The 64,349-nt window shown below is 36.3% G+C and overlaps 7 protein-coding genes across 17 annotated transcripts in view; 3 read left to right on the top strand and 4 right to left on the bottom strand.

Moving 5' to 3' along the window:
* Nucleotides 1–11,410: 11,410 nt before the first annotated feature.
* LOC130988900 (bZIP transcription factor TGA10-like) lies at nucleotides 11,411–19,288 on the bottom strand. 3 transcript variants are annotated; one of them, XM_057912876.1, is made up of 11 exons: nucleotides 18,684–19,285; nucleotides 18,510–18,607; nucleotides 18,012–18,085; nucleotides 17,801–17,878; nucleotides 17,597–17,665; nucleotides 17,396–17,455; nucleotides 17,256–17,333; nucleotides 17,090–17,159; nucleotides 16,618–16,889; nucleotides 16,048–16,287; nucleotides 11,411–11,813 (listed from the first exon to the last, which is right to left on the bottom strand). In XM_057912876.1, the coding sequence occupies exons 1-11, from the start codon at nucleotides 18,860–18,862 to the stop codon at nucleotides 11,664–11,666; spliced, it is 1,368 nt and encodes a 455-aa protein (XP_057768859.1). In that variant the 5' UTR covers nucleotides 18,863–19,285; the 3' UTR covers nucleotides 11,411–11,663. The 3 variants fall into 3 exon arrangements, with proteins under 3 accessions (XP_057768859.1, XP_057768861.1, XP_057768860.1); XM_057912878.1 differs by having other exon boundaries at nucleotides 19,065–19,285; XM_057912877.1 differs by lacking the exon at nucleotides 11,411–11,813 and adding an exon at nucleotides 14,927–15,829 and having other exon boundaries at nucleotides 18,684–19,288.
* Nucleotides 19,289–22,381: 3,093 nt separating this feature from the next.
* On the top strand, nucleotides 22,382–23,119 carry LOC130988903 (uncharacterized). Its single transcript, XM_057912883.1, has 2 exons — nucleotides 22,382–22,510; nucleotides 22,620–23,119. Exons 1-2 carry the CDS (start codon nucleotides 22,391–22,393, stop codon nucleotides 22,980–22,982), a joined length of 483 nt encoding a protein of 160 aa, XP_057768866.1. The 5' UTR covers nucleotides 22,382–22,390; the 3' UTR covers nucleotides 22,983–23,119.
* Nucleotides 23,120–24,386: 1,267 nt separating this feature from the next.
* LOC130990541 (protein FAR1-RELATED SEQUENCE 5-like) lies at nucleotides 24,387–25,619 on the bottom strand. Its single transcript, XM_057914768.1, has one exon. The coding sequence runs from the start codon at nucleotides 25,617–25,619 to the stop codon at nucleotides 24,387–24,389; it is 1,233 nt and encodes a 410-aa protein (XP_057770751.1).
* A 35-nt stretch (nucleotides 25,620–25,654) lies between these two features.
* On the bottom strand, nucleotides 25,655–26,579 carry LOC130990540 (protein FAR1-RELATED SEQUENCE 5-like). Its single transcript, XM_057914766.1, has 2 exons — nucleotides 25,852–26,579; nucleotides 25,655–25,769 (listed from the first exon to the last, which is right to left on the bottom strand). Exons 1-2 carry the CDS (start codon nucleotides 26,577–26,579, stop codon nucleotides 25,655–25,657), a joined length of 843 nt encoding a protein of 280 aa, XP_057770749.1.
* A 4,468-nt stretch (nucleotides 26,580–31,047) lies between these two features.
* Nucleotides 31,048–34,008, top strand: LOC130988898 (FT-interacting protein 1-like). Of its 2 annotated transcripts, none has more exons than XM_057912866.1 (2): nucleotides 31,048–31,091; nucleotides 31,573–34,008. In XM_057912866.1, exons 1-2 carry the CDS (start codon nucleotides 31,063–31,065, stop codon nucleotides 33,920–33,922), a joined length of 2,379 nt encoding a protein of 792 aa, XP_057768849.1. In that variant the 5' UTR covers nucleotides 31,048–31,062; the 3' UTR covers nucleotides 33,923–34,008. The 2 variants fall into 2 exon arrangements, with proteins under 2 accessions (XP_057768849.1, XP_057768850.1); XM_057912867.1 differs by lacking the exon at nucleotides 31,048–31,091 and adding an exon at nucleotides 31,193–31,329.
* A 4,818-nt stretch (nucleotides 34,009–38,826) lies between these two features.
* Nucleotides 38,827–43,114, bottom strand: LOC130988899 (FT-interacting protein 3). Of its 8 annotated transcripts, none has more exons than XM_057912872.1 (4): nucleotides 42,720–42,986; nucleotides 42,122–42,187; nucleotides 41,696–41,761; nucleotides 38,827–41,510 (listed from the first exon to the last, which is right to left on the bottom strand). In XM_057912872.1, the coding sequence occupies exon 4, from the start codon at nucleotides 41,487–41,489 to the stop codon at nucleotides 39,171–39,173; it is 2,319 nt and encodes a 772-aa protein (XP_057768855.1). In that variant the 5' UTR covers nucleotides 41,490–41,510; nucleotides 41,696–41,761; nucleotides 42,122–42,187; nucleotides 42,720–42,986; the 3' UTR covers nucleotides 38,827–39,170. The 8 variants fall into 8 exon arrangements, 7 of the variants coding, with proteins under 7 accessions (XP_057768855.1, XP_057768858.1, XP_057768851.1 ...); XM_057912875.1 differs by lacking the exon at nucleotides 42,720–42,986 and adding an exon at nucleotides 42,580–42,633; XM_057912868.1 differs by lacking the exon at nucleotides 41,696–41,761 and having other exon boundaries at nucleotides 42,720–43,114.
* Nucleotides 43,115–62,610: 19,496 nt separating this feature from the next.
* Nucleotides 62,611–64,349, top strand: part of LOC130988896 (uncharacterized) — a 4,623-nt gene continuing 2,884 nt past the window's right edge. The window contains exons 1-3 of the mRNA XM_057912865.1: nucleotides 62,611–63,270; nucleotides 63,779–63,919; nucleotides 64,133–64,349. The exon at nucleotides 64,133–64,349 is cut by the window's right edge and continues 161 nt beyond it. Of these exons, the coding sequence (XP_057768848.1) occupies nucleotides 62,671–63,270; nucleotides 63,779–63,919; nucleotides 64,133–64,349 (958 nt within the window). The 5' untranslated portion in view covers nucleotides 62,611–62,670. The remainder of the gene's footprint in view (nucleotides 63,271–63,778; nucleotides 63,920–64,132) is intronic.

The raw sequence follows: 64,349 nt of genomic DNA, 5'->3' as shown, positions 1-64,349 counted from the left end.
TCAAGTAGAGGAATGAAATCAAATAAAAAAGTGGAATGATAATAATAAACTATTATTTTTATTGAGTGTTTGGTTTAACAATGAAAACAAATCACTAGTAAGAAATTACATTTCTTTTGTTTCCTTTCTATTTTGAGGGGTAATATATTGAGTGATTGAATTACCCTCAAATAAGGGTAATGGTCAACTCATTGCCCAAACGAAACAACAAGTAATAAATTCAACCTTTTAAAACACTCAATCAAACATGGGCTTAGTATCACTTAAATATGAAGAACATAGTCCTCACACTTTATTATTCAATAAACTCAGTTGAGCTTGTTTTTCAACGCCTATGTATTGTATGATTGGTAAATAAACTCAAGATCAAAAGGTCTAAAAATTTAAAAAGTCCAATTAATTATGAGTCCAATAAATTTTGTTACATAAATGAGATAATCCCATGGGCCCTAATTAATTGGTTAAAGAAAAGTAGGCCGCTGACCAGTCTTACTAGATGCTCATTCAAAATCCACATTGTCTAGCCTACTACATATCTAGTGCCAATTTCACGTAACTAGTACGCATTCTCGTACGATGCACGAACCATAATATATTAAAAATTATAATATTATATATAAATATTTAGGATTGTGTTATACTAAGAATGTTATTTTCATAAAAAATAAGAATACTAAATCAATACAATCTTCTTTTTCTTAACTGCATTAAAAACTACTCAATCCGTTCACGATAAGTGTAGTCTTTTTGTCATTTTCGTCCGTCCATAATAAGTGCCGTTGATGTGTGTATTTTAATTGTTCACATTCTTGAATTATTTTATGCTTTAATGAAATTTAATATACATGATTTTTGGTGCAGGAATTAAAGAGAAGAAAGCCTAAAAGAAGCAATTTGATGGAATTTTATGAAAGATTTCGAGAGATACAAGATCAAGAGCCGTCAGAGACCGATGCTTATGCATTTCTATAATTCTTAGCCGATAGTCTTTTGATTTAATTGTTTAAAGCTTGTTTTAGTATTAGTAAACATTAGTTGGGCTTTATATTTAAACTAATCATTTATTTGGCCCATAGAATTAGGGACGTGAGGTATTAGATGGAAAAGAATTTAATTGGAAGACATTATCTTGACATTGGAGAAAAAACTTGACGGCTGGACTCGAAGACTCTTGGCTAGGGATGGCAACGGGCCGGATCTGGATCGGGTCTGGCCAATACCAGATCCAGATCCGTTTTCATATACCAGATCCAGATCCAGATCCGTGGATCTAAAAATTTTGGATCCAGATCCAGATTCGTCAGATCCGCGGGTCCACGGGTCCAGATCCATGGATCTACTATTTTTAAATTAAATTAAAAAAAATTCACAAAATCAACAATATCTAATTTCCATCATGAAAAATATAACACAAAATACTTTTATCTAATTACTTTTAGTTTTTATTCTTTTGAATATAATTTATTTATTATTTTTAATTTAATTAATATTATTAGTAAACTAAATATAAAATATAAAAAATATATATATAAAATAAAACGGATCCACGGGATCGGATCTGGACCGGATCCGGATCTAAAATTTCAAGATCCAGATCCAGATCCGTTTTTAAAATTGAGATCCAGATCCGTCGGGTCCAAAAATTTGAAATCCAGATCCATAAAAACGGATCTGGATCCACGGATCTGGACCGGGTCCAAGATCCACTGCCATCCCTACTCTTGGCGGCGACAATAGGAGAGATTGAGGGCTGGACGAGCATCAACACATCGGTGGGCAGTACAAGTTTTCTTGCTTTTCTTTATTTTCTTTTCCTAGTTTAGATTTATTTTGAGTTTTCAAGATTTGTTTTCACGCATCTGGTAATATTATATATTTCAATTTATTAGACTAGTTTTTCCCTTAGCTATTGCAGGAATTATTTGGTGGTAGATGACGATCACCAGCCGTGTTTTCATTTTATGATATATACACCCTTATATTTTATTCACTCACAATATTTACAAAAAACTCATCTCACAAACCATTTATTTATTACTTAACAAATAAACTCGATCAAACCTTTACTCACTTTATACGCATCTCTTAATATTTTCTTAAAACGTGTGTTTTGTCATCCACACCACACTTATCGTCCACGGAGGGAGTATTATAATTAAAAAGTGTGCAAAAAAAAAAATACAAAGATTGACATCTAACAAAAAATTAGAAAAGTAAATTAATTTAATATAAAAACAGAAAGCAAAGAGAGGTAAAAAAAAATGTATGTTAAATTTTGGAGGGAGGAGAGAGGAAAACAAAATTACTTATAATTTTTATGAGGAAAGAGGAAAAAATCATTAAAATTTTAATTTTATCATAATTTATTTGTTGGATAATCTTTATACCAAAGTAATACTATCATCTTTGAAAATTTTTAGAAAAAAATCAAAACACAAGAAATATAAGATAATGGAGAGAAAAAATGGTGAAAAGATATCACATTAAAATTATGAATTTATATATTATATAAATATAGATAATTGTTGTCATATTTTTTCTATAAAGAAAAGAAAACAAAATAAAGAAAATAAATGAAAATAAAGCAAATTAAGTAAACAAAATGTGAAAAAGAAATATAAAAATAAAATAAAATAAAACCAAAAGATAAAACATAAAAGATACTAATATAGAGAGAGGTTCTAATAAAACCTCTATTAAAATGAGAACTTGGAACTAATCTTGGTCTTTTATTTTACATATATAGCGATTAGTATCTTTCCTCAAAATCAGCCGTTTATTTTTTTGTAAGTTAATGAAACCTTTTTTTTCTCTTATTTTTATACTTTAAAGGCTAGTAATGTAATTTCGGTTATTTTTAATTATGGTAGTGAGAGATTTTTAAGGAATCTCTTATATCATTCACTTTAACCTTAACAGTTAACAGGTATATGTGCAACAATAAAAAAGATTATTTGTGTTACTAGTAACCTTAACAAATGGGTTAAGGTTACTAGTTGGAATGAGCTCAATGTATTCTAATATTCGAATGGATCCAAGAAGCTCGAATGAGTCGATGTATGTCAAAACCTGAATGGGTCCAACAAGTTCGAATGAGTTCTCGAATGAGCTCAATGTATTCTAAAATCCGAATGGGTCCAACAGGCTCGAATGAGCTCAAAGTATTCTAAGAACCCGAATCGGTCCAACTAGTTCGAATGAACTCAAAGTATTCAAAAACTCGAATAGGTTCAAGTAGCTCGAATGAGCTCAAAGTATTCTAAGAACCCGAATCGGTCCAACTAGTTCGAATGAACTCAAAGTATTCAAAAACTCGAATAGGTTCAAGTAGCTCGAATGAGCTCAAGGTATTCTAAAATCCGAATGGATTCAACTAGCCCGACTGAGCTTAAAGTATTCTAAAACCAGAATGAGTTCAACTAGCTCGAATGAGCTCAAAGTATTTAACAACCCGAATGGGTTCAAGTAGCTCGAATGAGCTCAAAGTATTCAAAAATTCGAATGGGTCCAAGAAGCTCGAATGAGCTCCATGTATGTTAAAGCTGGAATAGGTCCAACAAACTCGAATGAGCTCAAAGAATTCTAAAACCCGAATGGGTTCAACTAGCTCGAATAAGCTCAAAGTATTCAAAAACCCGAATGGATCCAATCAGCTCGAATGAGCTCCATTTATGTCAAAACCCTAATGGGTCCAAAAAGCTCGAATGAGTTAAAAGCATTATAAAACTCGAATGGGTTCAACTAGCTCGAATGAGCTCAAAGTATTTAAAAATCCGAATGGGTTCAACTAGTTCGAATGAGCTCAATGTATTCTACAACCCCAATGGGTCCAAGGAGCTCGAATGAGCTCCATATATGTCAATACCCGAATGGGTGCAACAAGCTCGAATAAGCTCTACATATTCTAAAATCCGAATGGGTCCAAGAAGCTCGAATGAGCTTGATGTATGTTAAAACCCAAATGGTTCCAACAAGCTTGAATGAGCTCAAAGTATTCAAAAATTCGAATGAGTTCAACTAGCTCAAATGAGCTCAAAGTATTCTAAAACCCAAATGGGTCCAAGAAGCTCGAATGAGCTCGATGTATGTCAAAACCCGAATGGGTCCAACAAGCTCGAATGAGCTCAAAGTATTCTAAGAACCCGAATGGGTTCAAGTAGCTCGTATGAGCTCAAAGTATTCAAAAACCCAAATGGGTTCAACTAGCTCGAATGAGCTCAAAGTATTCTAAAATCCGAATGGATTCAACTAGGTCGAATAAGCTTAAAGTATTCTAAAACCAGAATGGGTTCAACTAGCTCGAATGAGCTCAAAGTATTTAAAAACCCGAATGGGTTCAACTAGCTCGAATGAGCTCAAAGTATTCTAAAATCTGAATGGGTCCAAGAAGCACGAATGAGCTCCATGCATGTCAAAGCCGGAATAGGTCCAACAAACTCGAATGAGCTCAAAGCATTCTAAAACCCGAATGGGTTCAACTAGCTCGAATAAGCTTAAAGTATCGGAAAACTCGAATGGGTCCAACAAGCTCAAATGAGCTCCATGTATGTCAAAACCCTAATGGGTCTAAAAAGATCGAATGAGCTAAAAGCATTCTAAAACTCGAATGGGTTCAACTAGCTTGAATGAGCTCAAAGTATTCAGAAACCCGAATGGGTTCAACTAGTTCAAATAAGCTCAAAGTATTCTACAACTCCAATGGGTCTAAGGAGCTCGAATGAGCTCCGTGGATGTCAAAACCAGAATGGGTCCATCAAGTTCGAATGAGCTCTCGAATGAGTTCAATGTATTCTAAAATCCGAATGGGTCCAACAAGCTCGAATGAGCTCAAAGTATTCTTAGAACCTGAATCGGTCCAACTAGTTCGAATGAGCTCAAAGTATTCAAAAACTCGAATGGGTTCAACTAGCTCGAATGAGCTCAAAGTATTCTAATACCCGAATGGATTCAACAAGCTCGGATGAGCTTACAGTATTATAAAACTAGAATGGGTTCAACTAGCTCGAATGAGCTCAAAGCATTCTGAAACCTGAATGGGTTTAACTAGCTCGAATGAGCTCAAAGTATTCTAAAACTCGAATGGGTCCAACAAGCTCGAATTAGCTCTATGTATATCAAAACCCGAATGGGTCCAACAAACTTGAATGAGCTCAAAGCATTCTGAAACCCAAATAAGTTCAACTAGAAATATTTTAAAACTTGAATGGGTTCAACTAGCTCGAATAAACTCAAAGTATTCTAAAATCCGAATGAGTCCAAGAAGCTCGAATGAGCTCGATGTATGTCAAAACCCGAATGGGTTCAACTAGCTCGAATGAGCTCAAAGTATTTAACAACCCGAATGGGTTCAACTAGTTCGAATGAGCTCAAAGTATTCAAAAATCTGAATGGGTCCAAGAAGCTCGAATGAGCTCCATGTATGTCTATTGGTGTATCTTCCACGTCAGCAGTGACTGAGCAACATCACAGCAATATTGTTGCAACAGATAGGCGATTGAATAGTTAGTTAGAGAATTGGGAAATCAATAGTGCAGTTGAGCTACTTTATATGTATTCTGTATCTATAGGATAACGTAGAAATAGAGTGTATATATAAGCGTTGTACTCTTGTAATCTCTCAGTTGTTAGTTTCATAATGAAAAATACAAAATTCTCCTCATTTCAGTTTCTCTAATATGGTATCAGAGCATTTTTTTTGGAGAAGCATCACTACCAGATCTTGAGTTTCTATCTCAATCTGTAGATTAGTTGATTGCTCTCCCTTGTTGATTCCAAAAGTTTTTTTTTCCGATCCAGCTTTCTTCCATGGCTTCTGCTCCATCTCTTCTTCCCAACCTTCATCCTATGCTACTGCGATTAGATAGCACGAATTATGCGTTCTGGCGCGTTCAAGTTCTCACCACAATCCGCACTCACAGCTTTGATGATCTCATATCATCAACAGTCACACCGCTATCTCCATATCTTCCTTCTACATCTGATGATCGTCCTATTCTGAATCCTGCATTCAATCAGTGGATGCGCAAAGATCAGTTCTTAATGAGTTGGTTATTAGCTTCTATCAGTGAGTTAATGCTTGGCTATGTGGTTAGGTGTACTACGACATGTGAAATCTGGAATGTTCTTGAACAGCTTTTTCATTCTCAGTCGCGCGCTCGAGTTCTTCAGTTGAAAGCACAACTACATTCACAGAAAAAAGGTTCTCTATCGGTGGATGATTTTTTCCTAAAAATATGAAGTCTGGCTGATCAGTTGAGTGCAGTTGGTCACACAATATCTGATGCTGAGCTTGGTGATTATATCTTAAGTGGTTCTGGTGTTGAGTATGAAGCTGTGGTGGTGAATCTTCTTCACCGAAATGATCCTCCAAATCTTCAGGAATTGCAGTATGCGCTGCAATCACATGAAATTCGCCTGACGCAGCAAAAATCTTTCTCTATTACTGATCCAATGGCACACTATGTTCAACGCGGTTGAGGCAGCTCTCGTGGTCGTGGTATGATTGGCAGAGGCTCTCAGTTTAAATCTGGTAGATCTTCGGTGGTCTGTCAACTATGCTCTCGCACAGGGCATGTAGCACTCAAGTGCTACAAACGGTTTGATGTTCACTTTACAGGACCAGAAACCTCTACTATTCCTACTAATCCTCAAGCTTATGTTACAGATTTGCAATAGTCTTCTGAATATGAATATGAGGATGGTGAAAGTATGTGGTATGTTGACAGTGGACCTACCAACCACATGACCAACTCTATGCAAAACTTGCAAGTAGCTGCTCCCTACTCTGGAAATGAAGCTTTGATAGTTGGTAATGGTAAGTCTGTCCCTATAACCTCTGTTGGCCACAATACTATCTCTACACCTTCCTCTTCCTCTCATTCTTTACTTCTCAATCATATACTGTTTGTGCCTCAAATTACAAAAAAATTGATCAGTATATCACAGTTCACCAAAGATAATGATGTTATCTTTGAATTTCACCATAATTGTTGCCTTGTGAAGGACAAGAAAACATTGCAAATCCTCCTCAAAGGCACTCTCCACAAGGGACTGTACCAGATGGATCTCTCCAAACTCTGCATCAACCCTAGACTTCCTTCATCAACATCTAGTACTGTTTCTTCTACTGATGTTACTGCTTTCACTTGTACTGCAACTTTACCATGTACTACTTCTGCTGCTAGTTTACCATGTGCAACTTCAACTCCACTCTGTAATAATACTAGCATGACTTTCAATAAAATTGATATTTGGCACAAAAAATTGGGTCGCCCTCACCTTTCTGTCTTAACTCATGTTCTCAAATTAATGAATGTATCTGCTAATACATCTATACTTAAGTTATGTGATGCTTGTAGCATAGGCAAAATCCATCAGAAGCCCCATCTCTCTCAACCTCTCAAATCTACCAAACCTTTTAATCTTATTCATTCTGACCTCTGGGGACCAGCATATACACCTTCATCACAAGGATATAGATATTATATACATTTCATTGATGACTTTAGTCGATTTACGTGGATTTATCCTCTCACTTTAAAGTCTGAAGCATTTAATGTTGTTACTCAATTTTTTCAAATGGTTAAGTGTCAATTCAATACTACCATTAAGGTCTTCAAGTCAGATTGGGGTGGGGAGTATAGGAAGTTAGAACCACTTCTCAAAACTCTAGGAGTTCTATTCCAACATCCCTGCCCTCATATACATACACAAAATGGTAGAGCTGAACGTAAACATCAACATATAGTTGACATAGGTCTTACTCTACTGTCTCAAGCTTCACTTCATCTTCAATTTTGATGGTCTACTTTTGAGTCTGCAGTTTATCTTATTAATAGGCTCCTTACTGCAACATTGCACATGAACTCTCCCTATTATGTCTTGTATAAATAACTCCTGACTATGCGTACCTTAAAGTGTTTGATTGCTCCTGCTTTCCCTACCTAAAGCCATACAACACACATAAACTACAATTTAGGTCAACCAAATGTGTTTTCCTAGGCTATAGCACCAACCATAAGGGCTACAAGTGTCTCAGTACAGATGGTAGGCTCTATGGGTAGCTATGAGTAAAGAATTTGATGCCATTCTTCAATTTGATGCCATTCTTGGCAAAGGTACTTGGGAGCTGGTACCTCCAGATTTCTCTCAGAAAGTCATAAGCAATAAATGGGTTTTTCGAGTCAAACTCAATCCAGACTATACTCTTGACAAGTTGAAAGCACGCTTAGTAGCAAGGGGATTTGAGAAATTGGCAGGGGTGGATTTCTTAGAGACGTTTAGTCCGGTAGTAAAGCCAGCTACTATTCGTCTAATCTTCTCCTTGGCAGCAACTAAAGGGTGGCAAATTCAGCAGATTGATGTTAATAACGCATTTTTAAATGGTGAACTCACAGATGCTATATATGTGGCTAAACCTGTAGGTTTTGAGGATTCAGTGCATCCTGACTACGTGTGTAAGCTTAACAAAGCCATATATGGGCTAAAGCAAGCCCCTCGCGCTTGGTATGACACTTTGCGTTCTGAAATTTGCTCTCTTGGGTTCTCTGGGTCTGCCTCTGATTTCTTCATGTTTTTCCAGTCTAAAGGTACTTCCCTTATTATCATATTGGTGTATGTTGATGGTATCCTCATCACTGGGGATGATTCTATATTGGTAAAGCCTATAATTGATCATTTGCATCAAAAGTTCTCTGTAAAACACATGGGTACTGTCAACTATTTCTTGGGTGTTGAGGTGCAACATTCTGTAGGAAGCTTTAGTCTTTGTTAGCAAAAATACATCCATGAACTTCTTACAGACAAAGATGATAGACTTCAATCCATGTCCTACTCCTATATCTCCTGCCTCAAAGCTTTCTAGAGCAATTGGTACTTCATTTGCTGATCCTACGCTTTATAGAAGCACTGTTGGGGCGTTGCAATATTTGACACTTACTCGGCCCGATATTGCTTATTCTGTCAATAAGCTAAGTCAGTTCTTGCAATCCCCTACTGATCATCATTGGAGTGCTTGTAAGCGCCTCCTCTGTTATCTAAAATGCACCACTGATTTGAAGCTCTATTTCCACTCAGCATCGTCGTTTCAACTGACTAGCTACTCCGATGCCGATTGGGCCAGTTGCCTGGATGATCGACGTTCTACAGGAGGTAATTCTATCTTTCTTGGACCGAATCTTCTTACCTGGTCGGCCAAGACACAAGATGTCGTTTCACGTAGTAGCGCGGAATCAGAATATAGAAGTTTGGCTTCCGCTACCACTGATGTTCTCTAGGTTCGAGCGTTGTGTTTGGAGCCTGGCATTCATGTTTCTGGTCCTTCAAAGATTTGGTGTGATAATAACAGTGCAATTGCTCTAGCCAACAACCCTATTTTTCATGCACGTACTAAGCATGTGGAGGTGGATATTTACTTTATACGTGAAAAAAATAGCTGATGGCTCTATTGATGCAGGGCATGTGCCTTCACTTGAACAATTGGCAGATATTTTTACAAAGCCTTTAGCTGACTCGTGTTTTCGGTTGCTTCGCGACCGTCTCAATCTACATGCTTTTTCCCCTGGTTGGGATTCACGGGGGTGTATTGGTGTATCTTCCACGTCAGCAGTGGCTCAACAATAGCACAACAATATTGTTGCAACAGATATGCGGTTGAATAGTTAGTTAGAGAATTGGGAAATCAGTAGTGCAGTTGAGCTACTTTGTATGTAGGGGTGTCGAACGGTTCGGTTTCGGTTACCCGTACCGAAAATTTCGGTTACCCGAACCGAAATTTCCCCAAAATTAATAACCAAACCCGAACCGTTTTGAATGTTCGGTTAATCCAAAATAACCGAAAAAGAAAAAAAATATGCATATTTTCAATTTAAATCCTAAAAAATAATATATTCAATTTCAGAAATTAAAAAACTCACAGATCTAATAATGCATATGCTCGTTCCAGCTGCAATTACAAACATCAAATTCAAATCTCAATCACAAATTCAACATTTCAAAGCTAGAAATTCAATTACAAACAACAATTAATTACGCAAATATTAGATCTGTGAGTAAACTTTGAATTTGTATACAGACTGCTCGTTCGGGCTGGAGGTAGCTACTGGAGGCGGAGTGGTGTGGCGAACGGGCGGAGACGGTTGGAGATACCGGTGGTGAGGCGGACGGGTGGAGACGGCTGGACTGTTGAAGCTGCTGTGTTGTTTGTTGGTGGCGTGCGACGACGAGCATCAAGCAGCAGCGCGGTCGACGGCGACCGACATCTAAGGGCGGCGGTGGCTTGAATGGTTGTTGTGTGAGTGTGCGTGAGTGGGTGATATTGTGTGTTGTGTGCGTAAGTGGTGGCTGATAGTGTGTTGTGTGCGTAAGTTAGGTTTAGGAAATATGTTAGAATTAGGAATTAAAAATAGAAATTATAATTAAAATAATTATATATTAAATATATTTTATTTAAATTCGGTTATTCGGTTAACCCGATTCGGTTATCGGGTTAACCGATAACCGAAATTTTTATGAATCCAGTAACCGAAATCGGTTATCGGATAACTGAACCCGCTTCGGTTCGGTTTGGATATCGGGTTAACCAATACCCGATATCCATTTAGACAGCCCTATTTGTATGTATTCTGTATCTATAGGATAACGTACAAATAGAGTGTATATATAAGTGTTGTACTCTTGTAATCTCTCAATTGTAAGTTTCATAATGAAAAATACAAAATTCTCCTCATTTCAGTTTCTCTAATAATGTCAAAGCTGGAATAGGTCCAACAAACTCGAATAAGCTCAAAGCATTCTAAAATCCGAATGGGTTCAATTAGCTCGAATGAGTTTAAAGTATTCAAAAACCCGAATGAGCTTAGAATATGCTAATTTTTTAACTTAATATTTTTTGATAAATTAACAGTATTAAATAAAAAAATTAAAAACCGCGTCATAGGAGACTCGAATCCAAGACCTTTGGCCTTAAATATTAACCCCTTTACCGCTTGACCGACTCACACACAATCTAAAACTCATTTGATAACAAAAAATGTGTGTGTTTGAGAGAGAGAGAAAGTGGTTGTAAAAGAAGAAAGAAACAAATAAAATAAAACAAAATATCAGTTGAATTGTCTATCTACTACCAAGTACCAACTACACTTCCGAGAATTTTACACATCAAATTTTCCTATTATATATATATATATATATATATATATATATATATATATATATATTGTGTCTGTGTGTGTCAATAAACTCAAATTATTTAAATATATGGTCTCTTTTGACTATTTGAGTTCTTTCCCCCATATCGCGCCCATTGAAGCACCCCTGCACCTACTGATGTTTAATTTAATTTCTATCTCACAAAAATAACAATTTTGGTCTAATAATTATATTTCAGTTCTATTCCTTAATTTGTATATGCTTTCTTTCTGCATGTAATTAATAATTATTATTTCAACCACATCTTTGTAAAATTTCCAACAAAATTGTCGAGCAGGATAAGTGAAGAGAGAGAGAGAGAGAGAGAGAGTTTGAGCTACTTCTACTCTTAGAATCTGCTATACATACCTAGGATAAAAAGAAATTAAAAAGCGAACTACCTAGAAAATTAAAGTATATATATTACTATGTTTTAAACTAAACTAGCTAGGTAGGGTTTTCCTGCAGCGGCGCCATTAGTCCTGGCGGGGCCGGCTCAGCCAGAGGGAGCTGAGGGCGCGGAGCCGGTGGAAGTACTCGCCGATCGCTAGAAAACACCGCGCCGCTTGCCGGGTCGTCAGAACTTGCTGAAGCCGGTGAAGGGTTTGTTGCCTCAGGTTATCAGCCTGCACCAACTCAACCATTTATTTTTTATAACTAATTATATATATATATAAAAGTAACAACAACAACAACAATAATAATAATAATAATAATAATAATAATAATTATTATTATTATTATTGATGACGAGAGTTTATTACATGTACAACTAATCATGCATGAATGTTGACTTTTAATGCGTCTTTAATTAGATCCATTGCTATGTGGAAGTTTAGGTGATATATATATATATATATATGGGAAGGCTAAAATAAGAACGCTTCTTAAAATATAAATTAGGAACCATTTTCAGCCCTTAGATCATCAAGATCTACGGTTGATTCATCACCTTGTTGGATAAATTCATGGTCCTGAGTTCGAATCCCAAAGGTAGCAAAAAATTATTTTTCGCAATTCATGCCTTTATACAGTTTATTCATGCGTGTTATACATAAAATTCATGCATTTTTGTTGGTTCGTAATTCTTAAAATAAGGGTGGTTTATTGAATAACCGCCCCCTATATATATATATATAGGGAATGGATCAATAAAGAATGCTAAATGTAGAAGGAAACAACGAAGGTTGAATAACTCAATACATTTACTGAATAAATCACGCGAGCGTATGAACGAAAAATGTACGTGTTTATTCAGTAAAATAACTATTCGTGCCACGCGTGATTTATTCGGTAAATTTATTGACTTATTCAGAACGAAATATAATTACTTCTTCATAGATCCCAACCCTATATATATATATATATATATATATAGGGGAGGGCTACGGTAAAAACACTTCTTAAAATATATATATAAATGTTTTTTAATGTACGAATTTTATCCAACAGGATTACGAATTCATCCAACATGGTTACGAATTGTGAAAAATAATTTTTTGCTACCTTTGGGATTTGAACCCTGGACCACGAATTCATCCAAAAGGGTTACGAATCAACCGTTGATGATGATGATCTAAGGGCTGAAAATCATTTATATTTTATACACTTAAGAGTGTTTTTATTCTAGCCCTCCCCTATATATATATATATATATATATATATATATATATATATATATATATATATACCAATTAAAATATAGAAAAATATTAAAATACATTTTTATAAATGCAGAAGTATTTTAGATATTTACATGTAGTGTCATCCCTTGAATTATATGTGAAAGGTCATTCTTGATTGATTAGAATATCTAGAGACAAGGAATTGTAATGTGTTTGGTGTATGACCGTTTTGGCTTTTAGATAATAATAATAATAATAATATTTTGAATGGGGGATGGTGGATTTATTTTAATTTTATTTGTTGGCATGCCTCTAGTAAGATTCTTGACTAAGGAGAAAATGAGTGTTATCCGACTCAACTAACTTATACCATACAACTTTATTACCCGCCAACACGTGTATAAAATGCACAGACGCAATCTATATTAATTAATTTAATCTATATTAACTTAAAAGTAAACAAATTCACTCGTTTAAAAAAAAAAAAAGAACAAATTCACTATTAACTATATAACGAGCTAAGGTGCGATTATAATACGAACCATTCTTAACTTCTAAATTACGAATTAATCAATTCTTGTAAAAAATAATAAATTCGTATTTTTTTATCCTTTGTAGGGTTGCAAATTCAAGAACACAAACTCATTTTGAAAATTGAAGCATTCAGTCTAAATATTCATAATCTAAAAAGATAAAGATAATTTTTTACTTTATAGATTAAGATTAATTTTTATTTTAACAATGGCCTATTAAACTGTATATATATAACATAAATCAACGAGTGAAGGAAGATCACAAGTAATGAATCAAACAAAAACTATAACATTAAAAAAGTAGGTCAATCCCTATAACAAGTAATGAATCAAACAAAAACTATAACATATACTCCCACTTGAATCAAAATTAAATAGAACTCTTTGGTGTGAGTTTCATAATTATAAGTTTAGATAAATAATCAAGATGTGGTGGAAATATATCTTTATTTATTTTTCTTTTTTTTTTCCTGTGAGTTTTTAATTTTCATATTATGAAGGGGGTGGCAAATGACTTTCTAATTAGCTTTTGCATGTTTCTAGCAAGATTTATGACTAGAAGACAAATTAATATAGAAAAACAAAATTATGACTCGACTCGAAACACTGTACGTTACATTAATATTATATTGACATCTGTCGAATATGCATGCAGTATAATCTGTATCAGTCAAAAGAAAATTTTAATTCAATTAGTCGCCCACCAAATATCTGTCAAGTTATATATAAAAAACGTCAAATTTTCATACTCTAGCTTGACATTAATATGGAATTGAAGAGATCTTATATGCAGTAAAAAAAAGAATATATGATCTCAAATAATGCTCAAACATAAATATAACATATTAACATTTCAAGATAAAGCTAGGTTAGTGCCTACGAAATATCAAGAAATAAATGCATGATGTACAAGAATTTGATGTGTATTATATGTACATATATCCATTTTATTTGAAATCAAAACTCAAAGTAGTGTATTAGTAGTATTTTATTTTGTAGTTTGGTGTAAGATCACTTTAGGTTTAAGCAATTTGCATGCTTCTAGCTAGTAATTAATTAAGATTCTTGACTAGCTAGAAGACATGCGGTAAAAAAAAAAACCGGTTATTAACTCGGTTTACTATATGTTACTACTAATTTAGAACATATTGACATGTTATTACACGTGTTGAACACACATACGTTTGGATCGAGAGAGAGAGAGATTTAATTCATCCACACACCAAATTAAATAGGCAACTTTTCGTACTCATGGAAAACTTATGGATGTTGGTTGTGCTTCACAAAAATATACTTATTTAAAGGAAAAGTAGGCTAATTACTAGAAAATCATTATACGTGTGCGCGTGCTAATTCATAGATATATCCAGCAAGAAAAACTAAGAAAACTAATTCCATAAAAAGAAATCAGTTTCTTTCTTCAAAAATTACGGTGGGTAGTTTCTTTCATGGTATTTTCAAGTCAAAGAGTTGTGACAGTGACACCAAGCAAATATGTCCTTAATTATATATATATATATATATATATATATATATATATATATATATTTCATATAGATATAATTTTAGTCCATCCTTATTAATTCTAGAGCTTCGCTGAATTTCGTTTTCGGAGGATCCTGTGTTAGAATATATGAACATAAATACACGCACATACACATTGAAACAAAGCAACATTAATTTTTATATGCATGCATGCAACGATATGATGCATACATCATTAATTCATTATGATGCCCTAGTTTAGCCACACCTTTTTTTTTTAATGCTAATTAAGCCACATTTACATCAACAACATTTCAAGAGACATGAAAAAAAAAAAAGAGACATGCATATTACGTCGTATCTACATACATATATAGAGAGAATTAGAATAAAATAAAAATCTTATACTCCCTCTGTCCCACGAATTTTGACACGTATTTTTTTTTTGGGCCGTCTCACGAATCTTGACATATTTCCAAATAAGGTAATAATTAATCCTTTTTCTTAATTACATTCTCTCTCCTACTTTATCACTTTATTACATTCTCTTTCCTACTTTATCACTTTTATACTTTATTACCTACACACTTAAAACACTAATCTACAATTCCTTAATTCCCGTGCCGAACCCAAATGTGTCAAGATTCGTGAGATGGAAGGAGTAGTATAATGTAAAAACTAAGAAACGGTTGCATTTAACCTACAAATTTATTATAGTGACCTATAAAGCAACTGCCGTGGCTCGTGGTCTTGGGTTCAAATCTCATAAGGGGCGCAAATTACTTTATATATTAAGAGTGTCTTTGCTTTTTATCCATCTAAATAGAAGAATAATATCATAAGGTATGAACCATATTTTTTATATTTTGTTTGTTTTAAATGTTAATATATTTATCACTCTTTATATAAGGTGGTATAAATTTATATCACCCTCTTTTTAAGTACAAAATTATACCTTGTTCAAAGGAAAATGTGTTGCCCGAATTTTATACGGCTTACCTGAAATTTAATTACGTCAAAACAAACTAGGAATAAAGTGGTAATTAAATGAAGCTTATACTCTTCCTTATACCTCAAAACAAACTCACCTAAGTGTAAGAGATTCGTAATTTTTACAAAAAAAGTAAGTTTTTACGATAATCCAATATATATAAGTATGTATAAATGACTAGATTAAAATAAAATAAAAAAGGTAAAAATTGAGTTGAATTAATTACCTGTGTAACAAAACCCTCGAGAGTTGTGAGTTTGTTAATGGCGACAGCCATCTGCGCCATGTATGTGTTCATGTTTGGTGGAAGAGTGAGAGTGTCGCAAACTATGGTTTCAGTGAGAGATTGATTCAATGCGTCCAGCCCATGAGTGAGAGCCTCTTCTGCTTCCTGTGTTGATTGCTGCAGTCCATATATCCCCACCATTTGCTGCTCCGTCAATGGCTCCACCTGGTTCAAGATTATCTACACACACACCCACACATAATTAATTTTCATCAAAAATTTGTTTCCACCTTTTAATTTTGGGTAATTATCTAATTAAATATTAAATTTTTTGCTTAGTCTAAAAAACATTCTAATTAAGCTCTCAATAAATCAACAAAAAATCCTTTAAAATATTTTAATTATTGTGATCATTGAAAGTTTAAAATATTTTTGGAACTAAGCAAATAGTGTATATATATATATAGGAGTTAATATGATAATTGCCCTTTAATTTAGGTTTTGTTATTTTTGGATATATAGACATATTAATTGAACTAGCTAGGGTTTTACTTACGTAAGCAAACGAACCTTAATGAGCTCCGACGGCCGGAAACCGCCAATCCACAAGAAGCAGCGCTCCGCTGGGGTCCGCCACATGCCGGAGACGATGTGGAAGACGTCCGACTTGACGATCACGTTCTTGAGGCTGATGATCTGATCGTAGTGTGCTAGGCAGTTGTCTATCAGAATGCCGAGCTCGTCTTCCGGCCGGTGCTCGTGGACGGCACTCCTCAGTTCCACCGTCAGGCGGTGGTGCTCCTCCAGCCACCGTGCATACTCCATGTCGAACCACGCGGCATCTTGGACCACGTGAAATCGATTATTTAATTTATTAACTTCGAGATTCACGCCCCACGACTTTTTTAAGTCGTGGAATCGTCACTCCACCAACCAGACCACGTGGGCGGGATAAGTTTCTCGTATTTTTTTAGTTTTTTTTTTTTTTTTTTTGAGTTGAGATAGAAATTAAAACAAAAACAAAAAGTGAGTTTATTTATACCTGAAGTTATGTTGGTACAAGGAAGGCCTTGCTCTCCTGCTGCATTAGCATTTCCACCTAAGAAAAATCCCTAAAGGAAGAAATAAATTTAAAATTTTGAGAAACTTTTTAATTAGGGCATCCGCAATTAATTGAAATAATTAAATTAATGGAGATTAATTAATACCTGTGCTCTAGCTCTTTGGATTTCATGTTCTAATTGAGTAAGCTTCATTCTACTTGTCTCCAGCTGCTGAACATAAGCCTGCATCAATTAACAAAGATTAAAGAAATTATTGATTTTTTTTAATCTAAATTAAAACTTGCCTTTTTCCTAAGCCTGCTTTTCCTAGCTGCTTCTCTATTCTGAGCAAGCCTCCTTAAAGTCTGCATGCATTTTTTAGTATAAGGAAATGTTTCCAAAAACATAGAATTTCAAGAAAAAATACACACACCCCCACGTATGTGTGTTGTGTGTGAGTATTTTGTTTATTTAATTAGTGAAAAAGATAAAATAAAATTAAAAACCTTTGGATCAGGTGTTTTTGGACCATCTTGCTCTGAACTTGAGGTAGGCCCTTTACGGTTTCCCTCACGCTGCAATTAAGTAATTTAAAAAGAAAAAAAAATCCCAGTTACATGAATCTCATCATTTAGTTAATGGGACATGATTAGATTTATTACAAATGGGCATTTGTTTAGTATTTAATTGCAATAATTTAATGTCCTAACCTTAACTACTTTGGCCGGTTCTTGAACATCATTTCTAGGGTTAGATGGCTCAGATAATTTCTTCGAACCACTGCCTCCCTACCAAAAGACAAGAATATCCAACAAACCCATTATCATTTAAACAAGAAAAAATATCATAGAAACTTAATTATTCAAGATGATGAAATCAAGAAAATGTTTTTTCGTTTTTCCTTTTTAAAATTATAATTACCTTTGGTGATGGCTCTACATGCATGGGCTCAGAGGGGAAAATGTTTAGAGTGTGTGGCCTCATCCCAGAATTCTCTGCAGAAATTCAGACACACAAATATATTTGAATGTAAATTTGCTCGAGTAAATTAAAATCGGACAATAACTTTTATAAGAAAAAGGAAATTAAAACCAAATAGTGGTTCGTACATGAAAAAGTTAGCAGCAAATTCATATTTCAGGAGTTTGTTACATGTCTGTCCAAATTTTGAGAAAACAAGGATCCTTAAAAAAAACATATATTCTTTTTTTTTTCCGCTAGTAAAAATGAAAATCTTTTTGAGGATCTGGTCAAAGACAGTACAAATCCCACCACTGGTTTCAATCTGCCAAATTATAACATACTTCTCTCATGACTGACCGAGAAAAGAATCAGAATCAAGAGAAAGCTGAAGAAAAAAATTACTGTTTTTCTAAAATTCCGATGGAAAATTAATTTATAAGTAATATAGAAATATACGTCGTTGGTCTTGAGCTGCAGAGTGATCTTGGCCGTCGAGGTATAGAAAGAGAGCTTGATCCAAGTCGCCTAAGTCGTAAGCGCCAGATTCTTTGCTTCTGCGAAATTCAATTCCCAATCAGATTTAATTAGGAGAAAAATAAATAATTTAAAAAAGGTGAAAATTGTTACTACATATTGAAGGGTACGGGTATGGATGATGAGGATGATTGCATCATCCCAAACGAAAACATCATGTGATTATTATTTTGATGATGATTGATTTGATCATTGTGCTGCATCTCATGATGTTGAACTAATTGTGTAGAGTGATGATGGTCGCTGCTGCTGCTGCTGACTTTGTTAGAAGCCATGAGAGAGAGAGAGAGAGAAATGAGATTAAGGTTTGAAGCTAGAATGGTGATCTCATTTTATAGAGAAATTGGAGATGAGCATAGTGTAGATACAGACAAAGAGAGAGGCGGTTATGGAGTAATTGAAAGAGAGCGGATATGATGGGGGAGGATACAAAACATGGGGAGAAGGAATTGAATGCAAAAGAGGCAAAAGACAAACCCTATTTTAAGCCTTCCCATCTTTCTCTGCAAACCCAAGACGACTTTCACTACCAAAATCAACTATCATACAACTCTATTAATTTCTCTCTCTCTAAAAAGAATTTGGTTTTAAGTTTATTTATTTGGTGAGTTTGCAGATAAAGCAGTCCCAGAAGTAGAAGCCACATTTCTCTTGTTTCTCTCACTAGAAACGTGTGTGTTTTTGGCTTCTCTCTCTAGAACGTTTCTAAGTAAATGAAATGAAACCAATGACTTGAATAGACTAAGTCATAATATATGTTGCTAACTAAACACAGGGGGTCTCTTACTAATCGTGTTTAAATTTCATATTTTTCTATTATATATATATATATATATATATAGGGTGCGGTTATAGTGAGAACCACAATTATCGTGAGAACATAAGAACCAATAAAATTACTGCATCTGCTATACAAATTAATGCATCCGCTATTAAATTTAATGCATTCGAAAAAAATAATTTTTTTGCTCCCTTCAGGATTCGAACCCAGCACCTGCATCCATCCACCAAGATGATGCATCCACCGTAGATCTTGATGATCGAATGGCTTAAAATGGTTCTCCGTTCTTATTTTATTAATGGTTCTTATTTGAACCTCTCCCTATATATATATATATATATATATATATATATATATATATAACATGAATGATTATTATGATTAATAATATTATGATGTTCGTTCCAAAAAATTAGTTAATTTTTGTCATTTAAAATGTCCCAAAAAATTAGTCTATTTTCAGTTTAAGAAACTTTTTATAACATGGGTGGACCATTTTCTCCACGAGCTAATTGTTAAAACATGACTGTAACTTTCAATGTTTTCAAAAATAGGACTATATATACAAAATTTGAAAATAAGGACTATATTTTTCAAAATTTCAAAATGAGGACTATAACTTTCATTTTTTACATTTACACACCTATAAATGAGGATATATATAGTAGTGTAAATGTAAAAATTGGAAGTTATAGTCTCCATTTTCAAATTCTGTAACATATAGTCCTCATATTTAAATTCCATAACATATAGTCGTCCTATTTTTGTGAAACACTGAAAATTACGATCCTATTTTAACAATTAGCTCTTTTCTCCACCTACAATACAATTAATTATTAATATTATTAATACTATCACTCATAATATACTCAATCATTTTTATTAAAACCTGTATTGTTCTTTTCTAAGATTATGTTTTATAGACTAAGGAAAATAGTAATTGTTAACAAAATTAGTGATACAACAAGATTGGTAGAAAAGCCAAATGGAGGAACACATAATTGCTTAATGTTTCAAATTTAATATTTAGTGTAGATTACATCTAATAATATGAAATTTAAATAAGTGGGAATTATCACATATAGCCATTTTTGTTAAAAACATAAGTTTTATAGCCCTAATTTATAATAGATAAGTTATATAGCTATTTTAGGCTTAAAAGACTATAACACCCTTTGACTTTTTTGAAACTTCGAGTACTCGATGGTGTACTCGATGGCACCATCGTGTACACCATCGAGTAATGAAAAAAATGAAGATTTTCTACAAAATTATCGAGTAATCGAAGTACTCGATGGTATACACGATGGCACCACGAGTACTCGATGGTGTACACGATGGCGCCATCGAGTACACCATCGAGTACAAAAAAGTCAAAGGGTGTTATAGTCTTTTAAACTTAAAATGACTATATAACTTATCTATTATAAACTACGGCTATAAAACTTATGTTTTTATGAAAGAGGGCTATAATAATATTTCCCTCTTTAAATAATGTGGCTGCTCTTTTTTTTTTTTTTTTTGCACTTATGACAAACGGTGAAATTTGAATTCTAAATTTCACTATTAACACAGAAGGTTATTATCGCTTAAATGTGTCCAATGGGACATGAAATCGTGTCGGTTACTACATTTATTTTTTAGCAGCTACAAAAGAAAAATAAAAAATAAAAAAACAGTACTACCATATATTCGAAATGAAAATAGAAGTACAAAATCTATATCTATATAATATATAATAACGAAATCGGATTGCCGTAAATAATAACCTCAATTTTTTGTTCTTTTAATTATTCATTGTTTCTAACCATTTTTTTATTATATACAGAGTCAATTATTTTCCTTATATATTTAACCGTTACAAAAATCAATCAATGTGAATTTATATGAGATACATGAAAGTTTTAAAAGTCTATATCAATTATAGATATATAAGTTAGTTTCAAATTATAAATTAATTCTAAAAGAATATTTTTATGGTCACATAACTATGACTTTTTTTACAAATATGCTATTTCCGTCAATACTTCAATTTTCTTTTGTCAATTCTTCCTGCCATGAATCGCCTATATCGGATGTTTTGTTCTTTATTTTCATTCACCCGAAATCTTTATCTCCATCTACCCGTCTCATCTATTCTCAATTCAACTAATTAATTCATTTTTTCACAAAAAAAAAATATACATAATTACTTATCCACGCGAACGAGTGAGTAAACTTATTGTAATATTTATCTTATTAGACTTGGGGGTATATTATGGTATAATCATGTATTGCTTATCAAGATTTCTCAGAGTAATAGTATAATATCATATGATGTTCGTAAAAAAATAGACATATTACATATTTCAATGTAGATTGAAGAGAACCCACAATAATTGTAGCAATCTAAAATAAAGGTTGCAATTATCAAGTTCGAGGGTAAATGATATGTAGCTTATAAATATCTTGAAAGTCATTGTCCTTCCACATTCAATAAAATATGTAATGTTCGATGAGCCATGCACGTATTATTATTATTATTAATACTATCACTCATAATATACTCAATCATTTTTATTAAAACCTGTATTGTTCTTTTCTAAGATTATGTTTTATAGACTAAGGAAAATAGTAATTGTTAACAAAATTAGTGATACAACAAGATTGGTAGAAAAGCCAAATGGAGGAACACATAATTGCTTAATGTTTCAAATTTAATATTTAGTGTAGATTACATCTAATAATATGAAATTTAAATAAGTGGGAATTATCACATATAGCCATTTTTGTTAAAAACATAAGTTTTATAGCCCTAATTTATAATAGAGCCACCATGTTCTTGGGCATACGCCAAGAGGCGTGATATATTTTTCAGGCTGTTTGAAGCTGATATAGCATGCTTAAAGGATGTTTCTCTCTCGATTATAGATCTGGTATTATTTTAATAAATATATATATATATATATATATATGCATATTCAGCGTATGATTAATTTTACGTTATATATGTCTGCAGTTTTTCTTTCCCATATGTCGAGCGATGAAATATTATGTTATTTGCGTGGACGTGAGAAGGGAGAAAGTATATGTTTTGGATAGTCAGAACGAGTCAATGGAACACTGTCGGGATGAAAAATACCAAACTACAATTGGACTACTGGTAATAGTTTAATTTACTGTTAAGTTAAAATGCTTTGTTGTTTAAGCACAATTAATAATTAATAATTTAGGTGAAACTTATTATCTTATTTTTGGTCATATATGTACAGAAAAGTATGCTTGCGGACTATATGGCCTATGCAGGGCATGTGCATAGGAGCAATATAGTGAGGCGCAGTAAGATGACGGTGGTCCAAATAAAGTGGGGGGATTTCAAAAATATAAATGACACCGGTGTTTACATGATGCGGCACATGGAGATGTTTATGGGTGATTTGTCGTCGTCGTGGACATGTGGTCTAGCTCCAAAACTGAAGAAGCAATTAAATCTTTTGAGGGTGAGGTACTGTGCATCCCTCATTGGATGGGAGAAGAACCAAGTTAAAGATGCAATCGTGACAAGCGCCAACGATGCTTATGACTTAAAGGCTGTGAATCCAAGTCTCAACATCGACGCGAAATTGCTTGGATGAGTATAAAATCTGCTTGCTTTATGCTTTATGGAATGGTATAAGACATATTTGGTGTTTAGTTCATACGTTATTTTATCTATTGACGATCAAATACATGGTTAATTGTGCGGCATTATGATATTTAGACTATTTCAGTTTATCGAATCTTTAAAACAATATTATTTCATGGATATTTTTTGGGGCATTTTGCCAATGTGTTTATTTATATATATACTGCCTGGTTGTGGGATATATAAAAATCATTATTGTTGTTTGTGAGTAATTCATGTCTGCTTAATAATTCAAAGACATGGTACAATAGAATTTCATTGGTCGTATGAACGTTATTCCATAACATTATTAATTTAATAACATTTTCTTAACTACTCATCTTCTAATTTCATCTTTTAATCACCGTATCCCAATTTCCCCCAAACTCACATAAATTAATTAAATATGAGCTTAAGATAGGGGTGTAAACGAACTAAGCCGTTGGCGAACTATTCGGGGCTCAGCTTGGAAAAAGCTCGTTCGAAATTCATTTTATTTTCTAAACGAGCCGAACTCGAGTTCGAAATTCGTTTTGTTTTCGATATATGATATTAGCTACTCATTGTAAAGGTTTTTTCATTCCCTTTTAAGTGCCATATTATGATATTTTAGAATAAATTTAAGCTAAACATTTTGTGCATCTTTAATATTAGAATTAAATGCATGCATGATTTTCATTTCTTCTCCAGTACTTCATATTAAAGTTAGAAAATATAATTAAAGGTATACATATAAAATTAATTATACTCTTTTTTGGTAAGTGTAATATTGTGTTATATGATACTTATTTGAATATGGAGGGAGTATAACTTATGAATCATGTGTCATTATCTCTATGCAATCACCATATTAATAACTTATTTTTTGGTTTCATTTATTTGTAAAATTGTAAGCATGAAAATAGTGAATGGTATTTATTTACTGTATTCAATTAGTTCATAAGGTAATAATTATAAGATCAACTTCTTAGGTGATTCATGAATTAATCAACGTCTATAAGTGTACGCATGCAAATAGTGCATGGGATATACTGACTAATTGCAAACGTGCATAGATTCATAACCAAAAAACATATAGTGGTGGGATTTAATGAAATCGACTTCTCATTTGATTGATGCATTAATCTGTATCCAGAATTATAAGCGTCAAACAAGTGCATGGTATTAACTGACTTCATTCATAAGTACATAGGTTCATAACGGAAAAATTATATTATAAATGAAATCAACTTGTCAGCTGATGAAATTAAATCCAGATTTAAAAAAAAAACATATCCAAGTACTACTGCAGTTCTCAGTCCAGGGCTAAAATATCCAAAACGTAATAAGTTAAATGAATAAAAAAAAGTGTAGAATGTGAATGATAATATTCTAATTAATCGTCATCGCTCTCCTCCTCAACAACCTTTCCACAATTGCGTGAATCATGACGGACCAGACGTCTACATTTTTTGCACCTTCTCTTTGGTTTCTTGGCCTTCTGGAGCTCTTTCTCATAAGTAGACTTCAAACGCTTTCCACTGCCTTTAGTTTTTACCGGGTCTGGCGGATGTATGGTTATTTCAGAGGGTAGTTTGGATCCATAGAACATCTGGAACATTTTTTCCTTAGTAGTTGCAGAGGTTGTGGACTGAGTCTCATTGGTATCTGCCCACTTTTTAAGTTCAACCATGAGTGACTCAGTTAATGCCTCATTCCCTTCAGCAATTCCGATGCATCTAAACGCCTCTGAAAATAATGGTCGGTTGTGTGTTTTTACGCCGTCAATCGATAACACACTTTTCCCAGCATCCTTCAGCCATCTACCTATAACATACTTCTGTGGAATAGCTTTGAGACCAATGTTCTGCATAACAACAAACATGTGCCTGCATGACAACCCATCCTTCACGAATTTTTTACATGAGCAGATTATGGTGTCCTCCAACATGTTGTGAGCCACAAAGAAGGTACCATTGGAACGATCATCTATGACATACTTGTGCTCTTCAGCTCCTGTATCCATTGATTTTATGCAGCAGCGGTTAAGTGCCTCAAATATCTCAACCTGCACTTCCAAGAAAATCTTCCTGGTGTATATATCAGACGCGTGCTGCTCTATGGATGAGTGTGTCTTCAATTTGGGTGTCGTAGTCTGGTCGGTCATGCAAAGCTGTTTGTATGAGTGTCTCTGGGCCTGCATTGCGCTTTCATAATGAATATAGAAAGAAGCGAGATTAGAATTGCGATTCAAGTACTTACGGAAGAAGCTATTCTCGCTTTCCGACATTGATGTGGTTCTAAACAAACCACTCATACTTAAATCACGAAAATATGCAGGGATCCAATATGTCCGCTTGGAGAACATATCTGAGAACCACGAATGTTCAGCAAGCCCATATTCATTTATAACCTCGAACCACTTCTCCTCAAAATCAGAAGGCTCGTCGAACTCAGACCATGCAACTTCGTATAACCTGCTTGTCAGTTCAGCGTTTTCTCTCAACGAAATTGGAAGTTTCTGGGCCACTTTCATCATTATGTGCCACATGCAAAATCTGTGTCTTGTATTCGGCATCACATTTTCAACGGCGATTTTCAGTGCGGGATCTTGGTCAGTTATAAGCATAGTAGGTGTGTGTCCCATACAGTCCACAAACTGCTTTAGTATGGCCAAGAGTATGAGCTGACATCCTCTCTGCTTAGTAAGCCAGCTGCAAATGTAACGCATCCACCATGGTTGTCCTTCCCAGTAAAAGGTGCAAAAATCATGTTGTACCTATCAATTGAGTTTGAATAGTGCTTATTATAAGATAGGATATTAATGTTACAGTTTATTATTCTGTATATTGAACACAAACCTGTTGGTTGAGTAGGTCGCATCAAACGAAACTGCGTCACCAAAGGTTCTGAAGTTTTCAACCCCCGTTGCATCACTCCAGAATATGCTCTTCACTTTTTGACACTCATCGAGCAAATATTCACACTTAAACCGATCATCCAGATCGCGTTTGGTGATAAATCTGTCCAACAGCAACTGTGCGTCTGAACCATCAGGATAACAATTCATCTCATAGGATAAGTTTCTAAAGTCATCGCTCGTACATCCAACGTCTTCATAGCTACAAACCAGCTCTTTAAAAATTCTGAATGCTCTCATTGGTCCAATATTAGCTTTAGCACATTTTAACATGATCATGTGATGTGACGGATCTAAGTTCCGATTGCATTTCATCAGGTGGCGGCACTCTGGCGTTACTAATTCGTGGTTATGAGCTTCAGCGATATTGCTAACAATGTACTCACCCTCATTTGTAATTCTCACAGTAACACGTGCTTTGCAGCCGTTCCTAGTGGATGGCTTTCGGCGTCTCTTTTTTTTCTTCGGCTGTGTTTCGGATGACTGATCATGCTTAGCAGGATTAATGCCTTCTCTGATGCAGAAAAAATATTGATATAGAATCTGCCCATATTTCCCTCTCTTAAGAGCGCCTTTACGAACATCGAATCCAGACGAGCTTCCGTAATTTTTATAAAACTCAAATGCATCTTTAAGAGACTTGAACACTTGACCTACGTAGGGCTTCATAGACTCGTCACAAATTGGTTTGTATAATTGGTCTCCATTGTGCTGCCCTTCAGTATTTTCACAACCTGAAATTATCATAAAATACAATGAAAGACTTAACTGATGAATCACAAAATACAATTTAATTAATTGTTTCAATGATTGTCAGAATTTTTGGGACACTAAAGTAGAAAATAATCTGTACGAACCATAAACCTATAAATCTTGGTATGAAGTTTTTGAAACTTGAAAATTGATGCGTAATGCATAATGAATAACTAAATAACTCACTCAATGAATCTCAGAACTTATGAACTTATTCATGATAAACTACGAACCTATGAACATCTGTTTCATAAGTACGAACCAATGAACATCTATTTCATAACCTATGAACATCTGAACAAATAATTGTCTCTACGTATGAATCTGATGAACTTTTATTCCTTAACCTACGAATCTATGAAATATGGACAAATAATTTCATTCGAATGAACATAAGAACATATGAACAAATTAGTATGTAATATCATGAAGGAATGAAACCAAGAAGCCATGAACGAATGAATTTAAATTACACTCCAATTAGTTCAACGAGCAACAGATAAAAAAATGAAAACATATTCTTCAACATAATTCGAGAAAGGGCGTTCCTACTAAACTCATTGGATCGAACAAATAACCATGATATTATGAACAGTGAATTCGCATACCTGGATTCTCCATAAAAATTGATAGTGTCTACTTCAACTTCAAGCGATTTTTTATTTTTTTTTTAATCTGATAGTTAACGTAAAGAACCTAAAGAATTGTAGTTAAAGAATGATAAAGAGGCATAAACGTGATCCCGTTATTTAGGGAAAAGGATATTTATTGAAATGTTGTAATTACTTTTGTATCCCCATTAAATATTAAGCGTTAATTATCTCAGCCAAATCTCCTCCAAATCTGGCCGTCCAAATATAAAGAATCAAAGGTCTAAAATTGTTTTTATTTTATAGGATAAGAATGGTTTTTATTTTAGCGCACCTCTATATATATATATATATATATATATATATATAGGGGCACGCTCCAGTGAGACCCCCTATTTTTCGTGTAGCATGAGGACAATGAATAAGATATATAATACTAATGAAAAAGACGTCTATCTAACGAACAAAATGTATATACTGATGAAAAATAAAATTTAAAAAATTGGTAATGAATAAGACATATATACTGATGAACAAGGCTGGCGAAGAGGGCATGAGGAGGAGGAGGATTACGAGGATGAGGTTACGTCTCAATCTCTTGGGACGAACCTCAAGGAAGAAGAGATCATCAATGGCGATGAAGAAGCCGAGGCAGCATTATCCAGTTAGTTTCACCATTCCTGCAGGAGTGTAGGGAGGAAGATTTTGTCGACATGAATTGCAAAGTTTTGTTGGTTAGATATATAACACTACTATATATATAGGCTTTGTTCAGTCGATTCATTAGTTATAGCCAGAGATAGAGTTTGTATTTTAGTTATTCATCTATGTAATAGTTATAGATTGATTGATGTGACATCGACTATGGTCTTGCATTATTCAGTTTTGACTTGATTCTAGATATATGGCTACACATGATGGATTATGGATTCTCTCAAAATACAAGGAAAAATACACATGATGTATTACTGAGTCTCGCGAGTGGAAAGTGTTTCATTCTGCCAGTTTGTCGTCATTGTGAATTCATATGTTATTTCTCATGTTAACGTTCTTCTTCTTTTTTCTGTTTTCTGTTCTCTGCGTTTATTATATGTCAAAATCACGTATTTAAGTAAAATTTAAATTGGGGGCTATATGATTTATCTGTATTAGATAAGGATGGGGTTATATGATTTCTGTGAAAAAATTATACATACTTTCAAATTAATTTTTATAACTTATAATTTATTATATATTTAAAATAGTATAAGGGCGTAATAGTACAATCATAATTAATTTAATTATTTTTTTAAATAAGTGGCTATAGTGAGAAAATTGGGGGCAGTGTTTAAAATTACCCTTAAAAAAATGTGAAGAAATTCGTTAAATACTAAGCCATTTAATTGGGCCCTATTAACACAACTTTGGGCCATTATTCCGTAATACTCTACTAACTTTGGCCCATTTATATATATTTGGTTCATTTTTAAGACCCACAATAAAATAGAATCATAATGTACAACCTAATTGTTACCCAGAGTTGGTATGTGTGATTGGAGTTTAATTTCTTTGGTTTTTTTTTTTTTTTTTCCTAAGGAAAATCTTGCTCGACAAAGCCAAACTAGCAATATTAGTGAAATTCGAACTCTTATTTTATTTCAATACGTTGATCAAGATGAGTTCATTCCCCAAACAATAAAAATTAATTATTATGAGAGTTGTAAGGTATATAATTAAATAGCACTAAAATGGACAAACGCTCTACGCATAATTGATTTTGTTCAAGTAAATTTCAGAAACAAACTACCACGTAACTAATTTCTAAAGATGAAACAAAAGGAACCACTTATAGACCGGGATGTCAATCGGGCAAGCCCACCAGATTTTGGGCCAGCTTTATCGGGTTTCAGGTTAATCGGGTGCGGGCTAATCGAGCTGGAGATTTTGTCGGGTTATAAATTTTCAACCTTAACCCTAAACGTTCGGATTTCGGGCTAGCCCATCGGGCTAGTCGGCTTAAATGCGTAAAAATAAAATAATCATTTGTATTTTATTATTTTCAATGATCTAATGTATAATCTACAAAATATACATAGAAATCAAAGATATAAATTATAAGTTATTGTATTTTGTATTTTGTATATAGCAAGCATGAAATGCAAAAATATAAGTTATTGAAAAAAACATCAAGATTACATAACATATAAAATAAGTTGGTAGCAATAAAATGTTCAACTTTGTTAACCAAAAAATAATAAAATATCCAACAATAGTTTCAATTCATAGAATCAAAGCATCTCAAAAATACATAAAAGTGAAATAATGAGACTTTATAATATTTTGTCATTTTTTTATTTTTTTTATCTAAATATTTAATATTAAGTATTTGGGTTTCGGACTAGCCCATCGGGTTAGTCGGGCCGACTCTATGTGTCGGGCTATTCAGTTACGGGCTAATCGAATTGTAATTTTTATCGGGTTGAAAATATTCAAATCTAACCCTCTCGGATGGTGGGTTAATCGGATCAGCTCACGGATTTCGGATTAGATTGACATCCCTACTTATAGATTTTGATGAAGAAAAGTTTTTTTTTTTTTTTCTTTTTCTATTCCTTATTACGTGGCTTGTGAAGAAACATATTAATGGCAGGTTAAAGATAGCAAAAAGAATTGTTCAAAAAAAAATGATAGCAAAAAGAACAAAGGTGCAGAAAAAAAGTTCAAAAGGCGTTTCTGCGAACGTGGTCATGGTATGAAGCATGAACCTTATTCTTTACTACTTCTGCACTTTTCTAAATGATCCACTGTTTTATTTCTACAATAATATAATCTAAAATAGTGGCAACACCTTATTCTAGCCAAAAGCATGTAACAATAAATATAAAAAGTACTCTCTCCGTCCCAGGTTAATAGGCTCATTTCTTTTTGACACGGAGATTAAGAAACTCACTTTTTGTTAGTTAAATGGTGTGTGGTTCGCCAACAATTCACCTTTTAAGAGTACTCTCTTATGAAAAGACTAAATAGTACTCCTTATTATTATTTAATAAAGCCATAAATATTTTCATATTAAGACTGGGCCTATTGGAGTTGGACAACCTAAAATAGAAAACGAGCATATTAGAGTGGGACGGAGGGAGTATTATATTTTGCCTCTTATACACTTACACGATTTTCACAAATTAAAATGACTATTATTTTCATATTTTTGTGTACATGACTATAATTTCCTTTTGTTATATGAGAAAGGTTAAGAGGGGATATTATCTCATCTAAAATATGTATATATTATTCGATCTTATAAGGAAAACGTTCAAACGAAACCCTTAATTGTTGTGAAAACATAGAATCATTCTCATCAACCATGAAAATCTATGTTGAATAAATCATATTGTTGGATGAATGCATCACCCGTATTTGGATTCCACATGCAAGGGGCGAAAATTTCAATTTTTTCTAAAGCAGTAACTACGAATACAATAACTTTGTACGTTCAATGCATTGTTCTCACGTTCGCACAAAAAATGTAGTTCTCATAATAAGTGACCATTAATTTCTTTTTTTCGAACTGAATTCAAGTTTTGAAACGATAAACCAATTTGATTTTGGCCTACATATATATGCATGAGCATCGTGCGTGCATATGTCAAAATCTTTGATTATATATTCGTCCACGTAAATTGCGGGAGTAAGTTACTTTATAAAATTGGGAAAGAAGGGCATCTAAATTTGTTGCATTATATTACTCCACTAAGCTAGACTAATGTAAGAATCTCAGGAAAAAGCAAAACCTGCAACAGATTTTTAAGTGTAAAGCAACCTTTGTCATCATGGATTGTGCCATTGCAACACTTTTTTGGTAAATATTTCTCAGTTACCCTCCGATATAACATCTCCATATTTCGTTCAACTAATTCTGATTAATTCATCCAACTTCCTCAAAACAAATTCTCAATAGTCTCATTCAAATTTCCCTCCCTTAATTTCCTCCTCTTTTTCTCCTTCTCGACATATATATCGCCTTCATATCTCATTCAACTAATCAAACTTGATTCATCGATGACCATTATCGTATAATCTCATGCTAAAAGGCATTGGTAGGACCTTTTTTTATATATAAAAGAAATAATTATTTTGAAAAATCGGAACTTGAACTCAGGCATTAACGGTTGCACCACACACACCCTTTGCTTCCTTTTATGTTTATATTGATTATATTTGCATTATGCATATGCTGGCCAGCTTTAAATCATGCTTTTACACAAAGCGAAATGCTTTACACATAACCAGCTTGATCCAAACCTCAAATGAATAATTAAACTACTTCACAATTTGGCCAGGCATAGAAAAAAGCAGCTGATCAAGATCATTTCAAACCTCAAATATTTTCCAAAGAAAATGAATCCCCTGGATGAGTACAGAATCAAGGACACGAAGCCGCGGCTGGGCGAGCGGTGGCCGCACGGCGGCGGGCGCAGCTGGATCGGGGGCGACAAGATCACGACCACCTACGACCTAGTGGAACAGATGTTCTACCTCTACGTCCGCGTGGTCAAGGCTCGCGATCTCCCCACCAACGCAGTCACCGGCGGCTGCGACCCCTACGTCGAGGTCAAGCTCGGCAACTACAAGGGCAAAACGCAGCGTTTCGAGAAGAAAACCAGCCCCGAGTGGAACCAGGTCTTCGCCTTCTCCAAGGACAAGATTCAGTCTTCCATCGTCGAGATTTTCGTGCGAGAGAAGGAGATGGTCGGGAGAGACGACTACCTCGGGAGGGTCGACTTCGACCTCAACGAGGTTCCCACGAGGCTCCCGCCGGATAGCCCCCTCGCCCCGCAGTGGTACCGCCTCGAGGAGCGCCGCCGCGCCCCCGAGAGCAGGCTGAGAGGCGAAGTCATGCTCGCCGTGTGGATCGGATCGCAGGCGGATGAGGCGTTTCCCGAGGCATGGCACTCGGACGCCGCCGCCGTGCATGGCGACGGTGTGTTTAGCGTGCGGTCCAAGGTGTACGTCTCGCCCAAGCTGTGGTACCTTCGGGTCAACGTGATCGAGGCGCAGGACGTGGAGGCGGCAGAGGCAGCGCCGGTGTTCGTGAAGGGGCAGGTCGGGAACCAGGTTTGTAAAACCAAGCTGTTCCCGAACCGGACCGCGAACCCGGTGTGGAACGAGGATCTGTTGTTCGTGATCGCGGAGCCTTTCGAGGAGGCGTTGGTGTTGACGGTGGAGAGCAAGGTGGGTCCGACGAGGGACGAGGTGGTCGGGAGGATGAGCATCCCGATGCACGTGCTGGAGAGGCGGATGGACCACCGGCCGGTCCACTCGCGGTGGTTCAATCTGGACCGGTTGGGCACGGAGCGGAAGTTCTCGACGAGGGTCCATCTGAGGGCGTGTCTGGAAGGCGGGTACCACGTGTTGGATGAGTCCACACTGTACATCAGCGATCAGAGGCCCACCGCCCGCCAGCTATGGAAGCAGCCCATCGGGATTGTGGAGGTCGGGATACTCAGCGCCAACGCCCTCCTCCCTATGAAAGCGCGGGGCACCACCGACGCCTACTGCGTGGCCAAGTACGGCCACAAGTGGGTCCGGACGAGGACCATAGTCGAGAGCTTCAGTCCCACGTGGAACGAGCAGTACACGTGGGAGGTGTACGACCCCTGCACGCTCCTCACGCTTGCTGTCTTCGATAACTGCCATCTCTCTGGAAGGGATTCCAGAATTGGCAAGGTTCGAATCCGGCTATCCACGCTGGAGACTGATAAAATCTACACACATTCGTATCCACTACTAGTGTTGCACCCCTCGGGATTGAAGAAAATGGGAGAGCTGCAGCTGGCATTTCGATTTACCTGCATTTCCTTAACACAGATGATATACTTATACAGTAGGCCATTGCTGCCTAAAACGCACTACATTCAAGCATTCACAATAAGTCAGTTAGATAAACTGAGGTACGAGGCAATGAACATTGTGGCATCGAGATTGGGGAGAGCAGAGCCTCCTCTGAGAAAGGAAGTGGTAGAGTACATGCTAGATGTGGAGTCGCACATGTGGAGCATGCGGCGGAGCAAGGCGAATTTCTTCCGAATAGCCTCCTTCTTCTCGGGCCTAGTGGGCACGGGCAGATGGGTGCGGCAAGTGTGCGAGTGGAAGAACCCGATCACCACGGTGCTCGTCCACGTCCTGTTGTGCATCCTCGTGTGCTACCCGGAGCTCGTCCTCCCCACGGGCTTCCTCTACATGTTTTTCATGGCGGTGTGGAACTTGAGGCTCCGGGACAGCCAGCCTCCGCACGTGGACACCAAGATGTCGTGGGCGGAGGGGGTGCACCCGGACGAGCTTGATGAGGAGTTCGACACGTTCCCGACGTCGAGGCCTCAGGACGTGGTGCGTATGAGGTATGATCGGCTTAGGAGTGTTGCCGGGAGGATACAGAGCGTGGTCGGGGATATGGCGACGCAGGGAGAGAGGTTTCTTGCGTTGCTAAGCTGGAGGGATCCAAGAGCAACCACCATTTTCCTACTGTTTTGCCTCTGTGCAGCTGTTGTTCTCTTTGTTACTCCTTTCAAGATTGTGACTCTTTTGTTGGGCTTGTTTTTGCTTAGGCATCCAAGATTTAGGAGCAAGATGCCTTGTGCTCCAAGCAGCTTCTTCCGCCGATTGCCCGCTCGAGCAGATACCATGCTCTAGTTCCTTTCTTTCTAAGTTTATCATCATCTATGTTTACTTCTTGCGTCAAATCGCATTTTAAAGAAATTCAAACTTAAATTCACTTTTGACTGTCATTAATACTCTTACTTATAGAAATACTTCATGGTCTCATGTTAATGCTAGCGATCCATGATTGAACCGATGATGATACATATTTTACTTTTTTTTTTCAAGACTTGCACTATTAAAACCACGTACATTAGTATACGTCTTGTTTGACTGCTTCTTGACAGTACAAGTAGATAATTGTAGTTCCCAATGGGACACCAAGTGGTGCAACTTCCTTTCTTTCAACAGTGAGGTCTCGGGTTTAAATCTCACTGCTCCCCTTCCCCAGCTTCTCCAACTAAAAAAAAAAGTAGATAATTGTATTTAGAGTTTGTATATCAAAAAAATAGTCATTTATTTGGTTTAAAGTAATGTGAATTAAATTCACAATTGAGAAAGTTCGTATGTGAATTATATAGTCAATTCACTGCTAAATCAAAGTCTTCGTGACTAGGAAGCATCTCGATTCTAAATTATAGATATAATGAAGCCAATTTACAACCAAGAAGTATTGTGATTGTAAATTATAGGTAAAATAAAGTCAATTCAGAATTATAAATTATTATATTGACAAGAGTTACTATATTCTCAAGAGTTATTTTTATCATTAGAACTATGATAAAAAAATACATTAACTTTGAAAAAGTTGTAATTTTCACCTGAACTTTCAATTAAGCCAAAAAATACATAAATTTATATTTTTGTTGTAATTTTCACTTAAGTTTGACTTTAATGTAAACTAGTACGTTCATTTGTGCAATGCAAGACGAACATCGAAATTAAACGACATACTTAAATAAATAAATATAAATATTAAATAAAATTAAAATATAAATAGATACAAAAGATATTTTCAAAATAAAATAAAATAATTCACATCAACTACTCAATAAAATCTCGAATTTAAAAACATAAATTTTTAACTTTGTATAAAGTGTAATTGTAATTATAGCAATTAAATAGTTTTAAATCATTTGATAATGACATTACACATTATTAAGAGTATAACACGTCATAATAAATAAATAAATATCTTAACACACAAACATAAATAAAAAGTTGTAAAATTTTAACGAAAAGAGAGAAAATTAAGTATTTTGATTTTTCTCATAATTTATTCGTTTTAAATTTATTTTTGAAGATTTTATAGTATTATATTACAAATCTTGTCACGAACTTAAATTTAAGATGTATGTTGAATATTTCTTCATAAATGAAATTTGACGATATTTGCAAAAGAGTTAAAATTATAAAAGAATGAAGAGAAAATGGTGAAAAAGATGAATGAGAGAAGACTGAGAAAAAAAAGGGGGCAAATTGGAGGGAAGAAACTTACTCCATCCGTCGCACTAAAAGTAGCACGTATATACTATTTTGGGCTATTAATTCCACTCAAAGTGACATGTTTCTATGAACGGAAAAATTTTAATCCTTAAAAAAGAATTGATTCTATCACTTTTAATAAATTTACATCTTTTTTTTAATTTTTATATCGAAAAGTTTTGAACCACTTATAATAGGACGAGAGTAGTACTATTATACAGATGAAACGAAATGAGTATGAGATATCTAACGTGAATAAGAGGGTGTTTGGTTGAGCTTATTAGCTCCTCAAAACAGCTTATAAGCTCCTTCAAAGTGTTTGGCAAAATAAGTTCCTAAACAACTTATAAGCTCCAAAAATAAGGTCCAATCGCTTATAAGCTCCCCAAAAAATAAGTTCCACTATTCCAACTTATTTTTTATAATCGCATATGCAACAATCTTTTTACAAATATTTTTCAATTATAATTTATTATTTTCATCATATATCATTCAAGTTCATTTTTCTTCGATTTTCTCTTTAGCAAAAAAATTATCTCTCCCTAGCAAAAAAATTTTCTCTCTAGCTTACAAGCTCAATTATCCAAACACTTTGACATCTTATAAACTTTTAAAAATTACATCTTATAAGCTCTTGAAACATTTTATAAGCTCTAAGAACTTATAGGCTCTTTAAAATAAGCTTAGCCAAACACTCTTAGTCCTTTAGAAGAGTTGGTACATGAATTTCTCTGATATCAAGAAAGAAATTGTGAAGGTTTGGTTCACAGCTGTTGAGCAAGAATATTTACCCTTCTCTACTAATGTAAAACTTTATTACATCTTTGACCTATTTATTCACAGTCAAAAAAGTAATAATAACATCGAAACTATAGAAATTTGTCAGAGTGTAGCACATGATTTGGACCAACTTCTCTGACGCTTGGGCTGATTCGATGCCCACTAAGTTATGAGGGGTAATATTTTTTTTTATTTTTTTAAGGGTATTTAAATATGAATTTTCATATTATCTCCACTTATTCCACATGGCTACTATATTTACAGTTATTTCATCAATATTGTTCGGTGGTTGAAATATGAGGACATCTGAATTACACTAGTATTTTATAAGAAGTGGTCTTGATCACGATTGATTGTACCGTATACTTGCATTGTACATTAATCTGTATCTTGATTTATATTTTAATTTAAATCGTGTAAATGATATTATTTGATTATATAATTAATATTATCTAATTTATTTGTAATTGACACTATTCTATTATACAAATTATACCATAACATTGTAAATAAAACTGTGTATAAATGACACTATTCGGTTATACAAATGACACTAACCCTGTAAATGATACTATTTGGTTATACAAATGACGCTACCTATAATTGACACTATTCAGTTATGCAATTGACACTATATCATTTTAAAATATCATAGTGTCATTTGTATAATCAAATAGTGTCATTTACAATGTTATAGTGTCATTTATATGCAGTGTCATTTGTATAACCGAATAGTATCAATTATAGACAGTGTAATTTGTATAACTGAATAATGTCAATTATATGCAGTGTTATTTGTATCTGTATTTACACAGTTAGATCAAGATGCAAGCTTGGGTCAGGTTAGGGTGCAACCCGCTTGTACGATACAATCAATTGTATCCAAGTTTTTGTGATTTTATAATAACAATAGATAAATTCATACTGGATACTTTTATAATAAGGTTAATTAGCTATAAGTTTATAAATTATTAATATATTTTAATTTTCTTCTCATATTTTATAAAATTAATGAATAAATATATAAATTTTTTATTAATTTTCAAATTTTCTCGAAATTAAAATTCCAACCAAATCAAAATTAATATAGCATTGAAATTTTTAAAAACCCTAGTCCCAATTTCTTAAAAATTTAAAAATCATCAAAATTCGTGTATTTATTCATTAATTTTGTAAAGTACAACAAAATAAAATTCACTGGTAATATATGAATGTATAGTCAATTGGTTCATTACAATATTAGTAGATTAATGCAACACCTAGTCCTCCATCATACAGGAAGTTGGATTTTTATTAGTATTATTTTATTTATTTGTTGTTTAAGGAATGTCCAAAAACTGATAACTGGAAACAGCATGTGGCGCCAATGCTCCAGGAAACATGTTTTTATGTCTCCAGTCCCTTTAATTCTAATGCCCACTTCACTAGGAAAAAAATACTAACAAATAAATTGATAAAATAATTCTTTTTTATAAATTAATAATACCCCTCGTCCCCCAAACATCTTCTCATCTTCCTAAAGGATAGTGACACGAATTTTAATAAAAATTAATTGTATATTTTATAAGTGAAGAATGAATCTAACAAAAAATGAAGATGGTAAGAATAATACTCCCTCCGTCCCATTCCAATAGGCTCACTTCTTTGGACACGAAAATTAAAAAAACTTACTTTTTAATAGGAAAGTGGCACGGTCCACACCAATTAAATACAACATTTTTACCTAAAAAGAAAAATGAGTCTATTGGAGTGGGACAAAGAGAGTAATAAATATTTTCAAAAATAAGTTATGAAAATATTGTGGGAATGACCCAAAATAAAAAGAGAGAAATATATTTGAGGAACGAAAGAAGTATTAAATAAAAAAATTAAATATCGCGATAAACTCAATTCAAAACCTTTATTCCTAATCTATTAAACTAAATAAGAATTATCCTTACATGTTATTCCCTCCGCCCACGATTTAATGTCTCACTTTGGTGTGGACACGGAGACTAATAAAGCTGAAAAAGATGATGTGGATGAAATATAAGGGTAATTGACTAAAGTGATAAAGATAGTTGACTAAAATGATAATGATAAAGGTATTGTGAGTGGGTCCACTAGTGATAAAATGTAGTAAATATAGAATATAAAAATGATAAAAATATTTTAAGGTGAGTCCATTAGTGGTAAATGATACTCCCCCATCCCATTGATCTCGTCCCGTATTCCTTTTTTGTTTGTCCCATTGATCTTGTCTCATTTCTATAAATAACACTCCTACTTTATCACTTTCTCTCTCCTACTTTATCACCTTCTCTCCTTCTCTTTCCTACTTTATCTACACACTTAACACTATTAATACTCTCTTTAATAATCGTGCCGAAACCAAATGGGACAAGCCCAATGGAATGAAGGGAATAGTAAATATAGGAAAAGAAGAAGAGTAAATGGGTACAAAAAGCATAATAGAACATTAAATTATGGACAGATTTTTAAAGGCAAGTAGGACATTAAATTGTGGACGGATGGAGTATTAAAAAAATAATCTTTACTATTTTTATTTATCTAAATTAACCCTTAAACATAAAAGCCCCTAAAATTTATATGGTAGCTGATGGACCAGAAACAGATATAGTTGCGAGCCTATAGTATAAACTCGAATTCGATAGAACAAAATAATTGCAAGAATTTACAAGGAAGTTGGCACACAACTTGTACAAAATGGAGAGAAAGAAATAGGATCAAAATTTAGCAGAATTTGACATTTATCTCACTCCAAATTCATATATAAAGATGAAGGATATTTAGGGTTCAAGAACAGATTGAATTAAATAACCTAGGAAGAAGAGATTAGCATGGATCTGTCTCAAAATAACCACATTTTCAAGCCACAGATCCTTAAAAATAAATAAACCTAAAAAATCCAGAAATATTCAAGTTCTCATCGGATATAACTTACATAACCACCACAGGCAGCGGCAGCGGCAGCAGCAACTCCATCTCCCGCCCTTCGTCAAAACAGCAAACAAGCTTTCTCGTCGGCATATTCTACACCGGCGACAGTCCGGAACCGGCCCCAGAACTAAGCTGCTCACAACATGCAGTCCGTTCTCGCCGGCAGCCTCCTGAAGAAGTTGAGGGGCACAGACGGGAGCTTGTACCGGAACCTGGGATGTCTCAAGACGTAGAATCCAGCAAGGAGGGCCACGACTTGAAACGGCGTCACATAGAGGACGACGGCCGCGATCAAGCAGAAGATAACAAACAGAGCCGTCGCCCGAGGGTCCCGCCAGCTCAGCAGGTTCTGCAGCCTCTCCCCTTGCGTCGCCAGGTCGCCAACAACGGTCTGGATCCTCCCCGCAATGCTTCTCAGACGGTCGTACCTCATCCGCACGATATCCGCGGGGCGGGAAGTCGGGAACGTGTCAAACTCCTCATCAAGCTCGTCAGGATGGGCGTTGTCGGCGCAGGAGAGGCGAGTGTCCATGTGGGGCGGATGCCTCGGTCTCCATCGGTAGTACCAAACCCCGATCAAGAACAAGTAGAGGAAGATCGTCGGCAAGATCAGCTCTGGATACATGACGAGTATTAGAAACAAGATGTGGATGAGAACGGTGGTGATGGGGTTCTTCCAGTTGCATATCTGATCGAACCATTTCCCAACAGCTATCAACCCGCTCAGCACGCCCATGATCCGGAAGAAATTAGCCTTGCTTCTTCTCATGCTCCACATGTGAGAGCCCACGTCGAGCATATACTCGACCACCTCCTTCCTGAGAGGTGGCTCGGCACGACTCAGCCTCATGGAGACGATCTGAGTGGCCTGATGCCTCAAGCTGTCGAGCTGACTGACAGTTAATGGGTGAATGTAGTGCATTTTGGGCAGCAACGGCTGGGAGTAGAGATGCATCATATTTACCAGAGATGAGCAAGTGAACCGCACGGCTAAATGAATTTCTCCCATCTTTTTCACCCCCGAAGGATGCAAGACTAGAAGAGGATAGGAATGAGTGTATACACGATCCGTTTCCAGAGTGGAAAGGCGAATTCTGACCTTCCCGATTCTTGAATCCCTTCCGGCCTTATCCCCTCCTTGCAAATGACAATTGTCAAATACACCGATAGTTACGACAGTGCAAGGATCGTACACCTCCCAAGTGTACTGCTCGTTCCACTTTGGAGAAAAACTGTCGATGATTGTCCTTGTCCTAACCCACTTCTGTCCGTATTTGGCAACACAATAGGCATCAGTTGTCGCCCGCCCATCCTTTGTTTTCATCGGAGAAAGCCCCTGTGCATTTAAAATCCCCAACTCAAGAACACCAATGCTTGACTTCCATAGCACTTTAGCAGTCGGCCTAAGATCACTGCTATAGTGAGTGGACTCATCCAAGACGTGATAACCGCCTTCCAGACAAACTCTCATATGAATCTTGCTGGCGAACTTCATGTCCTTTTTCTTTTCACCTTCGACTATTATATGTTTCTCCAGATTAAACCACCTCGTATTCACAGGCTTGTGATCCAACCTCCGGTCCACATACTGCAACGGGATACCACATCTTCCCAGAACTTCGTCTTTGTTGGGAGCAACACGGTCTTCCACACTTAAAATCAGTGGCTCCTCGAATGGTTCCGCAGCCACGAACATCAAATCCTCGTTCCACAAAGGATTGATACTTTTGCTCATTGAAACTCTAGTTCTTAGTGCTTGGTTTCCCAGAATGGCCTTCACATAAACTTCGGGAAACCGACTTTTGTCACTTGGCTGCAAGTCCTGTGCTTCAATCACGTTTACTCTCAGGTACCAAAGCTTAGGCGAGAGATAGACCTTCGACCTAATATTTGCAAGACCATCAGCACCACTGACTGTCGCTGCATCCGAATGCCACGCCTCAGGGAATGCCTCGTCAGCTTGTGTACCCATCCAGACAGCCAGCATGAGCTCGCCCTTGGCCTTCTCACTCTTCCTGTCCTCCAACCTATACCACTGCGGGGCCAAGGGACTGTCGGGAGGAACCCTTTTCGGGATCTCATTCAAATCGAATATAACCCGGCCTATAAAATCATCCTTCACAACATCCTTATCTTTCACAGAAACCTCAAGGACAGAGGCCTGGATCCGCTCCTTCGAGAAGGCAAACACCTGATTCCATTCGGGGTTTGACTTTTTCTCAAAATGACGTGTTGTGCCCTTATAATTTCCGAGCCTAACCTCAACATATGGGTCACAACTACCAGAAACATCCTTTCCGGGTAAATCTTTTGCTTTCACAACACGGACATAGAGATACTGCATCTGCTCAACGAGGTCATAGGTGCTCGTCAGCTTATCTCCGGTAACCTTCCCCCCACCAAGGTGGGGGTTGGTTTCCTTCAACGAGAAATCTTCCTGTGGCGGCCTCTGCATTTTTTTCAACCTTCTTTATACCTGTAATAGTACAGAATCCGGAATCAGGTTACAGATAGTAAATTCAAGCTCAGATCATAGCAGAAATTACTGATAAGTCCTTCGAATATAACAGATAGAGCTAATCTCAAAGAGCAAACTGAAATGACAAAGTATAAATTCAAACACAACACCTTAAGACTATTCTTTTAGTTTAGAAAGGAAACCTGATATAGAAAAATTGTGTAAGACAAAAAACTTGAAATAATGATTCTGTGAGAGCTTCAACAAACCTGTGGAACGAAAGCAAGAACAAACGGGGATACTGTAAATAGAAATTAGCACGCTGCATAAGCGCAACCAACACAAAGGAGAAAGCAATTATCAGCATACACAAAGCTTAAAACGTAAACGAACACACACATAAAGCTCAAAACTTTTACCCAAATGTGAAACCCTCCCATTCCCGAAATCAATAGATCTCAGCAATACAATTGTAAGCTATGATGGAATCGCACAATCATTAACATTTCACAAGTAAATACAGTCCTCATTGAAGCATCAAAAATAGCAATTTTTCCAGATAATCATATGAAACAAAGAACAACAACCTCAAAATCAGTATCTTTTCAAAAGTTGGATAAGTACAGAACCTTGTGAAGAAGATTCTGGAAAGCCCAAAACATATACTCAAAGCTTCAGATCTGAGTTAATAAAACCTGTGGAACAACAAGAAAGAAACTCAAGATCAAACACAGAAGCCGATCAGCAATAGATAACAGAAGTAAACAACTAAGAAAAAACTTAAAAAGTAAAACACACACACACACACACACACACACACCATCTCTCTAAGACACATGAGTAGAACATCTGAAGCACAAATGTAGAATGCCTAAAAATCATTCTAAACAACAACTCATTATCTACCCATAATTTAGTTTTTGCAGTCCACTTCCCAAAAAAAAAAAAAAAAAATTGACCCAGATCTTAAAAATAAAAACCACAGCAACATTCCCCACCCCCACCCACCTACCAAAACAAAGAAAGAAAAAAAAAAGAAAAAGAAAAACCATATGAAACGCCAAGCTCAATAAATGCAGCTAACAACCTAAACAGTGAAACATCCAAAGCTCATATTTCTCTCCTCAGACCATCAATGGTTTTGTGGTTTTACAGTCAAATAACCAAAGGGCTTTAAATAAAGATACAGCTTAAGGTGAAAAGAAAGAGAGAGATGTATGAATATACCTTGAGGTTCATGATAAGGTTCTTCAGCAGATGGATTGAAACAACTGAGGGCAGAAGAAGAAAGAAAAAGAAAAAGCAAGGGAATAAAGGAGAGAAGGGGTTTTGTTCTTTGTTGCCTTTTTGAATCAAGGAGAAAAGAAAAAGCAATTACACAAAACCAGAGAGCTCCTAAGAGCAATTTGTTTTTTTTTTTTTTTTTTTGATATTTTCTTGCTCTCTTTCACACAAATTAAAAAAGGGGAGGAAAAAAAATAAAGAGGGTGGTGGGGGACACTGGGCGAGATCTGATGAATCTGCTTTATCAATGCCACCGAACCCAACTGTGTGTGTACTGTGTGAAATTTATTTATTTTATGTTTATTTTTATTGCTCAGGAGTGGGAATGTATGTATATGTGGGTGTGTTTGTACTTTCTGAGTGTGTGTAATTTGTTCTCTCTCTTTTACTGTGGGGCCCACGTCACGCGTGCCAGGACTTTGGTCGGGATGTCGCACGTGCCGGCTCCGTGTATCTCGCGTCGAGGCTTATCGTTTGTGTTTGGGTTTAGTCATGTAATAAAATTTATCTTAGATTTTAAATGTGTTGGAAAATATAGGAAATAATACAGGAAATAATACAGTAAGATAATTTGTATCCTTAATTTTAAAAGAGGTATATATTCATTATTGAGATTTGTGAATATTTATATTGTAGTGTAAGTTTACTTATTTTTGTTTTTTTTTTAGGGCAAGTTTACTTAATTTGAATGTGAGTTATAATTCATTAAGGCAAACTCCTCCGCATTCATAAATATAGTATTTCTTTTTTAACTGGTTCCAAATATTAAGTGCATTTTTATTCAATGCGTATTAAATTTCCCCATTCTTTATCTCAATATATTATTAGTATTTCTTAAAGTTCAATAAATTTGTAATATCCTGTTTTAGAGTATGAAGTTCAATTTACGAATCATAATTTAGAAAATTCTAATAATATTCTTCAAGTAACGATCAATTAATAGTGATATTACTTTATGTGTGTGCGTTGGTATAGGGATAGAATGTTAATGTCCAAGACTTCAAGTGTTGAGTTTGAGTCTTCCGTCGCGTCTTTCTTTCTTTATTTATGTAATTTATTAAAAAAAATATTACTTTTACTTTTATTTATGTCATTCGATTTTATTTATGTCATTCGAGACATGGCCTCGCACAGCCACACCAGACGCATCTGAGGTGGTCGAGGCTCTTGGTTGCTGTTGCTGCTCTCTGAGCTTTTGGATTTCAGAGACTGGTGTTGCTCGGTTCGAACCTCCTCGTTTTTGGGGGAGCTGGAAGTTGGTTTTGACCTTTCTTGGTTCCTTTTGCTCGCTCAGGTGTTAGTTTTTCTTGGGGTGGGGGCCACGATGCCTTAGGGACGATGGTTCGGCCGGAGTTCCTGAAGGTTTCGTTTCCGCCCTCGCCTCGTTCTCCTTTCCTTTTCTTTGACGTTTGCTCTTTTTCCACTACGAGTTCCCCTTTCGGGCCTTATAGTGATTCTTTGAGGCCCGACCCTTAGTTTGCGCCTTGTGCTCTCAAGGGTCTTTTTTCATTTTTTTCCATTTTCGTTTTTATAAAAAGCCACATTTATATATATAATTAATTTTTAATTATAAAATGCCACAATTATTTTGTGATTTTAATTTGCACGATCATACATGACTTACTGTATTATCGTCGATGTTGATATAAATTGGAACCATCCAAATAGCAATACTATAAGTTAAACAAAAGTACACGTGACTTCATACCATTAATTAATTAGCAGAGCCCAAAAAGTAACTTTACTTGAGGAGAAATTTGATTGATCTACTTAATTAACATATGTATCAAGTATGTGCATTACAATTTGTAGGAGTATCTAATGTGTGTCTTAATTCTAAATTAAAAGGTGCTAATAAGTAAAAATGATTATTAAAGAACCTAAAAAAATACTCCCTCCGTCCCCAAAATAAGTTCCTCTTTGGGAACGGCACAGGTTTTAAGGAAAAATGATAAAGTGTATTGATAGTGGAGAAAAATATGTTATAATTAGTATTGGGAGTGGTGAAAAAGTGTTATAATTAGTATTGGAGTGGTGAAAAAATGAAAAGTAAGAATAAATAAAGTATTATTAGTGGTGGGGTAGTTGTTCAAAAATGGAAAGAAAGAAAGATGAACTTATTTGGGGGACGTCCCAAAAAGGAAAAAGATGAACTTATTTCAGGGACGGAGGGAGTAGTTAAGTTATTATAATGAAAAGTGTTTTTTATAAAAACACTAGTTTTGTATTCCAATTTAAGCGAATGGTCTAAGAGCATTCAGAATGGAGAGCCAATGTGAGAGCAACTCCAAGGGTTCCTCTATTTTAGAGGGTCCTTCATTCTATTGTAGAGTTGAAATGTAGAGTTTTTGGATTTTCATCTCCAACAATCAACTCTACATTTCCCTCTACAATGGAATATTCCCTTTTTATGCTCTTTATTATTAAATTATTTATTATATATCATATATATTTATAAATAATTATATTTATATTCAATTAAATATAATTAAAATTCAAATATAAATTAATTTAAATATTTTTGAGGAAAATTAATTAATAAAGTGCTATATTTAAATATTGTAGAAGCGACGTTTGGAGGAAATTTTCAAGATTTTGGAGGATCAGGAAGCGATATTGGAGGATCTGGAAGCGACGTTGGAGGATCTGGAAGTGATCTTGGACCTTACTAGCATTTATTGTATTATTAGTTTAATGTTCTTGTATTTTTATGTGGTTGTAATTTTATGCTATTGTGTTTTTATGTTGTAATTTATGTTTAATTTATGTTGTCGTAATTTTATGTTAATATACTTTTATATTATATTTCATGTTATTGTATTTTTAAATTTTATATAATATATTTTAAATATTATACATATTTATGTTAATTTAAAAATATAAATAATATAAAAACTAATAAATTACATTCTACAAATTAAATCAAGTAAAGATAAGTATTTTTTAAAAGATAAAAGGAAAAACAAATACAATAAAGCAAAAAAAAGAAAATGAAAAACAAAAAAAAAGTAAAGGAGTGAACAGTGCCCGCTACATGAGGCGGGACACTGTTCACAAACTTCAATTTAGAGTAGTGGACAGGAGATGATTGGAGAGCATCTCCATTGCAAAATTGCATTCAATGCTACATTAGTGTCTCATTTGGAGATGCTTTGATAAAGTGGTCTCATCATTTAAGAGCTCACTCCCCATAATGGGAGAGCCTCCACATTGACTCTTAAATTTAAATTTTTATTTTATATTTAATTCTAATGTTGTTTACAATTAAATTTGACATCTAATTTAATAATTAAAATTTCATTGAAATTAAAATCAAACCTTACATTAATAAATAGAAAACACTAATTAAAAAAATATTTCAATAATTAAAAAGCGCATTTTGTTCGCTATTTTATTTAACACGTCGAAAGTGTACGGGTGCAATTGTGTACAGTAGCAAGTAAGGTCGTATCCACAGAGACTAAATTAACCAATTTCTATCCTAAATTATTCTACTCTATCTGGACAAACGAAATTAAGAGTTTTGGTTCTGGAAACAAATTAAATAAATAAACACTTGAAAGAAAATAAATCAACTATGAAAATGCGGAGTAACAGATAAGAGAAGATTTCCCAAGGCAGAGGTTTCAACAGATTCTCCTAACTAACATGTTCAATTCAATTAATAAGATGATTCATAAGGCAATCTCTAAGCTAGTTCATACCCACTCCCGTGACATACAAACCGTTGATTACATGCAAGGCTACCATCCCTGGATCACACTTCTAACATGTAACTCCTAAAAGTTCCTAGGATTAATGCCCTCACACTTATCAATTCCCTTTAGAATTAAAATAAATGTGTTCTATGTTCTTAGTTCAGGTAAAAATCATCATCTCCTGATCTCAAATTATTACCTATGATTATGCTAAATTGGTGATCAAGCAATAAAGTAAACAATTATAACAAGAACATAAAAAGGAATAACAATCTCAATTAATTGAATCAAACAGTCAGAAATTCAAATCATGTCTACTCCCTAAACCCTAGGAAAAAGGAATTCTAGCCACACATAGACATATGAACTAGAATCAAAGTCTCAATAAAACAGAAAAACATTCAACAATAAAACCGTAGTGAAATCGAGAATCTTCAGTTCTTGCTCTGGCTCCATTCTCTGTCTCTCACAGCTCTCATGAAAAGTGATAAAAGGTGATAAAAAAGTCCTGAGAATAAGTTCTTGGAGAGTATTTTATGCCCTAGGTCAAGTAGGACTCAAAAATACACCAAAATCGTGTATACAGCTGGAAACGGACTTTTGGGCGGAAACTCGGCGACTCGCGCGGCCGCATGGCTAGCTCGCGTGAGCTCGCGCGGCCGCGTGCCGCGCCCGCGTGTGCTGTCCAGCGAATCCTGCTCTGTCGCGCGGCCGTGGCATGCGGCCGCATGCCCGGACAGCGCGACCTCTAGCGCGTGCGCTCCGACCTGGGAACTTCCAGACGCTCGTTCTTCCTCGTCCGAATCGACCTTTGTTTTCGCCTACAGACTCGTCTCTTCATGTACTTCTCTCTATATCTTCAAAATCATCCCAAATCGAGTCCAAAACCTGTAAAAACAACACGAGCACGAACGAGTAGTCTATTCCACAAAAATATGCAATTTAAACCATAGACAACTCAACAACTCAATAAGAAACGCCCAAAACACTAAAGAATAACGCGATAAAGGAGTGAAAATTGCATGTAAAACATATTTATGGCTCGATTGGTCCAAATTGTGCCTATATATGCTCCACCAAATCATTTCGGAGGCGAGCGTGTAAACGGCTATCGCAAAGGTTTTGGCTTCGGGCCATATAGGCGACGAATTTTGATGGTGCTTTGGAATTGAATTTCGTTTGACGACCCGTGCTTGATCCTTAACCACATATGTCAGCGTCCCAATCAGTGGCATGCTCTCATTTGTCCTAGATTATCATGTTGTGCAAAATAATGCACACACACATGATATCGCTTATTACCTTCTTCTTCCATAAATGAGACAGACCTTTGATAATGCCCCAACGAGCTTGGAGAACACCAAAAACTCGTTCTACATCCTTCCGTGCAGCTTCTTGCATCACTTTGAACCTCATCATCTTCTCGTCGTCTGGAATGTGAAGTTCTTCACGAACACGGGTCACTCTGGGTAGATTTCAAAGTAGTAGCCCCTAGTATGGTGGGCGTCGTTGGCCACGAAGTGCACCGATGCTTTATTTTCCAACATAACGTCGTTGAACAATGTCGATTGGCCGAGGACGTTGATGTCATTGTTCGAGCCTGAGATGTCAAAGAATGCATGTCAGATCCAAAGATCTTGGGATTCCACTTCCTCAAGTATAATAGTGGACTTACCGTGATCCCCTCGAGTGTAAGCGTCATGCCATGTCACTAGACAATTTTTCCAAGTCTAGGCATGCAATCTAGGCTCCCCCAACATTCCTGGGAACCCATGCTTCGCCTGGTGCAATGCAAGTAGCCTTTGGCAATCGGCGATGGTCGGTCTTCTCAGATATTGTCCGCCAAAAATGCGAACAACAGCTCGACAAAAAAACTTCAAGCACTTCAAAGTCGTGCATTTCGCTATACGAAGGTATTCGTCGCAATGATTTGCGCCAATGCCATACCCTAGTTGCTGAATAGTTGCGGTACATTTATGGATCGGTGTGAAGTCTGGGTGCCCAGTTACGTCGTCGCATTGTTGGAAGTATGGATCAACCTCTACAGCACTCACAATGAGCAAAAATAGAGACCGCCTCATACGAAAATGTCGGCAAAAAAATGAATCACCGTATACAGGCTCGTTGGTGAAGTAATCCCGATGAAGTCGATCTCCACCACTTTCACGATCAAGGAGAATGTATCTCCGGTTCTTTTTTTCCTTAGGAGGATCGAAATTGATAGTACTCGCCACTTGCATGAAGTTGGTGGCAAGATGCATGAAAAAGACACCGTGATTAATATTTGGATAAGGTAAAAGAAGGTGATCTTGATTGTGAACTTCTTCGTCGAATGAATTCGATGAAGAATTGTTGGATGAGGTGTTGGAGGAAGATATTTTTGAAGAAAGCTGTTGTATTTTACCGTTTGAATTTTTTTTTATTATTATTATTGAAATTCGTTGATTGAGTCGTGCATTGCACGCGCCCAACCAAAATCAACCGCGCACTAGGAGCGTGGGAAGCGGACTCGGAGTACAATTATGTAAGAAAAACGTACAATAATTGTTGAATTACAATACAAGTAAAAAAAATATTTCATGAAACTAAAAACTTTACCACATAATAACCATGAAATAAGAACGGGATTCAGACCTGAGTGCTTCAGATTCAGACTAATAAGAGTATTTCAGAGCAGAGCGAAACTTTTAAAACACTTCATAATTTTCATTTCTAAAATTTCATCCTCTTAGTATTTATAGAGGTTACGAGGGCAAAGGATAAATTAGACTTTTGTACTCTTCACGTACTCCTCATGCATATATAGGTGTTGATCGATGTCTTTGTCTTCTGAAATTCGTCCTTTATCAACTAACTTGCAGCTTTTCAATTTAGGGTGTTCATATAGTTATCATGCAGATGAGTCCTTTATGACTACGCAGGTACCCTGAAGTGACTTCTGGAACTCACGTATGAGGATAAGACTTCTCTTCACTCGACACATGTATTTCTTCTATGTTGACTTCTCATTCGTCTGCACAAGTAGGTTTCCCGTCTATTCATATGAGATATTCAATTATAACCTATGCTGGAAAACTCATTCAAAGAATATAATAATAATATAATATAAATAGGATGGTAACCAGCGCTGATAAAGATTTACTCCTCATCAATGTTGAAGTACAATACTTTCGGTCAATACCATTGAAATATTTGTGAGTTTTATTTAAATTATTCCCTCCGTCCCACGAAATTTGAGCAATTTCTATTCGGCACAGGTTTTAAGGAGCTAGTATTTTGTGTGTTAAGTGTGATAGGAGAAAAAATGAAAAGATGAATAAAGGGAAAAACTTTTGTCATATAAGGAAAGTGCTCAAGTTTTGCGGAAACCTGAAAATGAATACTGCTCAAGTTTCGTGGGACGAAGGGAGTATTAAACAATGCATTAAAATTCTAAACTGATTTATTACTTATGAAAAAAATATTGAAATTTTCATTTTTCGTAATGAAATATAATTTCCAACCTAAAAAATAAGTAGTCGTTCGGCGATATGAGCTAGTCGCCGGTAGGCTAGCTTGGTTTTTAATTATTTTTGCGATTTTGTGATTTTTGTTGAGAATCCATTAAAGTAGTATCTTTTTTGCACGCATGTGGCTTTTAAATGGACGTAAGTGTGTAGTCACATTTCCTACAATGTTATTCATCTAAATTTTATACAATAATTTTAACAATTTATACAAAAAATCACTAACTCGGACATTGGCACTCAAACGCAAACATAAATTCAATTACCAGAGAACAATATTCAAGAAGAGTTCACCGCATTTTTACATTAATTTTTCACTCCAAAAAAGGTAATCATCCATACTATATCTTAAATTAAACGAATTGATGTTAAGGTTTGAATTATTGAAAGGATAATCATGTTTATCTTTTGTTTTTGTTTTATTGAATTAGTCATAAACACAAGGATATTCTCGTGTAACCAAAATAATTTGATGAGCGTGTCCATAGAAATAATTGTCGTGGTTATAAAGTTAAAGAAATTATATGTTAATTTCTCTATAAAAATTGGTAGTCGGTCGGAAATTCTACTGTCAGACAGCTAGCTGACAGCGAGTTACCACCGGTTATCTACTTTTTCGGCAAAACTAATGTAAAATTAATTGAAATTTTGTAGATTTATATTTGTTTTCTCTTATTTGTAGATGGTTGAACTCCCTAAAAACGTCATAGTGAGATACCTAGGTGAATTTGAGGACTGTAACTACGTTAACGGGGCACACCGATGGTAACTATATTTAGTGATGTAATATGAGCTTGCAATACCACATTAATCATGTATTGCATGAGGAATAACAATCATCAACTTACGAAATATTTTATCTATCAAAGTCTTGGTTTGGTAGGTTAAGAAAATATTGGATTAGCACGGATGAGGATTTGGCGCAGTTATTTATTTCTCAACCATTTCTTGTTATGTATGTTGATCACTATAATGTTGAAGGGTCACATGTAAGAGCAAACGAGAGCACAGTCGTGAAATAGTCGAGACAAGAAGTCTGTATCCTTCATTTGAATGCCCTCAGTCTTCTGGGTATGGATATGATTCACAATTTTCATAGCAGATTGATGAAAGGTTGAAAACAATTCAGAGACATGGTTCGGTGAATTGGTTGGCTAATGGCGAAGAAGGTGGCAGAATACCACTTCTTGACAGACCATGGCATTAAAGTCTTAGGCACCTTGGGATTAACAACAAAATCTCGTGAATGGTCAAGATTGGCAGCACACTACATCACAGCTATGAGGATACTTGATCAACCACAAACAATCGCTTATGGAAAAGAATGGCAGAAAACTGCTTCACAGTCTTAGACAACTTAGGAATAACAAGGTGCAGCAATGCACGGTCAAGATTAGGGACAACAAGGGACAGTCATGCACGGTCAACGATCATACTTACCCGTAGATAAACTTGAGGTGGGTAAAGACAAAATCTATGCACACGCTTCTAAAGAATTGATAAATGAATAGCACAGAAGATTTATGTTGAAGAGTTTGTAGCATGGATCCGTTGAGAAAGTGGACGAAGCAGATTAATTTCCATGATAAATTCAAGAGATTGAGGTCGGCTAGATGAATACAGATGATGATGATGATGAGTCATTTCATGACCCTGTCAAACTAATTAATTAGTTAGTTCCATTGATTGCGTTAGATGTTGCAGTCTCATTTCTTTATGAGCTGATGGACTTTGTCCTCCTCCTTTGGGGTTAGCTCCGAGCTTATGATAACGGGCAAAGTCTGGTTCTCTCCCAAGAAGATATACTTCAGTTTAGGAGAGGTTTCAATTCGAGCTTGGGTGCTCTGATAAGGGAAGGCAACATCTTATCCCCTTCATCCAGGGACTGAATCTACAGTGGTCGGTGGACATCTGGCTCTGCCTGCATATACACCAAAGCTATGGGTAGAGCGTCCTCCGTGTCTTCCAATTCCCAATCTATGTCATACTCCACGTGCCTGTGCATTGTGGGCATAACACTGTCAACTACTCGATCCATTATGTCAACGAACTCCATATTCTCAATATCTGGTGGATGCTTAGTTGCCTTGAACAAGTCAAAAGTCAATGTCTCTCCATCGAATTAGCAAGTCAGATTCCCGGTTACACAATCGATCTAGGTCCAAGCCGTCTTCAGGATGGTCTGCCCAGAAGCACCACAGTTGGCTTTGCCCAGGAATCTCCCATGTTGAGTACGTAACAATCGGCTGAAAAAATGAGGTCCTGGACTTTAACCAGAACGTCATCTCCTATGCCCTTTGAGTATACACTTGACCTGTCCACCAATTGAATTACCATTCGCGTTGGCTTGAGTGGTCCGATCCTGAACTCTTGGTATATGGTCAAAGTCATGACGTTTGACTCAACCCAAAACACTTAAGGGATTGACTCGCAATCGTACGAGGTCATCCTAGTGTGATAAGCTAACCCAAGTCGTCTCTCAAGGAAGGCTAAACAAGGCTCTGATCATGTTACGCACATAAAATAAAAAATAAACCTAAACACTCTAATTAGAAGTTTGGGTCTGACACTCTCTCTCCGATTAACTAATGCGTAATTAAAATAAAGCATATAAATTTATCTAGGTGAAAGATAGGAAGCAGGCAAATAAAACAATAAGAAAGCATAAACAGCTAGGGTTCTAATCTAGTACTCTAGAAAGCAGTAATAAAATCAACAACAATAAAGAAACGATTATCTAGGCAACGAGATTAGTAAAAACATAAATCAAATTAATCTATAAGCAACCAAAAGTAAATAATCAAGAATTATACTAAACAATAACTAAATGAAGAATTCTTACAAATGTTCAATGTGGATGATGATCCGAAGCTATCAAAAGTTTCTAAGCGTGTTTCTATCTACCAAAACCAAGGGAAATACAATAAAAGTGCAGGTGGAGGCTGCTGGAGTGAGAGGGATGAGGAGTAAAATATGCATCAGCGTTGTACACCGTGGAAATGTCAGCCTTACCGGCCTCCAGCCTTGCTGGTTTTCAGCCTTGTTGGGCTCCAGCCTTGCTGGTTTCTAGAGCCAGCCTTGCTGGATTCCAGCCTTGCCAGATTTCAGCGCTTCCAGAGCCAGCTTTGCCGAGAGCCAACTTTGCCACCGACTTGGGCTTCATTTCTCTATTTCGTGGGCTTTAGGGTTAGGCCCAATTAGTCATCTATAAACAGGGCTCTTGTATATGGAAAATGGGATTCATTCAGACTACTTCACTTGTAATTGTAAACTTCTCTCTAAAAATAGTGGAATTACTCGGGTGATTTCTGTGGATGTAGATCTTTAAAGATCGAACCATGTTAAATTCTCTAGTTATCTTATATTCTTACGCGTTTTATCTTTGGGTGATATTTTAAGCTTTATCAACTGGCGACGTCTGTGTGAAAGAATCGAAGCTACGTCGTGAGTTTCGGCGAGCTTATGTTAGGAAAAATTAGATCGTGTGGGGGGTTTTCCAAATTCCGGCAACTTTTTCTCGATTCATGGGTCTCTCGGATTTAGGGATATCAGTTTGTTTTCTTCAAGAGCTGAAGATTTTTTCTAAAGTTAATTTCGGATCTCAATTTTCATCGATGAAAATTGAGGAATTCTTTCTTCATTGCGGATAGCATTTCTCGGTTCTAATCCAATTCCTCATCGATAATAATTTGGATACATTCTTTTCTATATTCGATCTGTTGAATCTCCCAAATTCATGGTAGATCTTTGGGGGCAGAAATTCTATACAATATAGATATATGTCTGGGTAACTTGAGCAAGAAAGGGTTGGGGAATATGCGGTAATTCCTTTTCTCATAATCAGCCAAACAAAAGTTCTAGATCCAGTTCATCTTCAACGAGGAAGGGGAAAAATCGAAATCCATTGTCGAAATCCCTAAATTCATAGCTGATCTAAAGAACTTCTTTCATCAACCGCGAAATTTGGATCATCAATCATCAACTAAGATTCCAAAATAAATAAAGATATAAAATTGATAAAATATTTTTATTTATGTGAAAATTCGTGCGCCTACACTTACCTGATCACTAAAGTAATCGAACACGGGGCATACAAGTTACAAACGACAGACGGACGCGACATCAATAATAGTTAGAATGCAATCCATCTCAAGCAGTATCACGTCTAACTCTACACTCATTTACTTTTTAGGTCTCACGAGACCCACTCAACCTACTATACGATTACTGACCTTTCTATGCAGGTCAGAACTACATTCGGGATTGATTCCTTAAAAGGGTATGTAGGCAGAGCGCAGTCCCCCCACCCCTACCAACCAATCATCCTTACCATACATACTAAACATCGACTTTGAGTTTCTAGCTAATGCAATATTTAGCTATATGCTACATTGAGGGGACACACTCGTTTTAAACCACATACCCCGACCAACCAAACAAGCCTGTTGGAAACTTTATGGAATATCCTAATCCTTATTTTGATGATACCAAAATCCATAGGTTTCATTTGTAATAGACTATAACTGCTCGAACTCAAGTGTTAGAGTTCTTTTTCTAGTTTAGTTGCTGTTCTGAAGACTGAAGACTAAAGTTACCGACTGAAGCAGCAGTTGAAGAATCAGTCTAGAATTGATTACTTAATGCGAGCCACGTGGAATCAGCGGACTGATACTAAAGACAAGTATCAGTTAAACATTCTTCCTCGGACTGAACCTCCAACGTTCAAAGGAAGCCACATACTCCAGAAGTACAGCCGCATTAAATGCAGAGATCTCAGGATCGTCCTTTCTCTGCAGAGGTCATTCCTATTTGGTGACTACTTTATCAGAGACGTCGCATCTCCTGCTCTTCAACATAGCCGTTCTCACCAAACAAGGAACCTGGAAGATTGAAGCCTCAGCACTAGTTCAAATTACTCTCTAACGGAAGAAATCTTGAAGACTTTCTCCACCAACGGATCTATTCAAGACTTCTCCTATAAGTAGCGCTCGAGGATCACTTCAATCTTCACCGATTCAACAACATAAGCTGAAGCTCTGCCAAAATTGCTTGTCAGCCAAAGCTCAAATTCCCCAAAGCTTTAATCGAAGAAGAGAATCCCAAAGCCAAAAATTAGTCACTGCTGATTATTACATAAATTCTCTTAGACCTTAGGCAAACCTTGATTATCCAAAGCCTAGGTCAAACTAACTCCAAAGAACTTGTTATTTGAAGTTCAGTTGGCAAGATTTCAAACCTCCCTTCGACCGATAGAATCGAGTGTTTGAGTTGCAAAGGAGTTCAGGAAGGTACTCTGTCTCCGTGAGGTCCTAGTGCCAGTTCGTGCTAGGAGTGAGAAATCCAACAAGGTGTGTTGGTACTGAAGATTGGATCTTCAGTTGTTTCGGTTGTGTGCACCTGCAAGCACACAGTTCGGTTTGCTGTGCACCTGTAAGCACGAGCATCGGTTTGCAGTGCACTCGTAAGCACTTGCAGAGTGAAGTTGTTGGTCTGATCAACCGACCGTGGATGTAGGAAGTATTTTCCGAACCACGTAAAAATCTCTGTGTTATTTACAACTTTCAGTATTTAAGTTCTTACTTGTGCTCTTCCTCTCTTCAACTGAAAACTGATTAATCGCAAAGAGAAACATAAGACTAACAACGTGCTCAACCCAAAAGGCTATTGCAAAACAAAAGTTTTCCGCTGCGTGTGTTATCAGTCTGACTGATCTGTCCTCTGATAGTCAGTAAGATTTATAACATCTCTGTTTATCAAACTCGACTGAAGCCTTACGTGCATCAGTTAAGTTGACTTAACTGATAACTCCTTACTGAAGAGTCTTTCAGTATCAGTCGTCAACCCTATTTTGGTCAAAACTCTTCTCAGTAAACAGGTGTCTGAGTTTGTGTTTGTAGTTTCGCTTTTGATCTCTGTATTGAGATCTTGCTTTTGAAAAATAGCCAAAAGGTGTATTCCCCCCCATACACCTATTCGAGACCCTCCGGACCTAACAAAGCCCTACATGCACCATTAACCAACACTTATCACTTTCGCTACCATTGTTATGCTCCAACACTTAGATAATATCAGGAATAAGTGTTACACAATTAGATGGATTACAACTCGATTAAATACAAAGGGTAAAATCTTGGGGCCCGGCCAAACCGAAAATTTTTGAGTTACATAGTAGTATAGACTAAGTCTAAGCTTGGCTATCAAACTAGCACAAACTTATACTTGGGGGAAAGAAAGATATGGAAAATCGTCCACAAAGAGCAGACTCATAGGCACATAGGCCCGAAAGCATTAAAATTAGAATATTAGAAGTCCATTACATAACCAAGTCAAGTTTGTAGATAATAAATACAATCATCAATCAGTAGAAGGGCCACTAGTACCCAGACCTCCAAGCGAAGCAACAAGATCGTCAACCTCGGTAGCCTCCTCAGCTCTCTTCTCCGTCAGCTTGGTGTATGCCTCGAGCATCGACGCACTGTCCCAAGTCCCGGTCTGACCATCCAAGTACTCTCGGGCCATTTGGGCCCTAGCAAGGATCCCCCCCTCACATCCAACAAAATCAAACTTATCCTTTAGAAATGCAACCGTAGAGTTAACAGCCTCAAGCTGCTCTGTCAAAGTCTTCGCCTGATCACCCACTCGGCGCACAACATCAAGCTGAATCTACAGCTCCACCTTCAATCGTTCAAGCTTCTCATTACAACTCTTCAATCTGCAAAGCTCTTTGTCCATATCACTTCGCTCAGCTAGGAGTTCCTTAATAGTCTTCTCCAGCTCGCGAATCCTCTCTAACAAATGAAGCACGCCCAACATACCCTACGCTACTAACATGAATCAGTTAACAGCCTCAAGCTGTAGAGTTAACAGCCTCAAGCTGCTCTGTCAAAGTCTTCGCCTGATCACCCACTCGGCGCACAACATCAAGCTGAATCTACAGCTCCACCTTCAATCGTTCAAGCTTCTCATTACAACTCTTCAATCTGCAAAGCTCTTTGTCCATATCACTTCGCTCAGCTAGGAGTTCCTTAATAGTCTTCTCCAGCTCGCGAATCCTCTCTAACAAATGAAGCACGCCCAACATACCCTACGCTACTAACATGAATCAGTTAGTGATATCTTCAAATAAAGAGCTATCATATGTCACCAACCCAACATTCCAAACAAGACAATCATACATATACTCATATTTGGACAAACTTAGCACGCTCCAAGAAACAACTATATTACTATCAACTAGATGGTCAACAGATCAAACAAGAATTACACAAACGACAAATCAATCAAAGAATGAAGCAAAACATAGTAAAAACAAAATGGAGAGCATGCTTGGAGTATTTGATATATAGAGACGTGAAGAACGAGATAGAGAGAAAATACCAACCTTTTCGAAACCTTCAAAAATCCTTTCACTGTGCTAAGCACTCCCAAGCTCCACTCCTAAGTTTCAAGTCCTCCAAATAATTTGTGTGAAAAATAAGAGACAAGTTACCCTCACTATAAAGAGCTCGTCTATCTTGTTACAAGTTACATTTTATTTATGAGTGTTAAATATTGATATGCAAATTTAGTGAAAGAGTAAGTTCACAACCAAAATACGTCTGTTAATAATTCAACAATTTTATTGCTTTACATTTACACTAGCTACACAAATGGAAAGATTGCATATCTATCTACCCAACCTAGCTATGGCAGTCAACCCAAATATTACAATAACCCTACACTTCCTCTATCTCACACCGCACCTTCCTGAGAATAATAATAAAGCTACCAGCTGTGCTGCCAGCCTGCCAAGGATGATCGAGCCAACCATGCAGTCCCTATCCAAAAAACGGGCAGGAGCCGAACAAACCATAAGGGAGTCTCTTGCCTTCATCGCCAACACTCGGGCAGAAGCCAAACAATTACTCGGGCAGCAACACCTCCCAGCCAAACACCTCCCACTTCAACATTAGGAGACTGGAAAGTTCACAAGAACACCACAACTCAAATCTAATGATAAAAGAAAAAGGGAGAGAAAATCAAAAGGTTGACAGTTTTTCCATAAATCTGACGAAACCATTTGGCAGAAACCCCCACCGCAGTTGACCTTCATTTTTCCGGCAAGGCAACGCCTGGATGTCGACTGCCTTCGTTGCCCCTCCGTCTCTTTGACCTCAATTCGGACGCACCACCAAGAATCAAGCCCTAGCTTCTTGCAATCACCGCCACCGCGGCCCTCCTCCGGTAAAGTAGATAATCGGCCCTCGATTCACCGCGAATCATCATCGCCTGGATCGGTAGTGCCACTGAAAGTTTCAGATTTGGTAAGGACTCGCCGTCCAATGGCTCCATTCCCTTCTATTCAGAGATCCGCCACCGCCTTCCTCTGACTCTCGGCTGACATCGCAATTCGGGCCATTGTCGCCTCCAAAATTCAGTGAAACCATCTAAGATTTGGATATTTTGCCACGAGCCTCGATCTAGAAGGTTCTAACTCTCATCGGTCGTAAAAATGGCGCAGCACCAAGGGTGGTCCACCAGCGCTGCCACCTTTTCATTCTCCGATGGAAAAGTCGTCAGACGTTACCCCTTCAATATCCCGAAGAAACTCTATTTTCCTTAGATGTATCCCATTAATTTTGCCTAGCTGATATCGTCTCCATGAGATACAAGGAATCAAAATGGAAATCCCTAGTTTCAATGCACCCACGTATTCCGAACGCAAAATTTGTGGTGCTCTAAAGCATGTCTTGGCTGTCAATCTAAAATGGTGCAAAAGGCAAAATAAATTTGTGGGCCCCAACGATAAAAAAATAAAATAAAATAATCAAATCAAAATCGCAAGTAAGCCACTTTAGTCAGGTACGACTCTTTGCTGCCTATTTTGCTTAAAGGTGCAATTTAAATTAGGTGGGGGGACAAACTGCAATGGGTATATTTCGTATAGCTCATTTAAATTCATATTCGAGGCCCCAAATACCTAGCCCAATCCGAGAACTGAATTAATCTTAATTAGTTCAGCCCAACAAGTCATCAGGGCTCATAGACTCAAACCCTTAGAAGGGCAACGACTTGGGGAGGAAGGCAGGAAGAGAGGATGGACGTCAATCCCACGAATATCAGAACGACTAGGGCTTAAGGAGACGTGCCAACAAAACCCTAGCCGTCAGGCTACCATAGTATAAATAAACATCAACTAGGTCAATAGACCCATCCAATCATTCGTATCATCAGCAACTCAACTTACTCACGTTCTCTATTCTTTTCACGCACTTGCTCGATCTCTCCGCCTCCATGCTCTCACGTTCTGGATTGGGGCTTGCTCTGACCAGTCAGACACACCAGTCCGACCGACGAGATTCACTATCTCACCTTTACTCTACTGTTCAATTATCTCCACGCATTATATTCATTATTTTCTATCAATTAATTCGAATTGTTTGACTGACTTGAGCATCGAAGACCCTTCCATCGACACCCTCACTGGTGCTCCTAGAAGGGCTCTAACGTGTTTGTGGTTTCAGGTTGCTAGTGCCCGCCGACCCGGACATACCCGACGTCTTATTTCGTGATTGTTGGATCTATCCCCAACAGTGGCTATGCCTAAAATGGAAGTGTTACTTTCTTATGGGATGAACGAAAATAGAAAATATGACACTTACTTATGTGACGGAAGGAATATATAGTATCAAATCTAGACCATATATTTTGTATATGTGACGTGCTAAAAACGCGACACGTGGCAAAGTGCTTCGAAAGTATTCCAAGAAAAAAATACGGGTAGGGGTAAATTCGGAATAAAATTTTTGAATATTAAAAAAAATTCAAAATTATATATATTAAATTTTTTGAAGTTTACATGTTTTTCATGCATAAGTTTACACACATAAATGCATAACATTACATGCAAAAATGCATTGTATTTTGCAATTGATAAGGTATTTCTCGCCGTCGACCCCCCTCTTTCTCCCCCCTCCCCCCCTGTTGATTTTTTTTTAAGCTGGCATGTATTTCGTGCATAAGTTTGCCCACAAAAATGCATGTATTTTTTGCATGGTTCAGACAGGGGATGAAGAGTCAATATTTATTTATTTATTTTTTTTGCATAACTTTGCAAACAAAAATACACATGTATAAATACATGCATAACATTGCACACAAAAAGTCCCGAATGAGACATTACGCGGTGCGAACTCCTGTTTACAAATAGTGAGGTCTAGGGTTCAAACCCCACCGCTCCCCCTCCCCCAAGTAGAAAAAAACATTGCACACAAAAATGTATGCATGATGCAGTGATGCAGACAGAGTGATTGAGGGGGAGGGGGTCAGCAGTGAGAAATACCTGATCGGTCACATAGTACAATACATTTTCGTGTATAATGTTTATGCATTTTTGTGTGAAAAGTCATGCATAAAAACAAGTTAGCTTTAAAAAATCCCCCAAAAAATTGATATATATATATATATATATATATATATATATATATTTAATTTTGAAATTTTATTTCAATTTTACCTTTGCGTGTATTTTGCATTGAAATGCTTTGGAAGCCATCTGCCACGTGTTACGTTCTTGGTGCGCCACATAAACAACATGTGTGGTTCATAATTTGTACTACATACTATCTAAGACTATCTAACACAACTTTTTAATAAATATTTATTTCTCTCTCCTCTAACTACACGACCCACAACCTAATACTCTCTCCATCCCAACTTTTTAGTATCCATTTTTTTTTTGTCATCCCACATTTTGGTATCTATTTATATATTTAGTAAAAGTAGGTGGGACTCTTGTTCCACTTTAATTATTTTAACATTCACACAAATGTGAGACCCTTATTCCACTCACAGCACACTCACCTACTTTATAAAAACTCGTAGCACTCTCAAATGGATACTAAAAGTTAGGACGGATGAAGTATAATTTCTACTCTCATTAGTGACACCAACCCAACCTACATATTTTTCTTTTCACTTTATTTTTAATTATCTAGTATCTCTAAAATACAATATTTATTTATTATATTTAAAAAATAAAATCAACATTTATTTAAAATAATTTATTTTTTTAATTTATAATCATATTAAAATTAATGATGGAATATAGTAAAATTGACTTCTATTTATAGAGTTAAAATTAGCAAGAATTTTGATATAATTTTAATACATTTATTGTTAAAGAATATATAAATTAAATTTTATTATAGAAAATCTAAAAATAATTAAGAAAATGGACACATGACATCATAATATAGTTTAAAGGAAAGACCTGGCAGCTTCGGTTTCGTTTCTAGATCTGGAGCTCAACCTTACGCAGCGCTGGATGCATCTCTGCGGTAGCTACTTGGCTGCATGTGTTGGTTGCTTCAAGGGTTTAGCTCCCCGTTTCGGCTCGCCCTGCCGTTTTGCCGTCCTTTTGCGCATGAGGGGGCGTTGGATTTGCTTGGAGCAAGTTCTCCCCTCTCATGTTGGTGTTTTTCTTTTTTGTTTGTTTGCTTTTTGTCTCCCTGTGACATTGCTTTTAGACGAGTACTCTTTAGTCCTTTTCAAGGTTTTTTCCATTGAATTTTTCTAGAAAATGTTTTAACGAGACTCGACCCTCGGTTTGCTTCTTTGTACTTTCAAGGATTCTCCATGTTTTTTTTTCTTTTAATACAACCTCATTTAATTAATAGTTTAAAGGAAAGATGGTGACCTCCGAGGCGGATGTTCGGCTGGATCACTCATTTGGCATGATATTTGCTATTAATTTATTATAAACCAATTTTGACTCTTTGCCGGTGACCCTGATACAGGGTCAGCGTTATTAATAGTCTAATCCCTATATATCACGACAACATATATTGAGGCATTTATTTAGAGGTATTTTTTTTTTATCAAGTGCCACTAAATATATTTTTGGGGCAAAAATAAGGAACTCGAAACATCCTAACAAATACCAAGAACAATGAAACTTCAGTAGGTATAGAACAAATACAAAAGTAAAAAAAAAAACATAGCAAACCATTGAAACTGTAGAAATCACACACAACTATACAATAATAAATCCCAAAAAAGCTTATATCATTCAAAATATTCTAACAATATCTAGTAAGAATCAAACTACATACACTGAACTTACCTGCTTTTTGGGGCATATGAAGAACCTTCGACCTGGGTTTTGCACCGTCCAAGAAGTCTTCACCTGAATTCGAAAGTCACATTGGCAGAACCTCCATGGTGCGTCAACATTCCCGGAAGCTTCAGATGAACCAAATGCTGCACTCATCTTCGTCTTAATTCGTAGAGAGGGGAAGAACGAAATATTGTGTTGAATTTTGGGGTAAAACCTATTTTTATATTGTAAAGAGTGATAATATCTAAATGACATTGTATTACATCAATTAAACAATGTCGATTTATTAATCGATCGACAATTCCATGTTATATTTCCAGCAACTTAAAAGATACAATGTCAGCTTCTCATTTAGGGATTTATGAAAATTGTGGCAAAATTAAACCCCCTAATAAATTCATGAAAATTCAGACAAAATTAAAAATCCATGAAAAAAATGAAAATGGGTAAAAAATTCATGAGTTTTAATTAATCCTATTACTCCATCTTTTATCTTTTTATTAGGTTAATAGATATTGTCCTCCTTTTATTTTTCACTTCTTATTTTTAGTAGATACTATCATTGGGCTACTAGATTTTTTTTTTATGAATCTATGCAACTACAACTCCAATTCAATTCATCTTTCTCCCTAATTTTACAGTCATTCTCTACTCTCAATAACTCCATTTCTGCCCTCGAAGATCCCTGCCTCGCCGCCATGGCAGATTCCGCCGATAAACCATTAGAGCCACCGCCACCAACCACCCCTACCTCCGCGGCCGCGGCCTACCACCTCCACCCGCGGCGGGAGCCCTTCGAGCACGGCCTGCTCCCAATCCCCAAATTGATCTTCACCGATGGCGCGCAGGCTCTGTCGCAGCTCAAATCAGCCCTCCTCTCATCCGATTCCGATCATCGGGTCAACTTGGACACCTTGGCCCGAGTCCTTCAAATTCCGATCGAGCAGTCGCGGCTGATAATCGAGACAATATCCTCGGTTTTGCATGACGAGTCTGATCCGTTGCTGAAGGCCGGAGTTTCGAAGGAGATCGATTCAATTGGGGTCAATGTGTTTGATTTGCTCATATTTTTGTACATACAGAGTTATAAGAGATTGCTGCCGAAAGGGCATAGGGATTCTGCAGCTGTCGCCGATGTCTGGCCGTCGACGTCGGCTTTTGATGGGTTTCTATCCGCCCTCTCGCCGTTACAGGTGCTAATCGTTGCTAATTTCGGAATATATTGAGTTTTTTCATCGTTGATTGGAAATGCTTGATGTTGTTTGATAATGGGGTCGCACCGGGGAGAAGGGAAGGGGAGGGGGAGGGCGGCGGTTTTCGAACTATTTCTCAGAGGTATGAATGCAACTGTGTTTGGACCTGTCGTTTCTTTTGTTTTTATCGTATATATTGTGTCTTATAGGTAAGTGGGGTGCTGCAATGGTTTGGGATGTATCGAATTGTAACTAACTGATCATCATGTGGGAGATATTTCCGTTAATGTTTTGATAACTTTCTATTAAGAAATTTTTAGGTTGAGGTAGGATTACTTGTTGAAAAGCATTCTAATGTACACTTACCAGACCACTGCCTGCAATTTCTGTGTACCTTAATTGGGAATACTATTTACGACTACCATCTTTGGATGAAATGTAATGGTTTGGTTGTCATTATGTATCAAGTGCAAAATTAATGATGGGTGGTTATTGTTATTTACTGCAGTTGGTGCGCAGCAACAATCGTAGGTTTATACCATCTCAAGCAGATGAAGAGGCCCATCAGCTGTCCTATTTGCAGAAGCACATTGGCAATATTCTTTCTCTCTTGGCAGATTCCACAGAAGGGGAGGGTGATGACTCTCTGGTATGTGAATTTCGTTGTTCTGCCCTTATTTCTTAGAATCGAGTTCTTTAGTTTTAAGGTGAATGCTTCAATGGTTTGAGAAACAGTTTACTCCTCTCTGTTATTGGTCGTCACATTTCTTTTCAAACTTCTTTGGTTTCAGAAGCTTTAAACTTAGAATCCAACTCCCTCTTTCTGTTGAAGTGCTGAGTTATCTTTAATTCTTACTGCTAGGTCTTGTCCATGGATAAATTTGAGCATCTTGGGTTTCTGATGTACTTTGGGGAGAAGGGAATTGCTAAAATTCCTTTGAGCCAAAGCACTCCTTTTTTTGCAAATTCAGATCCTGACATGCCTGCTGCTCCTGTCCCTGCATCACAAGTTCTCGACTGGCTTCTCCAAAGTATATCCTCTACCCAGGAGCATATTTCTGATAGAGTTTCCCCGAAAG

The sequence above is a fragment of the Salvia miltiorrhiza genome, chromosome 6, assembly GCF_028751815.1.
Source record: "Salvia miltiorrhiza cultivar Shanhuang (shh) chromosome 6, IMPLAD_Smil_shh, whole genome shotgun sequence".
Classification (NCBI taxonomy): domain Eukaryota; kingdom Viridiplantae; phylum Streptophyta; class Magnoliopsida; order Lamiales; family Lamiaceae; genus Salvia; species Salvia miltiorrhiza.
Note: the sequence above shows the minus strand (reverse complement) of the source record. Positions and strands in the feature narration are given on the sequence as shown.

What these genes read in the sequence shown, in the direction of transcription:
- LOC130988900 (XM_057912876.1), bottom strand. Translation starts at nt 18,862, where the DNA reads ATGGCTTCTAACAAAGTCAGCAGCAGCAGCAGCGACCATCATCACTCT. An exon ending in TGCAGCTCAAGACCAACGAC is followed by an intron (nt 18,086 to 18,509) that starts GTATATTTCTAT and finishes GAATTTCTGCAG; the next exon opens with AGAATTCTGGGATGAGGCCA. An exon ending in ATGTAGAGCCATCACCAAAG is followed by an intron (nt 17,879 to 18,011) that starts GTAATTATAATT and finishes GTCTTTTGGTAG; the next exon opens with GGAGGCAGTGGTTCGAAGAA.
- LOC130988903 (XM_057912883.1), top strand. Translation starts at nt 22,391, where the DNA reads ATGAAATATTATGTTATTTGCGTGGACGTGAGAAGGGAGAAAGTATAT. An exon ending in AAACTACAATTGGACTACTG is followed by an intron (nt 22,511 to 22,619) that starts GTAATAGTTTAA and finishes ATATATGTACAG; the next exon opens with AAAAGTATGCTTGCGGACTA.
- LOC130990541 (XM_057914768.1), bottom strand. Translation starts at nt 25,619, where the DNA reads ATGCTTATAACTGACCAAGATCCCGCACTGAAAATCGCCGTTGAAAAT.
- LOC130990540 (XM_057914766.1), bottom strand. Translation starts at nt 26,579, where the DNA reads ATGAAGCCCTACGTAGGTCAAGTGTTCAAGTCTCTTAAAGATGCATTT. An exon ending in GCGACCTACTCAACCAACAG is followed by an intron (nt 25,770 to 25,851) that starts GTTTGTGTTCAA and finishes CTCAATTGATAG; the next exon opens with GTACAACATGATTTTTGCAC.
- LOC130988898 (XM_057912866.1), top strand. Translation starts at nt 31,063, where the DNA reads ATGGATTGTGCCATTGCAACACTTTTTTG. An exon ending in GCCATTGCAACACTTTTTTG is followed by an intron (nt 31,092 to 31,572) that starts GTAAATATTTCT and finishes CAATTTGGCCAG; the next exon opens with GCATAGAAAAAAGCAGCTGA.
- LOC130988899 (XM_057912868.1), bottom strand. Translation starts at nt 41,489, where the DNA reads ATGCAGAGGCCGCCACAGGAAGATTTCTCGTTGAAGGAAACCAACCCC.